Raw genomic sequence first — 60,948 nt, 5'->3', positions numbered from 1 at the left:
TTTGGCATAAGAAGAGATTTTTTTGACATCTCAGGTTGCTAATTTGCTTTGAGGCATCTGAGTCCCTTTGAGTATTATCTAGGAAGGGATTTCAATAGACTATTTTTCAGGGATTTAATAAATATTCTTATTTTTTTTAGACACCACACAGAATGTGGGGCCAGCTGAGCTGTCAATCAGACTTTCTCTAGCAACTGCTATCATCTTAAAAAAAACCCCAAAACCTGAATTAGAAACATTCTTAATTTAAAGAGGGGACTAGAGAAAACATTTTAGGAGATGGATGTTGCAGAATGTGAGATAGCTGGAACAGCAGAGCAGAACTGAAATTTCACCTGCCATACTTTATGAGACAATGGGAGAAAATAGCAATGAGTTTTATTTGTAGCAAGGTGACCCAAGGAGCTTTCACGGCTGAACTCACAACTTGCACAAAATAGTCATGGTTTGGGGTCTATGAGTCAGAAATAAATTTAAACCCTGTATTTTTTATACTGCCCGCAGCACTTGTTTCTTTCTTCTGTATTCTCCTGTCCTTGTTGAGTGTGACACTTAGAGCCTGTGATCTGCAGGACTTTAGAGAAGAGAGGCAGGTGTGATGATAGCTTTAGTCTATTTATATCTACTCAAAATGCACTTTAACCTTGAAAATTCTCCCAGGCTCTTTTCTCTCTTTATCAAACAATGTCATTGCTGTGGATGACAACACACCCAGCTGGGAATCACTTACCACAGCCATGTGAAATGCAGCTTATGAGACTTCAGGTGTGTACAAAACCAATTCAGCAATGGAGGGCAGATCTAGAGGTACCTCATCAAGTGGAATCAAGCTGTGAATAGCGAGGGAAATTGTCATCACAGCGCACCAGATGACTCAGCACTGCCAAGAATTTTGAAGGCAACATTTTAGACGTGAGTTTCAGCCAGGCTTAAAGTATTACAGCCTCATCGTTTTCCTCATGAGTCTCTCCCATAACTGAAGCAGGAACTATTCCTTCCCTTGAGTTCAATCCACTTTCTCTGGCATTTCCAGATGTCCTTTAACTCTTCCAGGTTAATTTCCTATGATTCCATTATCTCAAATGCTTCACACAGCACTCTTGGGCATCTTAGCAGCATCTGTATATGGGTTTATTTAGTAAGATCAGACCACTCTGCCTCCTTTGTTACTTTTCTTCCTCTGTTTTTGCTGTCTTGCTCTCCTTACCTGAGATGCAAGTATTCTAAAATGCAAAGTAGCACTCAATATGCTCTGGGGCTTTCCTCAATGCCACAATCTTTTAAAGACAGCAACCCAGAGAACACTCTCAAAAACACCTGTCAGCCTATCTCTGGGTTGCACCCTGTATCGGGGAGGTGTGAAGCTCTGATCTCAGTCTGAGAAGTTCTCCTAGTTTCTCTAACTGTCAATAAAATACATACAGCTCATCCCTTGTACATGGCCCCAAGGATTCATCCAAGTACTGAAAAACAGTTGTTGTCCTCTCTGCCATTTGGCTATGGCAAAGAGAAATGAAAGAGGAACTCAAGGAAACAAGTGCTGCATTGTGAGACTTAAAATGAAAATTACCAGCAAGCAGCAGGTGTACGAGCACCGAGAGCAGCTGACATAAATGCCTCCCTCACAGTGGCATTTCCCCCACACTGGGCTGACCCAGGGGTAGCTGGCTGTGTCAGTTTAGAGAAAGGCCACAGATAATATTGTGGGCACCCCAGAATCCTGCCCTCCATCCTGACATTTAGCATGGGTCTGGGGAGCCCCAGCAGAAAACTCCATATATCCAGTGCTCCTCGTGCAAGATTTGCAGGATTGGACCACAGATATTTTCTCAGAAAGTGAACAATGCCAGTAACCTTGATCAGTGAGGGATGAGTAGGAGCTCCTCCTAACAAAAGGTATTTAGTATTGTTTCTAGTCAATCTCCATTGCACATCTTTTCCACATCTTATGGAACTGTATACTCAAAGGCATTGGAAAAGATGAAAACATAGTTTTTGCATTTGAAGAACTGGAACAGGCCAGGCTTTGCCTTTCTGGCACAAAGATTTATGTTTTATGTAACAAATGGTGACCGCTTCATCAAGACAAGTCCTTTTAATCTGTATAGAGAAATCATATCTTGCCTTTAGTCTTTCCCATGACAAATTTCAGCTCATTGGAGCGATTTGTGTTCTTTATTGCACAGCAATTATCCTGCTGTGAAGGGATGGACTTAATGACCAATCAGGTAATTTCTATTGCTAATTTCTTATATCTCGGGAGGGTGCATGCTAAAAATGCATTTTAATAAAAAGAACTTTTTAACCTAGTGCATATAATTACACCACTGGTAAAGCACAGATACATCCTACTTTTTCAATAAATGACTCATGATTGTGCCTGCCTTGCTTTTCAGATGGTGAAATGTGGCCCATTTTGTAGGGATCTGATTCATAAGAAGTCTCAAGCATGGCTTTTAAATATGTAGTCCCTTTAAAATGTTACATTACTTAAACCAAAGCCCCATAAAACTAGCTGACTGAAAATTTCATCTGCAATTGCCATATCTTTCTGTATTGCAGCGGAAGCCAGAGGAAAACTTTTTTTATCAAAGGCATTTGGCTGCACAAGTGTCCTGACAAGAACCATTTGTTAGGAGTAGATGGCAGAGGACAAGCAGAAAATGGTGGAATCAACAGAAAATATGAGCTCATGTCCAGTCATTTATTGCCATGTGTAAATTATTTGGTAGCCCAAGGGAGAGTCTGACAAAACTAGCTTAAGGACAGAATGAGGATTGAAAATCATAGTCCTGTGGTTTGGGTTTTTTCCCCCCTTTCTATTTGCACAGCATTAGACAAAGGCAGCGAGTCACAGCCCTATGTGTAGTTCAGGATACCATCTCTCTCAGGTATGATCTCCTTCCATTCAAATTTTTTTCTTGGGCAGAATGAAGGAATCTCTCACATTTGCGTATGATTTCAGGACAGCTGGCATTATTTCTCACTAGCTCCAACCAGCCTATTTTATGTCTGGAACACAGGGATATTTCCTCAGAGCATCAGTAGATTAGATTTGTAGTGCTTGGCCTGCGGGACCCGCACACGGCCATGTGGATGGGGTAGCACGTGTGCTCATGACCTGTACCCTTCTCAGGAGCACCAGCTGATAAGCACATCTGTACATGCTCAGGAAGAGCATGTATCGTAGAAGAACTGAATATTCTATATGGCTTTTAGTATTTAGCTGAGTCTTAAAACTTAATTTACCAAATCCAATACAGAGCCAGTAAAATTTAAGCATATTAAGAAAGGTAGGTTCCCTGTGACTAATGGTGCTGACACTCACCTACCTGTGCGTTAACTGGAAACCATAGTATGACAAATACAAAAAAGGAATGACACAAACATTATTTCTGAGTTATGGAACTGTCAAGATGTGCAGGTTTTTCCACAAATATTTGAATAAGGAGCAGAGAAATCTTTGCCCGGGTAGTGAGTCAAACTTGAGTCCTTTAACTACAAGTGTACTTTTGGTGATTTGAGGGCAAATATAACATTTCCTTATATAGTCACATCAGAAAGATGTTTTAAATGACTTCTGAAGTCCTTGCATTTTTATCTTCTAAGAGTGTATATCTATGAACTGTACAGCACTTGAATTAACAGCTGCCTGAACCTGGTCGGGACACTGTGAACATTACAAACAGAGAAAGTTCATCAGACGCAGTATAACATAAGGGAAAAAAACCAGACCGTTCTCTTTCAAAATCACCTTGTCATGGTACAGGAGAGCTTTGTGTGGAGAGATGTCATGCCAAGTTAATGAGAAGCATCTGCTCCAACACCTGCTGTCCTTAACAAGTTGACATGCTGTAATCATGGAGCAGTCCTGGGGTGGAGCTGGGGAGGGGAGGGCAAAGGGCACCCACGGGGCAGGAGAGTCAGGGAACAGGTTCTGCCAGGGGAAGCCGGGCAGTGTCTCACTGGCCCTCTGCCCTGTGAGCTCTGCCAGTGGCAGACAGCTTTAAATCCACTCTCAGGTGATACACAGCCCTCCCCTGCTGATCCTATTTACTTCCTGGGCTGGCTCCCAGCACCTAGCAGTCATGAGAGATTGCCAGCATTTCATGATGCTGCTCCCACTCCCACGGGAGAAGCCAGGAGTCAGAGGAAGATGGGGTGACGAGAGGATCTTGGACCCTTTGGCCCACAGCAACAAAGCTGTGGGGTTGTTAGGGACAGGAAAGATCTTGCCAGGAGGAGAGTAAGAAAGATCTTTCATCCCCTATTTCCACTTTGTTGCTGATCACTTGCTCTGTTACAGGCTGAAGTGCCAGTGTGTACTTCAGCACAGAAAATGGGAGGCTGAGACAGAGCCTGATCTCACTCGTTGCTAAGAGAGTAACCTAATTTGCAGCAGATGGTGTTTATTGTTACTTCCCATCTGCATGAGGATTAAGAACTCTTCTCAGAAAAAAAATGATGCAGTCTGGCAGCATCCTGGTAAGAACAAGCAAACTTAATTCCAATCAAATATGACTTTTCTGAGCCTTTGGGTAAACTTCACTTAAATAAAGATTAGAATTTTTTTTTTTGTGATTTTTTTACTTAATTTCTTTTTTTTTTTTTTTTTTTTTTTTTTTATTTGAGGATATTATTTTTTTAAATAATGTCACTTAAAGTTTCTAGCTGTGCAGAGTAATTTTAAAAAAATGTACGGGAAAGTACATTAAAAAATGTACAAGTAGAGTTAGCACACCCTCTCTGAATAAAAAGTAACTTAATGTCAGAGCTGAGATTTTAAGCTTCTGATCCCCAAGGCCTTAAACCAGTATACAGTCCCACAAAGGAACTGATAGCACATCTTGTAGTATCTGTCCTTGGCCACTAGCACTGATAAAAGAGAACTATGGATATGTTGTCTGTGAATGACCAGTCCCTGAAAAACACAGATGTCTCTCTTAAGTTCAGCACCCATTGACTGATTGTGACTCATGGCACAGCATGTCCTTTTGTATACACAAAGAAACTAAACTTTTATTCAATTCATATAATCCATCTGAAGTCAAAAGAGTTCTACCAAGGTGATTAGTACATTGAGCCTCATTAAAGTCTGCCTGAGTGTTTTTTGTAACCCATTCTGTAAAATTGTCACTTTGCATATACTGCCACTATCACTTTCAGTTGTGTCTGGGCTTTAGTAAACACAAAAACATTGACATGACTACAGCTTAGAAACCAGGATGAAACTTTAAAATGGAAATTATAATGGACAAACTGAAAAATAGTAGCATTCAAAACTGAGATAGCAAAAACCCCAAAGACTGAAATGACAATTTGGTCAAATATGTGTTTATTATTAAGGGCAACTTGCCTTAACATGTGGGCCACTCCTCAGACTGAAATGGCTATCCCGTATTTATAGTACTGTTGCGTAAATCTATAGTAAAATCTCTGTGTATTCTTGCTCATTTTTTGATTGGCATGCCCTCTTTTCTTTCCTGCATTTTATGTTCTAGAAGAAAAAGCAGAGTCTCCTTATTTTTCTGCAATTTCAAGCATCCCCTGGCAGATGGCTGGTGGTGCTTGAGAGGATCGACTGGGTATGTCAGGAAATTCGTGGCATTCCAGCCAAAAGGAATGTGTCTGAGACCAGTGGACCTGACCAAACCCCAGCCTGGACTACAGCAGACAGCGTCCCTTGCACAGCGGCTGCACAGCTGATCTGTACATTCACAGCACGCCTGAAGCAGCTGGAGCACGTCTGGTATCTGGCATGCGCGCTGCAGAAATAGAAATCGCTCTCTAGGATTTCTTGAAGGGAAGCCTAGAAGTCCTACACACATCTGTAACAGGTATTGTAGGGGGCTGCTAATTTAATGCAAAAATCATGACGGCATTAACTAATTTGGTACTCTTGAGACTTGCAGCGCAGAAGGCACAGCAGTGGTGGCACTTGTATGGTGATGTTGGCCAGAAAATGCTTTGCCATCCTAAAGCACATTTATCAAAATTCTCAGATGTGTATTTTTCCTCTTAATTTCATTTTTTACTCTGCTGTGGTGTTGCTAGGTGGGCTCCACGTGTGTAAGTACACAACGACATGCAATATCTGTGATATATATGCCACAACTCATAGGTACATTTTCCCATGCAGAGTTTCTCTTCCAGCTTGGCTAGCTCACGCCTCTTAAACGAGCTGTGCAAAAAACTGCTTTGTTTCTCAGAATCTTATGGCAGAGTATCTGTTTGCCACCTTAAAAGTCATCAAGTAAAACAAAACTTGACAAGCCCAACCAGATCTCTGCTAACTGCATGCTAATAAAATTTGCGTCTGTTTCAGAGGAAAATGCTTCTCCTCCAAATCTTGTGCTCTTTAAGTAATTTTTTACCCTGTGGAAAAAGTGCACAGATTTCTATGTTTCTGTGAATCATTAGTGACATCCAGTGGCTAAAATGCTAAAAATTCATAATTCCTATTGCCAAGGGACACCTAAATTTCCATCTCTTTGTCTAAGAAACACCTATTAGAAAAAGGAGAAAGGTGAAAAATTCTGTTCCCCAGCTCTTCCACAAAACATTGTGGATTTGATTAAATCTCACTGAACTTGCAACGTTTAACTGTCATCTTTCGTTTGTGATAACTCTAAGAAACTATAGAGTTCCCCTAAAAAACCATAGAGCTCCCTGAAGAAATCAAATGGCCGAAGCCATGCCACTTTCAATCAAAGCACAGACATATCACAATACAAAACAAACAAACAAATGAAAATATAAACCAAGCGCAGATAAGGGTTTCACCAGGCAGTGTTCCAGGGAGGGGTGTGCCTGGCAGAATGAGATGCTGAAGAAAAAATGAAGAGAATGAAAGAAAAGGAACAGCAGTGATCTTTTGGACAGTCACAGCATTGCAGAACCACAAAACTAAAGAATGATTTGGCTTGGAAATGCCCTTTAAAGATCACCTAGTTCAACTTCCCCACCATAGGCCAGGACATCTTTCACTAGCCCAAAGCCCCACCTAGCCTGCTCTTGAACACTTCCAGTGTTGGGGCATCCACAACTTACCTGGACAACCTATTCCTGTACCTCACCACCCTCACTGTAATTTTTTTTTCCCTTATATCCAATCTAAATCAACCTCCTTTCAGTTTAAAATCGTTGTTCCATGTCCTGACACTACTAGCCTAGGTAAAAGTCTCTCTCCATTCTTCTTATAAGCTCTCTTTACATATGAAAAGGCTGAAATAAGGTATCGAAGACCTTTCTCTTCTTCAGGGTGAAAAGCCTCAATTCTTTCAGCCTTTCTTCATAAGAGGTGTTCAAGCCCTATAATGATTTTAATGGCCTTGCTTGTGAATAATATAACCTTGATCAAAAGTTTAACAGATATTTTTGGGCAAAGCATTGACTAGAGGAGATCTGGCTCTATAAACCAATACATTGTGCTGTTGTTTGAATGTTCTGTCTTAAAAAGGTAGCCTTTTGTAATTTCTAGTAGTAAGCACATTATCAAAGTAATAAACAAATCTACCATTTGTTTCCTCTCTTGATTATCACTGAATTTTGGGTAATCAACTGCTGAATCAGGAATCGGCAGTTATCTCTGCTCCAGTCTTCCTACCTCTGTAATGCCTGGAATATCACTGAACTCCAATTGGCCAGCTAACTCAACAACCGAGAAGGAATTTTCAGGTTAACTCAAAATAATTAATTAAGTTTCATTTTGAGAGATTTCCTAACTGTCATTGTGAGCATGTCAGAAGGAGCTGAGGGTGGAAAACCACTGCCTTTTTTTCAGCTATGTGGGGCCCTGAGGCAGGATGTTTTAAGTTAGGCAGCTCCTTTATGCTATGCCTTGAGAGTGGCAACTCAAGCATGAGGGAGCTGAGACCTCCTCCTTCACTTCTCTCCCTGCCCACCTCTCTCCTTTCTCATGTCACTGTACTCAACATATCTTTGATGTGAAGTATCAGCCTGTACTTACCCTATCAGGGCAAGTGAACAATTGTAAAACATTTCAAGATTATGTATGTTCAAAACGGGTTTTAAGCTGGTTTTAATATTTCCGTACTGCAATGCTACATTTTACATACATTCACTACAGACCTTGTATTATGTGCCACAGAACCATAGAATAGCTCAGTTTGGAAAACGGCTTCAGTGATAATCTTGTCCAGCCTTTAATTGAAAGGGGAGCCTAGGTGAAATTATTTAGCACCCTGTCCAACTGCATCTTGAAAACCCCCAGTGATGCAGTCATGGGCACCTGTCCATGTCTCTAGGAAGGTTGCTCTGGTGAATGACTACTTAAAAAAATTTCTTTTTTGTGTCAAGATGCATATTTATATCATACATATAAATTCATATTTTGACAGATCAACATATCAATGTCATTACTGCAACGTTATAGTTGCCTTCTAAGGCCCAATACCTGAGGAATTTCCAAACTTCTTCTTTAGCATGTTTATTTAGGACCAAGCCTTTTTTATTCTACTTACTGACATTAAGCATGACTAGACCCCCACCAGCTCAGTAGGCCTATTAACGCCTCTGGAGTTGAGTGACTGACAGCTAACCACAGAAATTAGCAGCATTCACTCACTGACTTCAGTGTTCAGGGCTGGAGTCAGGTATAGAAACTCCTCTACCCTTTTTCACGTATTTAAGTCAATTTCCCAAAGAAAACAAAATAAAGGCACTCAATAAGACATCAATATTAAGAAAATATCCCTTTCTGCATTCTCAACTTCTATTTATTAACTGCTGCTCTTTGTTTTTAACATCTGCGGAAAGCAGCTAACACAGAATATTTCTTACACAGTTTTTCTGAAGGGCCAGAAGATGCATTGATGGAGGTGTCATCTTAGGAAGGCAAGGTATTCAAAATAATACAATAACACTGGCACCTCAGTTTGCCTAATACTACCTAAATTTTTGAAGCTCCTCAGCATCTGGAGCGTTGTACCACACATTAGCTGTAGTATATCGGTCCCTACATGTTGTACGCAGGCACACTTTTCCCATTTATCATAAGTTATAGTTAATGTCTTCAACTTTTTTAAATAATAAAACCAGACACAACTTTCAAGAATGTGGTGAAAGGTGAAACTAACTGTTTTCCTTCCCAACTTAACTAGTATATACCGATATTTCCAAGATAGTGGATTGGTCATCGGCAGCCTTCAGTAAAATGATGACCCAATTTTCCTAAACATAATTTGTTGTATCATTATTTCTCCCCTCAAATAAACGTTCTTTATTTGAGAATAAAAAAGGGTCCTGGAATCTTTAAAATTCAGTGCCCACACAACAGCTAAAAGTAGCTCTTCTACTCTCAGGCACCTACATTATTCCAATTCAGATAATAACAGTAATACTGAGACAGAATTTCATGTGCTCTCTCTTCATTCATCTAATGGGTCCATTAATGATATGCTACTAAAAAACTGCCGATTTAATAGTGATTAAAAGTTTTCAAGAAATTCTTAGATGCCATGTCTTTGCAGTTGGGAAAAAGCATTTAAAACTGTGTTTTCTAAGCCAGGAAGTATTGGAATGACAGTAACAAGAATCAGAAAAGGAAAGGGATGAAAGGGCTTGTAGCACAAATGGACTGAGCAAACAAAAGTAATGAAAGTTTAGGGAGCTTTGTAGGACTGTTTGGAATGGCTAGTTCCTCCACTGCTTTGCCCGTGCCTTCAGTCTTGGAGAAACTTTATTTTGTGCACCACTGCCCCAGGTGAAAATGGCTGTGCAGAGACACAGGGCATGAGGAAATTACCTATGACTCCTAATTCTGGTTTTAGTGTTAACTTACTGAAAGTGCCATATTGCAGTCACACTGGTAAATTATTAAGTTCCACAAACTTCATATTTGAATTTACGAATACATCGATAAACACGAAGAATGTAAGAGCACATCAATAAACAAATTCAAGTTAGAAGCTTACTTTTTATTTCCTCAGAGCACTTCATAATTGGAGCTTTGTAACCAAAACCATAAATGGCAACAGCAATTCTTTTTAGAGCAAGGTTTGTCCTAGCTAGTACACTCAGAAGAAGTAGGTGTAACTACTTGTTAAGAAGTTAACATTAAAAGCTGGTTAGAATTTTAATTTCAAGCATCCAGCTCATTAAATTAAAATATGGCTAAGCAATAGTGTCACTTTGTTCCGGTACCAGAATGTAGACATTTAAATACCACAATGTAAGAAACCTGACACGCACAGTCATAGCTATTGCAAAAAAAGTGCCAGTGTAGATTTGTGAGGTGGGTGTACTGTTTTCTGCTCTCCAGCTGACAACACATGACAGCTATAAATCATGCCTGACAACCTCTGAGATCTCTGAGGGGGTTGGACACTCTGAAATATGTCAGTCTTGAAGAGCTTTCCAAAGGGACAGGGCGAAAGCAAGCGGGGGTGATGAGCACACAAGGAACCAGCCAGCAGGTGAGCATGTTCACCATGTTCACCACTGACCACTTGGCTCTTCATATTCCTAGTAACTCAGGGAAGACCTGAGAAACTCAGTGCCAGCCATGAGTCACTGGCACAAATTTCTGCTGGTTACAGACCAGCCGTGCTCTGTGGAGGTGCTGAAGGACTTAGGAGGCGAGGTGTGTGTTGGTGCTGCCAAAATGTTGGCTGCCCAAGAGGTCTGGGAGTTTCCAGCCCAGGGTACCACTGAGCCCACATTTGTCAGGCCTGGGGAGTCTTCTCTGTCATTATCCACAGAGCAGCTGGCAGAGAAACTGTTGTACAGGATGCACCTTTACAACTCTTTGGTAAGGCACTGGGATTGCTCCTCATTTGAGCTCACTGAGACAAAATTAAATCCATAAAACGCTTATGGCGAGGAACGAGATCGTTTGCTGTCTTCCATCTTGAGGCACAAATAGAAATGCATGTAACAGCAGGGAGGCTTTCTAGAGCTAAATTCGTCTTCACTAAGGCATCGATGCGACCTTGAACAAAAGATTTTGAAGGAAACAAGAGCCTAAGAGGAGACACTGCTGAAAAGGAGAATGGGGGAAGTAAATTATGCTCTGACTCAGTTCCTGTTACTCAGGATCACATGGGCATAAATTACAAAAAATTTGAACATGAGGAAAATCTTATTTTGCTTTAAAGGATTGTCAGACCCTGGCATTTCTTGCTTACAGAGGCTGGGTATCCTCCACTCCTGGTAACACATAAAACCTGAGGACGTGTGGCTGTGGGCTACCAGATCTGGGTGACCTTGCTCAGCTTCCATCCCCTGGAGTTCCCTTCCTCCTCTGCAGCCCTGCGAGTCCATGGCTTGTGCTGTGGGCCCTGATGGCTGGGCCCTGCAGCTTTACATGGCCGGGTCAGTTTGGTGCACTCGGTGCCCGCTGGGGCACACACCAGGCACCCACACCAGCAGCACAGCTCAGTTACCCTGACATCTCAGGGTGGCAAGAAACATAGGTTTAGATTACATGTCAGGAAGAAAGTATTTACTGTCAGGGTGGTGAAGCACTGGAACAGACTCCCCAGACAAGCTGTGGATGTCCCAACCCTGGAAGTGTTCAAAGCCGTCTTGGATGGGGCTCTGAGCAACCTGGTCTCGTGAAAGGTGTCTCTGCCCACAGCATGAGTGTTAAAGCTAGATGATCTTTAAGGTCCATTCCAACCTAACCCATTCAAGGACATTATCCTTTCCAACCCAAATCATTCAAGGACATTGAGGTGCTGGAGCATGTCAAGGGCAGCAAGGCTTGTGAAGGGTCTAGAAACACATCTTATGAGGAATGGCTGAAGGAGCTGGGTTTGTTTAGTCTAGAGAAGAGGTGACCCAGGGGATACCTCATTGCTTTCTGCCTGAAAGGAGGTTGTAGTGAGGTAGGGACAGGTCTCTTCTCCTATGCCTGCACTGAGAGGACTTGGGGAAATGGCTTTCACCTGAGACAGGAGAGATTCAGGTTAGATATTAGAAAAAAAACCTACTGGCAGGGTGGTCAGGCATTGGAATGGGTTGCCCGGGGAAATGGTGGAATCAAGAGGCACCTGGATCTGGCTCTGGGTAACATGGTTTGGTGGTTAGGAGATTACAGCGGTAGCGCTGCTGGATGATCTGGGTGAGATGTTTGAGTTTACCCTTTGTAAATCCACAGGACACGAAGCTGGGTGCGAATGTTGAGTGCTGGGTCCTACCCTTCGGCCACAACAACCCCACGCAGGCCAGGGGAAAGTGGATGGAGGGGGACCTGGTGGCGCTGGACAGCAGCAGAACATGAGCCAGCGTGTGCCCAGGTGGCCAAGAAGGCAAATGGCATCCTGGCCTCTGTCACTATTCGTGTGTTGAGCAGGACCGGGACAGTGAGTGCCCTCCTGCACTCGGCACTGGTGAGGCTGCGTCTTGAGTTCAGTGACCAGTTCTGGGCTTCTCAGTTCAGGAAGGACATTGAGGTGCTGGGGTGTGTCCAGGGAAGGGTGATGGAGGTGGTGAAGGGTCTGTCCCCTGCCTAAGTCCTTTGTGAGAAGCAGCTGAGGGCGCTGGGAGTGGTTAGCCTGGAGAAAAGGAGGCTCGGGGGATCTCACTGCTCGCTACTACTGCCTCAAAGGAGGCCGTAGCCAGGTGGGGCTCAGCCTACTCTTCCAGGCAGCCAGCGACAGGACGAGAGGAAATGGCCTCAGTCTTCTCCAGAGAAAGTTTAGATTGGACATCAGAAGGATTCTCTTCACAGGAAGGGTGCTTAGACATTGGAATGGGCTGCCTAGGGAAGTGGTGGAGCCACTATCTCTGGAGCTGTTCAAGAAACGGTCGGACGTGGCACCCGGTGCCGTGACGTAACTGACAGAGCGGTGCTCAGTCGCAGGTTGGGCTCGATGATCCCACAGGCGTTTTCCCAGCCAGTCTCTCCCGCACATCCCGGGCGGGCCGGCTCTGAGCGCCCGCGCCCCACACGCCGCCCGACGGGGCCCGCCCGCAGCGCCGCCCGGAGCCCTCCAGGGGGCGCTGCGGCGGCGGCCGCGCTCGGCGGTGCCGCGCTGGCCGGGCGGGCGGGGCGGGCGCCGGGCCCGGCATGGAGGCCGCGATGAACCTGCCGCGGGGCCCCGAGAACCTCTGCTTCGACAAGGACGAGTTCATGAAGGTGCACGAGGGCCGCCGGGGCTAGAGGGTTGTGGAGGGGCGAGGGCCTTCCTGAGGATGCGGGTGGTGGGCTCCCTGCGGGAGAGAGCGGCCCGGAGCCTTGGTGGGGATTTTACAGCTCCGCCGCGGCCCTTCCCCCGGGCGGGGGCTGCGAGAAGCGCCGAGGGTGTCCGTGACAGGGGGACCCGGCCGTGTCCGGGTAGGGCCGGGCTCTGAGACTGACGGGAGCGAGAGGCCTCACTGCTTGGAGAGCTTCGAGTAGTTCTCAGTACTGAATTTCAGCTCTTGGCTGTCGTTTCGTGGTTTGTTTTTTTAAGTCTCCTGTATTTTGGAGAGCTGGTCTTTGGGTATTCAGCTCCACGACGCTCTCTGCTTTTCATCCTAAAAACCGAGAGTTTAACCACTGCGTTAAGAAACCTTTTGCCCCTAAAACTTTGATTTGATCAACTCACAGGCATATGGAGTACTTTATCTGGGGTGTGTTCTTGTGTGAACTGTTTGCTTACATCCTCCTCTCTTTCCTGTTTCACTTTCAGGCGGATTTTGATGTTGATCATTTTGTGTCAGACTGCAGGAAGCGTGTGCAGCTGGAAGAGCTCAGAGAGGATCTGGAGCTCTATTACAAACTCCTTAAAACTGCTATGGTAGAACTCATAAATAAGGACTATGCAGATTTTGTTAATCTCTCAACAAATCTAGTAAGTGTTACTGGTTGTACTGTGTAGTTCAGGCTTAATGTGGTTCTGTGGGATTTTTATTTTTCATATGAAATGTATATGGCTTTTATTTTGGAATTTTATGATTTATGGCATCTTAAACTGAGGTCTCTAATCCTTGGACTGAGACACAATTCCTGTAGAACTTAGCTGCTGTACAGAATTGCTGTTGGCCTGTAAATGTTTTAGACATATGCATTTTGTGTTGAAAAGCTGATTCGTTAGGGCAAACTTTGTTTCAAACAAAGAAAGCACTTTTAAAATTGAAGGCAATAAATTATTAAATTAGAACAGGAATGATAGAAGTAAGGCTGTTCTGAAGGATTCTTTTAGGAATCTTTAAACTTTTTGTATAGTCAAAAGTATCTTAAAAAACCCCCCAACTTTGTGTCTGAAAATCGTAATGATTCCAATTATACAGATTCAAAGACTGAGACTTAACGTACTTCTGAGGGGAAAAATTTTCATAGGTGGAAATTTTGTTTCTCTTTTGGCTTTGTGTGAAAGCAGTCTCACATCTTTATGCCTGTATTTTAGATAACATATTTTTGCATTGAATTTAAAACTGGAAATTATAAAGGAAGTTATGTTTTCACAGTTCTCTTTTAGTATCTGTAAAATTACATGCTTTGTCAGTAATTCACATATGATTTTATCAAAAAAGTAATAAATGTGTTTGTGGTAATTTCTTTAGGTTGGCATGGACAAGGCTCTTAATCAGCTTTCAGTACCCTTGGGACAGTTAAGGGAAGAAGTTATGGTATGTTCAAAACAATCATTGTCAACAGCTTGGTAAACTTCAGCTCACTCTAGTATGATCTACAGAACATTTTCTACTCAACTTAATATTTATTACAATAAAGTTTCTTTGAAAATTGATGACTTAGATTGCTAGTAGGAGAAACATTGTGTTTTCAAGCAGTTGTATTGCAGTAAATTTATGTTTCCTGTAGTGCATTTCAGTCAAGAGATAAAGAGTTTCTTAAATTTGACAAATGAATAGACTCTCGCAAGACAAGTCTATGGAGATATCTTGAAACTGTTTTAATACTTGAGTAACTTGAAGATAGAAAATTCAGATGCAGCACAATCCCTTTATGGACTTACTTTGCTCAGTGTGTGGTTTAACCATAAAACATCACTCTCTTGAAGGTGGATCTTATTCTGGCTCTTCCACACTGACTTGGTATTTATAGGAAGGGGAAATTTCTGATCATCTTGGCAGCCAGTCCAAAGGGATGCTTGCTGCATAAATGTGCCTTCAAAATATCACACCCTTCATGTCTAAAGCAAACAAGGTCAGCTAGCATAGAGAAATCCTTATTACATGGAAAATACTATGTAAAACTGATTTATAACTTCAGTTGTAAAACGTGAAAACGTAGTGGGTTGATTACCAACTGTTTTGAGGCAAAGGTCATTTATTCTCTCTAAGAACAGTTCTGGTGGAAATAATTTTATTTGCAGTGACAATACCTAAGGAGCAGGTTCTACTTGCAGTTACTTAGTTGTGGTTTTGGCTTTTTCACTTGATGCACTGTAGCTTTTATTAGTCCCATAATCTTATTAATCTGTGTCTTAAATTTAGGTTATTTTTTTTTCAGGTTTTTCTCAACCGTTAAATGGGAAGCAAGTTTTACAAATTAACTTTTTCTCTCACAGAGTCTTAAGTCATGTGTCAGTGAAGGAATTCAAGCCGTAGATGACCGGATGACTAAACAAGAAGATATTAGAAGAAAAAAGGTACAACATATTAGTTATTAGCTTTTAAAGAACATCCTTAGGATGATGTTAATTTTGCCATTAACCCAGAATAAATGAAATTTAGAAAGCTGTAGGCTGTCTAGATGTACACTGTGCAGGATTTTGTACTTTTAAAATATATTGACATTTTGGTTGATGGACTTAATATTTTACAGTGTCCAATTGATCATAAGTCTTTGTTTTACTCTAGCTGCCCAAAACATACATTTGACTTAGTTGGAGTTGGTTTGTTGTTTTTTTTTTTTTTTTTGTTATAGTTGCTCTTGTTTCTGGACTGCAGTAGTGTATAAACTTACTTATGAGTACATTGGAAGTACAGCTGGTGTTTATTTATGGGCAGGAGACACACTAATATTTGTTTTTGTGCTTAACTTTGAAAAACATCAGGGATAGGAACAACTGTCCTACATCTATAGCAAACATTTATTTGTGATGTTTTATAGACTTATGTGAGCAATCATTCAACTGAGACATGACTCAAGTGTTAAATAAAGGGAGAAAACTTAAACCAGAAAAAACCCAAAGAACTAAGAAAACATCTAAAATATTTTCTTTAGGTGATGTTAATTGGGATTGGGGTTAGACATGAAAAATCTTTCTTTAATTACAGATGTGTGTCCTGAGACTTATTCATGTTATTCAGTCTGTTGAGAAAATTGAGAAGATTCTACATTCCCAAGGCACTAAAGAATTGTCCTCATTAGAGGGAAACAGGTAAAAAAATTGTAATGTTCAATTTTGTTTGTAATTGATGGGACTAATTTCTTGGTGTTGTTGAAGGTGAATTTGCAAGCAGTAGGATATATCTTTAGAAATGTAACTTTGATGGAATTTATTATTGTAATTTTAGTATTATCCTGATTTTAGTCTTCTGCAAGCCAGTCATTCACAGAACATGTAACTCAGACTCCAAAGTTCCAAATTCCTCGGGGTGCTTTCAGTAAGCAAGCTTTTTGAAGTTGGTGTGCAGTTACTTTATTTTAACTTTATTTTATTGGAAGTCACTAATCCTGTCATGTCTGAAATACTCTCCTCAGTTTATTCCAATGTCATTTGTAAGCGAAACAAAAGAGTTTTTTCTTGTTTTCCCTGCTTATGTGTAAGTACTTGCTGCATAAATAGCTGAAGGCAGGCAAGGCAAACCTCATACAAGGAAGATTTGTGACAAATTCCAGTCAAACCTCTCCCTTTGCCTTTGCTGAGGATTGCAAGATGTCTTTCAGCCAGTTTTGGAACTTGAAAGGCTTGGCTGGGATGCAAGTACAGTTTAAGCTGGAGGGAAGACACAGTGAAAGACTCTCTTCAGCTCAGTGTGCTGGATCACATGGTAGTGGGGGGTAGGTGTACCAGAAAGTAGGTTGATACCTAAAGGGATAAAAGCAGGTGTTTTAATCAGGTGAGGCACTTTGTAGAATTAAGTTTGCCATTAAGATCATACTTGAACAACTGAAAATGTGGCTCATTGTTGGGATTGTGTGGATTTGAGAAGGGCAGGACTGTTTCTTAGAGATAACTGTCATTATTTTTACTATATGACAGAGTAAGAAAGAAACAAATCTGGATGGTGAATGTTACCTGGTGTAGTTTCTGAGCTCTCTTAGGACTGACTTTTCATGTGATAATAAAATTGCCATCTAGAAAAATGTGCTTCACACTGCTGAGGCAAGAGCTTATGTTCCTCTCAGCTTCTGCTTCACCCAATTCATGTTAGAGCTGCAAGACAGTGTTAATCGTGTAGCATGCTCCAGATCATTATTGCTTGATTGCAATTATAGTAGTACTTATCAGAATTCAAAATATTTAAACTACAAAAAATTGAGGGAGAGCTCTATCTGTTACAGATGAGAGTGAGTTGGTTTGAAAGTATCTAACGATGTATTCTCATTTTGTATCATCTCTCTTCTAGTCCACTTATAACTGGACAAGTTTTAGAGAGAATTGCCACAGAATTTAATCAACTACAATTTCATGCAGTACAAAGCAAAGGAACGCCCCTTTTAGACAAAGTGAGACCAGTAAGTATTGCGTGACACTTAATACTTGCACAGTCAAGCAAAGCCAGTGTAATTGAACAGCAAATGCCTGTTTCCACAGAGTTTTATTGAATTAATTTATGAAGAAAAATGGGTCTCATGAAATAATTTTTATCAGTTGACCAGAACTATTGCTTTTTCTGAGGATATATGCCCTGTTGCTTATTTCTTCAGGATAGATTACTGAGAATAAGAGTAGGAATTACAACAGGCACTTTTGTCAGCCTAATGTGTCTTGCAATTCATCTGCTTGCTGATACTGAGGCATCATCCTAGAGATTTATGTTGGCTTTGTTACTTGCAGTGTACATACCAGAATATAAATGGAATGTGCTACACAGTGGCTGGCTTGAATATATTCAAGTTTGTCTTCTCATGAAATTATGCTGTCCATTACTAATCTGTCAGTACGCTGTTTTACCTACTGTAAAAGATTAATTGACATTTTGGTGAGATTTTTTTCTTCTGTTCATTCAGTGGGGAGAGGAAATAAATGAAAACCTGTGCTCAAAGCAAGCTGTGAATATAGAGATGGGATTATGCTTAAAGCTGATTAGCATGAGGGTGTCATTCTTAATGGCTTTCAAACTAGTGAGGTTGTTCAGAGTTCCAGTTTTTCACTTTGTGCCTCTGCCTGTTGGCAGTATAAACTTGTTTCAGCTCCAGACGTCCATGCAGTCGTGTTGTTACATGGACAGCTTACAAGACTCCTCTGGCCACGGAGTTATCAAACTTGGATGATAGCAGCAGTGAGCATGAGCAGCGGAGTGGTGTATGTGGTGGGAGAACATTTGTCACGTAGGTTCCTTAATGGTGTTTGCCAGGACTTCTGTCCTGTACCTGTTGTTGCTAAGGCTCCTCAGAATGTAGCTTTCAGGACTAGTCAGCATTTGGGTTCTTGGCTTTGCACATTCAGGACAAACTCTGTGAATCATTTTAGGATGCATGGACACAACACAGCATGTAAAACAGGAGAGAAGACTGGCTGTATTCATAGTTCAACTCTGACTACCTTAATGTGTGTTGCTGAACTTCCTTCAAATACAAAGTTGTGGTGACCATCTTGGGCTAGGAGTATATCTGCAGGTAGTGTAGCAGTGGGTCGGATGTAGTAGAAAAGATGTCATGGGAGATCAGGAAAAATGATTTGCAAAACAGAGAATATGTGTAGACTGAAGAAGCTGTTTGGCAGAAGCCAGAAGGAATCTAATTGCTTTGGTTTTTGCTAGTGTCACTCAGTGTCATTGGTTGTGGTAATTTGACAAGTAGTGCTGGGTACATGCTGTCTGTTTAGCCTCTCGCGGTGAGGGATAAATGCTACAAGTGTTATTCCTGGTCACTTACTGTAAATCTTTTGTTTATTGTCACATACTGGTTCCGTTGAACAAGGAACAAGGAATTCCGTTGAACAAGGAATTATTGACTTACTTCCTCAGAATAAAGCAGACCTGATATAAGTTACCGTATAACGTACAACGTATAGAAAAAAGTAATTGCCTTTAGCTTTATTATAATAAATCCTGTCTTATATAGCATCGGTAACCCATAAAGTTTGTGTTTATGTTGGTTTAACATTGGCAGTTATCAAAACTTTTCTACTTTTCCAGTGAGGATAGAAAGTTGAGTTAGGTACTTCAGGATGAATTTACTTCAACAATGATGACAAGGCTTTGCTTTTGGCTTTTTATGACTGTATTTTCATTTTCTTTGCAGCGTATAGCTGGAATAACAGCCATGTTGCAGCAGTCTCTGGAAGGGCTGCTCTTGGAAGGCCTTCAAACTTCAAATGTAGACATAATACGCCACTGTCTACGCACTTATGCCACCATTGACAAAACACGAGATGCAGAGGCATTAGTTGGTCAAGTGCTTGTAAAACCTTATGTAGATGAGGTAAGGTAACATAAAAAAATTCCAGTTGTTTTCCAAACATGCTTATTTTTCCTGTGAACTTCCAGCTTTTGTTAGCAGCTTCAAAATATCTTTGTGGAGAAAACAGGAGAACTGAACCCTAACAAAATGTCAATTTGGTTGTTGTTGATATTTAAGAAAAAAAGGGTGGAGGAATTCTCTTACCTGCTTGTCACTAGTTTCAGGTTGTATCCAGTTGGGATTCTTTTTCTTACCTCCATTTTTCTTGGGCTAAAGAATGAAAAATCCAAACCTCTCCCATTTAGGGCAGGTTTCCATTGAGTGCCTGCTAAGTGTGGTAACAGCTGCTGCAGTGTGGGATGTGTCATTTTCCCCTTGGTTTTCTCAGGGTTTATTCTTTCACCACTTCTGCACCATTCCACTTATTTATGTAGCAAGAGGCAAGTTAGTTCAGAGGTGGAAGAATACCAAGAAACAAGCTATTGTTCTTTTCCCACTGTCTTCCTTCTCTTTATGGCAGAGATTGTCCCTTTCCACTGAGTATGGGGTACTCCCCAGACAAACTGATTTGCTAGATGCATTAAAAGCTTCGCAATGTCACACTTTGCTTTGGCTTGCCTGTATTTGGGATTATTGGACCAACCACCTCAACATTTAGAAGGAGTTTTTTACTTTATTCTGAGTTTGAGTAGCTTTTACCAGTTGCCTGTGTAACTTGACAGACTGCTTCAGGTGACAGTGATGTGGCAGTGGGTTGGGAGCCAGACACAGTGGCTCACATTTAAAAGAAAGGTGCTCCTTCCCATTTTTAGAGCTAGTCTTGGCAGTTAAGAGTGGTGCTTTAAGGGAAGTAATAATTCAATCTGGCAAGTTATACTTGGAAAATACAATTTTTAAAAAAAGTAATATACTGACTGTCACAGTATTTGAGGTTATAGTGTTAAGAGTTTTGTGAGTCTTGCATTACAGCATATTTTATATTCACTTTTCTGGCATTTAACATTGAGCTGTTCCTGGCAGGTGATGGTGGAGCAGTATGTGCAGTCCCACCCTAATGGCCTCCAGGCAATGTACAATAGGCTGCTGGAGTTCGTTCCTCATCATTGCCGTCTCCTGCGTGAAGTCACAGGGGGAGCAATTTCCAGGTAAATGTCTTGGGCTTTCTCTCCGCTGCACTGAAGTTACAACAAGTATCATATGCTTTGAAATCCTTTGCATTATCAGCTTTCTTGAACTAATGACTTGTCTGACCTTCCCTGAAGATTCATAGTCAAGTTTGATTTCTATCTCATGCCTGTGTAATTCAAAACGAAACAATGAACGGGCATTCCTGGTGCTGCAGCCCAGACCTTCAGAGGAAGCAAAGACAATCCTGTATTTCAGTAGTAGAAGTGAGTTCTGTGCATAATACAATGTGTCAGACAACTTGGTTTTTTGAACCCATTAAATAAGACTGTACACTTCATCCAAGGAGAAGAGCATAATTAAGCTGTTAAAATATAAGTTCAGAAGTTATTGAGTTCTTAGTGCTCAGTAACTTCTTTTTCTTCAGGAAACTGGGGATGATCCTCAGAGGTTTGACTGATTTATTGCATGTACCGAAACTACAGGTTTAATTGATTTGTGCTTCCACTGTGTTCTCAAAAAGTGCTTAGTTCTTTATGCAATTAAATTGCCTGTTTTCAAACTTAAATAATTCAGGTCTACTGAATTGTATCTATTTTTTCATCTGTTTGCAGGATGGTTAATATGGTGGACTGGTGTAATTAGCAGAACTATGGATGTAGCCCCTAGGGGCTGCAGAATTACTTTTCTAATTAGCCATCCATTGCTGAGCTTTTTATGACTCCTAAGTTTTACTAACATTTTAATTCTTTTAATGCCTCAGCAAGTTTTAATCGTTCTTCTTAGTAATGGAATGTTTCTGCTTTGTAGTGTGGTGTACTAACTTGGAATTGAATGCTTTTATCTCTTCTGCTCTCAATTTTTAAGTTCATTATAAAGGTAGCTTTTAATCTTTTGATCAAACACAATATATATAAATACAGTTTGGAACAATTAGGAAAAAGTTCTTCCTTTCATTGCATTAGTCACATTATGCCAACTTGGTAGGTCTTGTAAGTTTGGAGCTATTAAAATTTGAATTATGCCAATAATAATAGGATTTCTCAGCTGAAATGTACTAATTTTCCAGTATACACTTGCAAAATATATAACTGATAAATTTTTAAAACACTTAGAGCGTGACCAAAAACCACCTTGGATTTGATGAGACTGTGGAATCAGATAAGGAATCTTTGAAGGAAGAACCGTTTGAGGGAATCAGCATAAATTCGTAAAAAATTTCATTGTATTTTGTCTAGTGCAGTGCATCTGTTTTTTAGTGATTCCTGCCTCCAAATAGAAGCCTAGTGGTAAAATATAAGCATGGAATAATTGGATTTTTTTTCAGTGAGAAAGCAGATATTGTTCCTGGATATGATTTCTTAGTGAATTCGGTGTGGCCAGAAATAGTACGTGGTTTGGAAGAGAAATTACCATCACTTTTTAACCCTGGAAACCCAGATGTGTTTCATGAGGTAATTAATTTTCATTTTTTCCATTTCTAGTTTGTGTGACGCACACGAGAATTGAACTAATCACGTTCTCTTTTTCCCTCCTGCTGCTTTTGTCTAAATTCATGTTGTTGCATGGCTTGGAAGAGGAGGTTATCTCAAACCACTTGGTTCAGTTTTCACAGGAATTAATTCTCCCCTCAAGTTTGTTAGGAAGGCTCATACAGAAGTTACTGGACACCATTTAGTCAGATGAATTGATGTTCATTTTGGGAGTAGAATTGCAATGTCATTGAAGGTGGGAGTGCATGACTCCAGTGTTCACTCGAGTTTAGAACTTCTGTATAGCAGGGGCTGTCATATTAATTAAATACCTGGGTTGCAACTTGTTTTTTACTGTAGAAGGATTAAAAAAGTTCTTTGTTTCACTTGCTTGTTTTAGCTTTTGCCCTCTTCCAGTACTGAAGATTATGTTGTGATTATGAACACAAATCAACTAAAACCTGAAAATACTTGGCAGCGTCATCAGGTTTAGAATACAGAGATAATATTTCTTGGGCATTACAAGCTTACATTAAATAATGAATTTGAAGTACTGGTCAGTTTTGTGTTTTCTTCACTTGGTAGTGCTGCTCTGTCTCTAAAACATCATCTTTTACTAATGGTGGAATAGATTTCTTGGTCTGGTATGAAGACTGGCTCTGGCAGTGCTTTACAGTATGTCACAAGTAGAAAATATGAGCTTTCTGCTTTTCCTCATGTCCTGTCTGCTTGTTTTTAACCATGATTACTGAAAAATTTGGATTTTTTTCCCTTGGCAATTTGACTTGTGATTAGTGTGAAACATTTTATTTTCAAGGTAGAGATGGGAAGCAGTTGATAAATTGTCTGAAGGAAGGCATTGTTGGAGTATCAGGACAGATGACTTAAGGAAATGCTGGCCTGCCAGTGGAGGTTTATAAGGCATGTGATTCTTCATGTGTTCCTGTAAAACTGCTTTTACTTAGGTACACTTAGTTACTTTCTTGGAATTTAGGATCTCTTTTGTACAGGTAGATTGAATAAGTGAAGGCAAGTAGGCATGACTGTGTTTGCAGTGCTATCTCTGAATAAGAAGCAAATTACATGGATGTTGAAGAAAGCTGTGGTAGTGCCATGGAAGTGACACTGCAGTGTGTTCCTCCTCCCTCATGAGAATTCTTAGTTTACCATAAAGTTTTAGCCACTCTTCAAGCTTTCACCTTATGCCCTACATAATGCAGATTGGGAGCCTTGTTGGGCTTTTGCTGTACTGTGCTGCATGATGTACAGGAGCGTATTTTGTCTTCAGATAAGCTGGGTTTGCTTAAAAGGCCTGTCTTATGTTACACTGATACTGGCCAACAAAGGCATTGTGTTTATTTAAAAAATACCTAACAATCCAAAAAATAATCCATAAAAATTCAACACCCACCTGTAACTTCCAGGTAAATCACATAGTAAGTCCAAAGTACTTTTCAGACTGCCTTTGACTAATTAAGTGACTCAGAGTCATTAAACTCATTGAAGTATTTTACTTTAAAATCAATACAAAGTTGAAATGCCAAGTGTAAAAATGCTATTACACCTATCTAAAGACTAATAGCTCTGAATTAAGAGGGAGGGTGAAGCCCTTTAAAATTGTTTTTGCACTGATGATGAACCAAGTAATGCTACACAGATTTTAGACAATAATCTTTCATCTCCATTTTCTACGTTGATAGAAATGCAGAAAAGTCTAAAAGTCTCCATGTTTATTTGCATATGTATCTATGGATAGGTTTAATACTGAAAAGTTTGAATATGCAGTATTATCTGCTAAGGGGTTTTTAGGTGTAAAGGAAGGAGAGGGAATGAAATATTTGTTTTAAATCCTTTAAAATCATACTGGCAGTGTTAAGTATGTTAAAATAAGTGTTTGTGCAATGTGGTTTTTTAAAACTGTTTCAGGTTGATGTGCCCTTACTTGAGTTAGCTGTGTAGATTTATGGGTATTTGAGCAGAATACTTCTTTAATCCCTAAACATTCATTTGAGATTAAGTTTACATTTCTCTGAAAATTGCTCCGTTTTGGTTCCCAATTTTACTTCTCTTAAATAACTCTGCAGTCAACAATCCAATCATAGCAGCTGACATAGGAGCCAATCTTGCAGTTGTTCTCTCTCCGGAATATAATGCTCTCAATACTGAGATAAATGTCTCTTGTGGTGCCTTCTATTTTGAAAGTGATAGGTCTTTGCAGAGTGTTTGGTTTATATCTCTGACATACACTTAAGGTAGCAGAGCATTAACAGCTTGTTTGCCTTTTTACAGTGCTGGGTTTATTATCTGAGAGAGGAGGTCTGAAAGAGAACTAATCTGTCATTCAGTCTGGGTCTAACTCCCCCCATTCCTTTTATACCTATAAAAGCCAGGTTAGGAGAAAAGAAGTTACTTAAAAGCTTTTGTGTGCATTTTTCAGAATACTCTCTTGACACTGCCACTGCCATGTCACAAGAAAGATTTTCCATAATTATACCTTTAACAGAAAGTTATGAACTTACTGAGATACAAAATACAAAAGCATCCCCATGGCATTCATGTCCTCTGTTCACAGGAGAGTTTTTGAGAGCCGACCCTCTAAGCAACTACACAGGTTTCTCCTGATAATGTTTTACTGCTTCACAAGAAGCAAAGTCACATCACTCCCATAGTGCTCTGGGTTGTGGATTGAACCCTAACCCTGAAGTGAAGTCAGAAGCACTGGGAGATTCAGTCAGGCTTATTTCATTAATTAGTAGGGGACTTAGGAGAACATATGATAGGTTTTATGGCTGTTTCCTGTTTTTTTAATAGAAGAAACTTGCACAGAAACCAGTTTTCATTCCAGAGAAGAATTTTAACTGTAGTTGTGTTTGGATTTTAAATTCATTTACGTAAGTTTTGTGATCTGTTAACAAGGTCTATTTTGTATGAAATAACATTCTTTTTACTGTTTTACTTCTGATTTTCACAAAGTGTTTGGCCTGCTTTGTGCTTGATTTAATTTATCATTTCATTATTTTCTGTGTTCTCATTCTGTTGAGACCAATTTTGCAGTATGTTTGGGAATTAATGTAATTATTAATGTAATTCTTTTTTTTTTTTTGCTTGCAGCTAACTTTTAGAAGTATACACTGGATGAAGTTAGTTTATCTGAAATTGTTGGAAGTTCTTCTGCATGTATTTGATATTTGCAAAACATTTTTAGGGAAACAGATCTAGAAATTATTATAGTACAGGTCCTGTGTAACTGACGAAATTACTGTGCTTCAGTTCGAGTGTGGGGTTGAATATGTGTACTTGTGAGTTTCATTCCTGATTGTTTGTCTTTGTTGTAAACTTCTGTCTGCTGCGCCTGGCTCTGTTAGTACTGTGCAGCACCACCCCAGTGATTGAGATCAGAAATACTCACGAATCTCCCATCAGTTCTGCTTGGTCAGCGTGCTTGGACAGTTTTGTGCTTTTTAGAAGTGTCCTGGGCTAGCTTTTGTTACCACAGAGTAACACTTATGAGTTAGTTTGGTTTTGGTTTCACTGCAGTCCAGGCTCTTAGCCTTGTATGATTAGGTGATGGGGGCTGTGTCAGCCCATCCTGAACCTTGAGCTTAGTTGTAGCATGATACAGGAGTTCTGCTGAATGGGTGGTGGTCTTCCTTGTTTGCTGGGAGCCTTTGTGTGATCAGAATGCTCCTTCTCTTCCTGCAGAAATACACCGCCAGTATGGATTTTGTACGGAAATTTGAACGACTGTGTGGCTCCCAGGCCAGCGTGAAACGGTTAAGAGCTCATCCCTCTTACCACAGCTTTAACAACAAATGGAATTTGCCTGTATATTTTCAAATAAGGTTGGCATGTATTTTTTTTTTTCACTCTTTCAAAAGTAGAGGTTAGTCATGGCAAGATGATCTGGCTTAAGGTCACACCTCCTCATTGTTCAAAGTCTCACTCGTAAACAAATCTTAGTGGAAATCAAACAATTTAATTACTAAGTCAAGTAACTTTTATGTATCTTTCAACAATTTAGCAAAAAACCACAGAACTACTCTTCAATATGTACTGTATTGTTACACCACATTTGATAAGCTACTTGTAAGACTTTCAGGAACAGATCTAAATAAGTCTTGAGCTCTTGTTTCAAATTATTTTTCTCCAGCATCCCTGAAACCAGACTGTATGTTGAAAGACGCTACTTGTGCAAATCCAGAGGAATGTTTAATGTGAGGGAAGAAATCTTTTTTCTTAGATATATAGAACTGAAGGAGTAAAGAGCAAAAAGAACTCTTTGTCTGTTTTTGACGTTCTTTTGTCTCCCAGGAGGTATTCTGTAAAGTGCTGGGTCTTGTAGCATTACTTTCCCGAAGATTGTCCTCCTATTCCCTATTCCTGAGGAGCTAAGTAATAACTTCTAGGTTGTTTTACTAGGAGGTCTGATGTATCTGTAACGTTTCCTTTTACAGACCTTGCAGCTAAAAAAGAGCAGAGACACCCAAGAAAGCCCTGTTTTAATTCTAGTAATGTTAGAATTTGAATGAACAAAATAGAATGTAGAACTGTATTTTTAGAAAGTATGGTCTACAGGTCTGACTGTAGGGCTGGAGAGCAACCCTCCAGGCAAGGAACCGTTGATGAAGTCTGGTATGACCCAAATGTGCCATGTATGATCTCTCTTGGTCCAAAGCCTTATGAGAGCCTCTTAAAAAAAAAAAAAAAAAAAAAAAAAGTAATTTCCAAAAGATGGGGAGGAGAAATTGATATTTATTTTTAACCTGAATCTTTAGTGGCCTTTTTTATTTCACAATTCTGTTATTGGCAATAACACTACGGTAGTACTGTAAAACAGTAGTCACAGCATCTGTTACCCTGGTTTGGTTTTTTGTTTGCACATCTGTTCCTGCAGTTGTGTAGTGAACTGGTAAGGATCTGTTACTCAGGACAAAAAAAAAAAAAAAAAAAAAAAAGACTGATTCAACTCCAGTCAATTTCCCCAAACAACTTAACTGTACAAATATTCATGCTGGCCCAAGGGAAGGGGCAGGAGTATTCACTACATTGTGGTGCACAGACTGAAAGTGTCTGTGGAACTGCAGCCATTATGAACCTTTTAACAGATAAGTATCATTAATAGTTCTCTGTGTCTGTCCTTTTTGTTTCAAGTGCAGCTTTTCTAGTAGGAGACCAATTGATCAAACTTTGATAATCTTGCTCGTAAAATTGAAATGGAATTTCAGCATATTATTTCTCTTCAAAAATGTTTCCCATCAGCTATTCTGAGCTCTGATTGATTAAAACACATTTAAAAAATCATTTTTCTTTAACCCAAGATTACTGTAAGTCTAAATAGTGTACTATTTTGAGAAATGTTTGGATAATAGCAGCCAATTCATCTTTAACCATATTACTCCTTTTTATTGGAATAATCTGCTAACTTTGGTAAGTGCCCATGAATTCTTTAGTGCATAATTGTGAAAATAATGCAACATCAAGGAAGCTCTCTCTTGATGTGACTTGATATCCTTTAAGTCATACAAGATTTTTATTGAACTGTTATCTCACACTTCGGCATTTATCATTAAGATTGTTTGTTTTTTTTCTTTTTTCAATTACAGAAATTCCCCAGAAAAATCAGCCATTGCTAAAACCTTTAGAAATTATCCTTTGAGGAACAGATTGATGTTCAGGCATTTCTTCTGTAGCAGTGCTGGCACAAACAGCAGCAGTAACTCTTTACGGTGTTTCATTCTTTCAGTTCAGTACAGCTGATTGTGGAACTGTAGTGAACTCTGCACTGGGGAAATTATTTCCTATGTAAGAAATACTCAGCAAAATTTATGTCATCATTAAAATTCTGTTCTCTAATCCTTTTTACCATAAGAATTAAAGACACTGCTCTGTTGATGGAAGCAGTGCATTGGCAGAACTGAGGTTTTAAAGGCATTTCACAGACATGTTTAGTTGCTAAATATTCATCTTCGTCCATTAGGAGTTTGAACAAGAAAAGCTAGCTGGGCCCCTGTCCTGATCTGGAAATGATAGTTAAGAGACTTTAAGAGACACCCTACAGGTTTGTAATTAGTAAGTTTGATAGAAAGACTTACAGTTATATGGTGCACATGAAAGCAAAATAGAAGAAACCAGTGACAACAGAACTTCCTACCTACAGGGGAGCTTAAAATGATGCAAGTATGGAAAAGTATCAGAGGTTTTAATAACTTTTGCTGTTACACCTAAAAAATTTAGAGGTGTCATTTTGGTTTTGTTTGTTTGTTTTTTGTTGTTGTTTGTTTGTTTGTTTTGTTTTGGGGTTTTTTTTGGGAGCGGGGGGGTTTTTTTGGTTTTTTGGGGGTTTTTTTTTTGCTTTGAATGGTGAATTTTTTAAAAGGGTATTTTTAAAAGGGGAATTTAAAAAAACAGGTCCTTGAGGAACTATTGATTTTTAATAGGTACAGATTTGTTTGCAGAGTCTTATGCTACTGCTCATTAGCAAACATGTAGAAAGCTGAACTCCAGTATCAGGTGACATATCTGAAGGTCAAAGAGAGTATGTGTCAATTTGTTTGCTTTTAGTTTAAAAAAGGTAACAAAACAAAAAGCTTTACTCCTCGAAAAGCGGAGGACTTGTCACTCTGTGAGCTATGATTTTGATATTGTTTGCAACCATGACTTTAATAATGCCCCAAAGTATAAGCTTTGTATGTGCGTGTAAAATGTCAAAGGTTCTCTTTCAAGTGTTTAAATGCTGGTGTTAAATTGGGCAAAAATAACCCCAGGTTTAAAATCTGTGTATGACCATTGATAGCACGTTGAAATAATACTAAAGTAAACACTGAAAAATGTTTAGACATCAATTTAAGCAACTGTTGAATTGCGATATTCAAAATTTTTCTTTCTCTCAGATTCAGAGAAATAGCAGGGGCCTTAGAAGAAGCACTTACAGATACGCTAGAGGAAGCACCAGGTAAACTTTTATTGAAAAAAAAAAAAATTACTGTAAAGGAATCAGTTGTATATGTGGCAGTGATCACACTGTCTCTTGAGTATTCAGTAACATGCATCCTGCGGTTCACATGAGCTTCCTGATTTCTGATTAACTGATCAAACAGTATAAAGCATTGTGATAGAGATGATAATGTGAGAATTCTGTTCACTGATGACTTTGCTTACTAAAAACCCCCTCTTTAGCAGTTGTCATTGACATTCTTACGAAACCATCCTCTCAGTGCTAGAAGGAGTTGTTAGCATTTGACATCCCCTAAGTGACAACCAAAAGGCTGTGCTATGTTATTGGGGCATATTTTTCTTAATTGTTGTAGCACTGTGTAGAGGTGAAAATGACTGTCTGTTGGCAGCATTTAGGCTTGCTGTCATTCATAGTGTTGGTGTCTGCTCCAAAAACAGACACTGATTTATCAGGAGACAGGAAGAATAAGAGTGGAAGGGTGTAACCTGATACATGCATTAGAAGCATATTGTAATCAGAAGAACTAATTAATTTCAGTTAACAGAGTAAATATTTATGAATAAGGTAGCTGTGAGCCAGCTAATTGTCTGTATGTATCCACACGTGCCTTCTGAAGCAAACCAGGAGAAAAAAATCCTAATGGAGACAAAATATATAAATCCTACCACTTTGAGGCGTAGGCCTGGAACTTACAGACACATGCCTTTATCTTTCTAATTGTAGTCTCTAAAATGTTACTGTGTAAACTGCTTTAAAAGTGTTTTCTTTAAATATGGATATTTGTACAGTGTTTTAAATAAATATTTATAGCAACCAGCTCATATAACTGGGAGAGGAGCAACAGTTTAGTGCTAGGGGAGTACTATGTTATGGCTGGCAGACATATCTAATGTAACTTCTTCAAAAGACTGCCAAAAATTATTTTGCAAGTGTTATTTCCTGAAGTGAATTATTTTGCCAAGCTGTTTCTGCCTTTATTGCGGGCCGATTCTCCTTTCTTGCTTTTGCCTGCACAGCTACGGCAAGACTTTAGTGGAATTTGAAATCTAAAACATTGAGAAGATAGTATTTTAAGAGTTTGTTTCAGGCAATGCTTAATACATTTCTATCCTATGACTGTATCTTTTAGGAAGACTTGGCTTTTTTATATCTCGGGTAATGCCATTTCACTGATGTTGCATCTTTTGAAAACATGCTTAGGAGCTTGACCTTTGTTGCCTGGTCATTTCTAGCTGGGAGCTCGTTCTGCCTCTTGGCCACTCACATGGTCTGGACGAGTCTTGTGAAGTGCTGGTCGGATCAGATGTTTTTACCGCTTTTAGCGCACCGCCTGTGGAAACTCAGCCTGCAGATCTTGGCACGCTACTCTGTGTTCATCAGCGAGGTGAGAGCAGCCTGCTTCAAGGGGTTGGTGATGGGGTGCATCCATTAAAAAGAGACCCTTTGAAGCAAAGTATGTGACCTCTTTTTAAGAGTTTTTTTGAAGTTAATGGTTTTTAACCTTCAAGCAGTTCATTAGTTTGGCTTATAGAAAGTATCCTGCACTAGTTGAGCAGAGGCTCTTAAGTTGAATTTTGAATATATCCAAAGATGGTGATTGCACTCCTTCCTGGGAACCCTGGTCCAATGACTGATTGCTTTTTCTTCCTATTTGCCTTTTCCTCCTAATTGATCAGAACTTCTCTCGCTACAGTACATATCCATTGCCTATTATTTGTCACTGTACCTCAAGGAAAAATATGATGCTGTCTTCTCTGTACATGCCCCTTCAGTAGTTGAAAATAGCAGTAAGACCTCCATTTTTTTGTGACTCAGTGACTCAGTTCTCTCAGCTAAATTAGCTCATGGAAAGCGCTGACAAGTACCAGAGTTAAAACAGAGTAGTCAGGGGAAGCACTTGCCTGACAGCAGAGAGCTTGAGGACGTGGGAGAAAAGAGTTGTTTGACAGCAGGATGGGACTGCCCTCTACTAACCTTAGTTAGACAGATTTGTTTTAAATCGTCCAACTTCGTAGTGCACTGAAATTTTTTTAAAATTTACTTTTTACATAATTTAGTAATGGTATTTAGTAAGATCCCTTGAAGGTGTGGCATTCTAATGCTGAAGTCTTACAAATCCTTTATATACTGTTTCAGTTTGTCCAGCTTTAACTGCCTTCACTGTTGCTAGGGTTCACACTTCAATTTGATGTTTCAGGTTTCTGTAAGACCCATTTCCAGTGAGAATTCAAAGGAAAGCAAAAAACCTGCACCCGTTGGTAGAAAGGAATCTTCTTTAAGCCTCAACCCCAGTGAAGACCAAGGGAATGGATCTTCTCCAGAAAGTCTGCCATTATCTTCTGTATCTAGTACTCAGCTGATACATGTTGCTGCAGATCTGGACAAACTTCAGGATCGGGTTTGTGCTTTTGACTTACTTGGAAAGAATTTCCATTGATGTTTTTGGCATCTTGTAGGGACATTAAATTGTTAAAAATAATGTACCATAATTTTTTAAATCTTAACTCTTAAAACTTGGGGTGTCTGATACCTGAAATATATGGCCTACTCTGTGCTCATTTGGAATGGCAGATTATGGGCAAACCTCTTCAGGTATTTAAATTCTTTTTAATTTTTCAATTCCCAGTAGCTGCTGGACTTCACTCCTAAAATAATATCTTTCTACAATTTTTTGATGGGAATCTTACCAATCTCTGCCAATCTTACCTTTTCAAGTAAAGTCTCTGTTGCAGCTTGGAGTGTGGTGCAACATTCAGTTTTAATGTTATCTTCTAACTATTTGCTGGTTTTAGTCTTGGAGATTGGAAAAGGATTTTATCACCATGATTATACTTGATTAATGATCCAGAATCTTGAGGAGAAATGTGTGGTGTTAATTGTCTCCCTGTAGGGTTGATTCCTGTGTATTTATTTTCAGTAAGGCTGAATTTTCTGTAATTTGTGAAGTTGTAAATTGAAGGTGGATTTTGTTAGCTCAAAATAATTTCCTCTGAGTACAATAGTAGGGTGGAGGATTTAGTGTGTAAGCCTAAATTCCTGTGCATGTTGTAATTTTCTAGTATTGATTGCATAGAAATGCAGTAAAACCATAGAAATTAAGGGTGTCTTGTGATACACTTCAAACTTACAGGGTGTAGGAAAAGTAATTAAAATGTTTATAACATGACTGTATCTCTCTTGGTTTTGGGTTGTTTTTTTCAGGTTCCTGACATCTTAGACATGATTAAACCAAAGCTTGAAATGATTGGCTTCAAGAATATATCTTGCATTGCAGGTAAAGACGAGATGTTCCTTCCCCTTTTTCCCAAATCCCCTCTGCCAAACAAATGAAATCAACATTTACAGTTTCATTATTTAGGATGAAAATATTTATTGAAACTTGCCTTCTTCTTTAAATTGTTAAATAGAAACAATCTTGAACAGACCTGTTGAGTCTGAGAAAAGTGTTTAACTATTAAAATTGAGTGAGTCTAAATTGGTTTTAGTATTTTTCTCCAGAAAGTAAGGACTTTATCCTGGAAGATTCATATCATTAAACTTTTTAAAGAATTGGGGAAGAAGACATAAGGAGAGGCTTTCCATTATCCAGTTGAAACAAAAATGTTATTCTAAAATGACTGTTCTCTCTCAGACCTGATGAGTCATATGAGGCAGAGGGTTATCAAAGTATCATAGTTAAATGCCTTCAGAGGCTAGAGGCAATTCAGTATTTTAGCCTACTTTTTTCTTTATGCGTTTTTGGTTTGGGTTGATTTGGTTTTTGGGTTTGTCTCTTTGATTCATTTGTTTGGGTTTTTTTTGTCTGATCATTCTTTATGTGAAATAGGGAGTTTGATTTTAATTTAATAATTAAAGCTAGGCATGTAGCTCCATGAGTGAACTAGTCCCTGTCTGCAGCGATAGCCAGAAGTTCTGCATCATGAATTCCACTGAAATTTCTAAATCAGAACTACTGGTAGATGTCCAAGTCTATTAGAGATGTAGGAGCTTGTGCACATCCCCTGCTCAGTAGGTGGTCTGTTACCAGTCACGGCTTTGAGTTGAACATACTCCAGTCATTCCATAGGGAATTTAGAGAGAATTTCACACAGTTTCTTTGAAAGGTCAGATCCTTTTGATTCAAGCCCTTGCTTCATAGGTAATACTGGAAAAGCTTTGAATCTGGAGAATGTTACTTTACTCCATTTGTCTTTCCTTGCCTCTGTCTGTATTTCTGGCTGAGGAATGGTTGGTGTTACTGGCAATGCTTTATAAATGGCTGGTGTATATTTATTTGGTGAGCATATCCTGTACTTGACACCACATAGTGAATGGGATTAGGAGGATGAGAGGATTCATATAATCTGTGTTGTGATTGGGCAGGGTAGCTCATTTTAAACTTCAGCATTTTTACTTTATTAGGAGCCTTGGAAGATTCAAAGACTTCTCTATCAGCCTGTGTGCCTACCTTAAATAACAGGATTATCCAGGATCTCAGTGAGTCTTCCTTTGCATACCTGAAGAGTGCACTAGAAGTTCCAAGATTATACAGGAGAACCAACAAGGTCAGTGCTGCTTGCAAATGAAAAAATAAATCTCAGAAGGGCCTGTGCTGAGATTGTTATGAGTTCTTCAGGCCTGTCAGTATCTGCTTGACAGAGCCCATGACAAGGACTTAAACCTAGTGAAGTATAATACAAAGGTGTAGGTATTTTAATAAAGGTGTGTTTTGGGCATTGAGTCTGCTCAGCTTTCTCTGGAATCAGCATGAGCAGAAAGAGCTTTCAGGATCATACCCTGGTGATAGGAATGGCTGGCACACGAATCTCTGAAAAAGCTTTGGGCATTTTGAACCTTGTTCTACATTATGTCACGCTATATAAGGCTACTGAATAATTTTGTGATGGTGTCTTTCCTGTGTATAATGATCCCTTCATTGACTTGTCCTAAATTGTTTATGCATCTCTTTGCTTAAGTGCAGGCTTAGCATTTTTCACATGTGCTAGAATTGGGTGTTGATACTTTCAGTAAGTAAATGACTGATTCCTTCTTCCCTGACTCGTTTCCCTCTCATCTACCAGGAGGTGCCAACTAAAGCTTCGCCGTATGTGGACAGTGCTCTTAAGCCCTTCTTCCGATTGCAGAATGACTACAGAGATATTTTGAAGCAGCCCATGATTCATCAGTGGTTGGAAGGTGCTCTCTCTGAAAGCACACAGAAGTAAGAGAACCATACAGAGCATTGTTTGCCTTAGTTAAAAACTCCAATGTCTGTTGACCAGGCACAGAAAAAACCCAAAACACTATGAATTAACACAACTGTAAAGAAAATCAAAATACAGCACTCTTTAGGTGGGATATATTTGCTTGGATTTACTCTCATGTTGTGTATTCAGCAGATGAAAAGCTGGGCTGGGAATCCAAAGACCTGGTTCCTGCTCAGGTCTGTGCAAACCATGACGTGGTGGATAGGGCATTTGAAAAATTGGTTCGTTCTGGGAATGCAACAGTGAACTAAAAATGTGCCTTTTGTTCCAGAATTGGTGTAAGACCTTTCAATGAGCAGTGGTTGAATTTTCAAGAACTTGAGTTCTACTGTCCTTTGACGTTTTTAATGTATATAATAATTATCCAACTTTTTAGTGTTTAAAAAAAAAAAAAAACTTTGGGCCTTTTATACTTCTGAAGAGCTAATTCTTCACAGTTTTAATAAGGCAGTCATAAAGCAATATTTTCTTTAGTAGATCTTCTGTTCCCTAGTTAGCATCTTGAGGGCTTTTGAACTTCAGTAGTCATATGCATTAGGTTCCTCAATGGATTTTTTTTCCATTTGTCTAGCTGTATTTGAAATTCTTATTGAGCAGGGATGTTGCATTCTGTGAGTTTTGCCAGTTAAAGCATGTAACATGAGGCAGCAATACTTGATTTGTTTGAAAGTTCTGCCAGAAAATTTCACAGGATACTCCCTGCCTTTTGAGTTGTGGACAATTTACTCTTTGTGGTAGCTATAATTTTTTTATATCTCTAACCTTGCCTAAAAATAAAGTCATCTTAGCCTATTTTGATGGATTTTTTCCTTTTCCCATCTTTAATAGTTTTGCTTTGTTGATTTTCTTTGATATTTCTGACCATAGATGATAATATCAGAAGAATCCATGTAGGTTGAAGTGTAACGTGTGCTTCCTGTCTGTCCTTACATGATTTTTCCTAATAATTCTTTCTATTTTATATTTTCTGTCGGCTGTTGAGCGTAGACAGATTTTTTTTCTGAGATTTAACCACGTAGTAATACTGAGGTTTTAAACCATAGTCAGAACACGAGTTCTTTCTTGCCCTTTGCCTCCTTATGCCTCCCTATTCTTCCTCTTCTAGCACCTTTCAGAATAGACTTAAAATTGTAAGACAATTTTACACCTTTACCAACTGCTCTTAAAATTTTTCTTAAGTATTTTTGACAGGGCTAAGCTTAGGTTGGTCTTGACTGCATTGGTCATCTTCATTTTGCATAAAATCTCTTTTTTCAAGCTTGGTGTCTCTTAACCAGTTTTTAGTGGATAGAAAGAAGCTTATTGGTAACTTACTGCATTTTTAAAGTAACAAATTGCTGAAGAATTGCAAAGATTCCTATAATCTGAAGCCACTGAAGGTTGTTGAGCTAAAATATCACAGGGTGAATTCTTGTCTGTCTCTCTACGTCTCTGTGCCTGGTTAGTCTTGCTTTTAAAGCTTCAGTAAATCTAGCGACACAACATAAAGTAGCTGTTATGTAGTTCCTTGGACCCAACTAGAGGTTTTTTGCCTCCCAAAAAGCAGTTCTTTACTTGCCAAAACTGAATGAAATTCTCGGTTAAGCATGGTGGCAGTGGTTAAACACCAGTAAGACTGGCAGGTTAATTCCTTAATTCCTTAGAATTTTCTGTCAAATTCTGTTTCCATAGTTTGTTGCTATTATTTTCATAATTTTGTTTTAAAATATCTTATCCTCACTGACAAGAGACAAGTCAAAGAAACTGTATTTCTTAAGTGGAGGAATATTGTAGTTTGTTATTGAGAATACAGGTGCAAATAATTAATTTCTTGCTGTGATAATACATTCTTGCATCCAAATGAAAAAAACAGAAAAGAGCATAAACTAGTTAAAAATCACTGAGGGCTAAATTTGCTTAAACAGCAGAAGGACTTGGGAGTAGAACAGAAGTAGGAATTAATCACAAGTGAGTGGGACTAGGAAATACCAAGATATGAAAAGAGGACACGACTGACTTTTACTAGACTACTTTTGCTTTTCATAGAATGGTATCGTGAAACAAGTTTCCATGGCACTGGCAAGCACTTTTTCTTTGGCCATCCCTATCTAATTACTCTTTAAAAAGAGCTTGTCTGATTTCTATTGCCTCCTTGTTTAAAAGTAATCATCTGGAAGATTCTTTCAACTCTTTTAATTCTTAAAGCAATTGTTTTCATAGAGAGGCTCTTTAGATATTTTAGCAAATTACAGAACATAGCTTAGTCTGGTCACTTCTCTCATGGATTTCTTAATTTCCCATTGTTGCTCTGTTTTCTCTTCTTAATTCACTGTCCTGGGCATCTGTTACTTTGTATGATATGCTCTTCCCACTTAGGCATGGGATTTCAGTCCTTAAGGCGTTTTGAACTTTCGTGGAGTAGTTGATGTGTGTACTTTGTTTGATTCTACGCTTTCTTTAATGTGGATCCCACTCTGTGGGCAGTGGTGTTTAATTTTATCTCTACCATTTCTAAATTAGGGTTGTTAGGGTTCTTCTGACTTTTCCTGCCAGCTTCCTGAGTCTCCTGTTTAAATCAGCTTCTCCATTTTAGAAATAGGCATTCCTGACTGGTGTGCATATGTGCATTCTCATATACATTTTTATAACTTGCATAAAAATACGTGGGTTTTGGTCTGTCAGGCTGTTATTCCTGTCCTGTTTGTAAAAGCAGTTTTGTTCAATACTCTACTGATTGTAAAGAGGGGCTGATTTTGACTGTTTAAAATTGAGCTGTTGCATTCCTTGGTCACTATTGAGTACAAACATCTTGAACAAATCAGAAATGTTGTGATGAGGGGTCTTCAAGACTGCATAGTAATCTTCAGAGTAACCTCTGGAACTAATATGGAAATACTGATTAATTGATAATACTAATAAGTAGCTTCTTTGCAAGGGAAGCCATTCCTTCTGGCATTGTTCAGCAGGGACAGTGATGTACTTCTGTGTGGCCCTTCTGTAAAGTGAATTTTTTTCTTTCTCATTAACCTTCCTTAATTTAGGTATTATGAAACTGTATCTGATGTGCTCAGTTCTGTTAAGAAAATGGAAGAGAGTCTGAAAAGGTTGAAGCAAGCCAGAAGAACTGCAGCTTCAAATCCTGTTGGTACAAACGGGGGCATGAGTGATGATAACAAAATCCGACTGCAGCTGGCCCTAGATGTTGAGTATTTTGGAGAGCAAGTACGTAATGAGAAAAGTTTATTATTATTATTAATGGTTTTGGAAGGAAGATAGAAGAGGAAAGGGAGCCTTGACTCAGATTTTGGTCTTGAAGGCTTTGTTGGTGTGGGTTTGGGTTTTTGCTTTGTGTATTCACATTTGTCTAAAGGAGACAGTTTCAGACCTTGGTGATTATAGATACCACTTCAGCAATGCATACATTCCTGTCCTTTCTTATACAAATGCTAAGCTTGCATTTCTTACTACTCAAAATTCAAGTAGCGCTCTGGGCCTGGTAGCATTAAGAAGAAACTGTGTTTACAGATGAGAGGGCAGGGACCTGACTTAGGGCTGATGAAGAAGTTTCTATGGTCCTTCTTTTGTTTGCCTTCTGTTGGGATGTCTCCAGCCTTGACTTTCTGCACGGCCAAGGTCTGTTCCCAAGAGCTGTGAGGATGTCAGCCTGATCTGTTGTGCTGCACAACTGTAAGGGCTTTCCAGTGCCAAATATGAAATTTTAAGTAGAAAAACACAGAAGAAAATATTCCAGGAAATGTATGCAGTAGCTATATTAAATTGTATAAGCATAGTTTTGTACTCCTTTATTTCTGAAAATCATATCTAGATAAAAACAAACTTCCAACTAAGAGTCCATATTGTTAGTTGCCAAGGAGTTGTCATTGATCTTGTTTATGTCCAGATGATGTTGATGCATTCTAACAGGTAGACTAAGTCTGCTTGTTTATGAGCAGATGCTTTTCTCAGATATGAGACTAATTACAATTGGGTGGAACTGTGGAAATCTTGCTAACAAAAACTATTATTTGTTAGATTTTGCCTGTGGGGGTTGTGCTTTTGTTCTTCTTCTTGAATTTAAGCTGAACTGGGACAGATTATGAATAATCATTTGGGAGATGTTTTGGTACATTTGACTATTACAAAGAGTTCCAGCAGCAAACACCTTTTCAGAATCACTTCATTATGGCTTTAGTTAGATCCAGATTTTTCTGCTTCACTGCACTCTTTAGTTTTTTCATGGCCATATTTTTCTTATTTTCAGAGCAATAGATTTCCTGGCTAAGAAATTGCTTGCAGCACCTCTGTAATTGTAGAGTTGTTTTTGTCTCCCAGGAAGTTCACAGCTAGAACCGTAGGCTCTTGCAGTCTATTGCAATGCTTTCACTGTCGTGCTGTTGGCTCTTCTTGGATGTATTCACATTACTCTTTAAAGTACTGCCCAGAAACTTCATTTGAAGTTGGAAAAAAAAAGAATCAGTTGAAATCAATGCATTAAAACCAACTACAGCCAAGTTTCCTCTTTCTGATTGCTTCACTGGGAAACTTCCAGCTGGCTTTAGTTACAGGTTGCCCAGAAGATGGTAAAATATTTCCCTGCAAGACACTTCTGTAACTGGAGAGACTTAACTGAGCAAAGTTGGATGCAAATTTTTTATAGTTTGCAGTGTATGCAGTTGTGTTTTTTGCCACATACCAATGCAGGACAAAACATAGGCTTCACTAAATGTTTTAAGTAGAATAATGAGTGGGGTTTTTTAATGTCTTAAAGAAAATTAATGAGTTTTCTACATCTTTTTAGATACGAAAGATGGGACTGGAAACAAGCAGCATAAAAAGCTTTTCAGCCCTTGAAGAGCTGGTTCTAAGTGCCAAGGATCAGGCTACAGCGGAACTATCCTAGATACTCTTGAAAGCATGTGATGGAAGATAAACAATGTCCCTAAAAGAAAGAGAGAGAATTTAACTCTTCTTTGTTTTACCAAATAAATAGCAACAAAGTGCTTCCTAAAGTATCTTGAGCAGCAAATCAGTGTATCTTCTGCCTCGATGAACTTGCTTCACCAAAAGACTGAGAATTTATCAGTTATCCATTATATGGAAAGCAATCAAAGTTCTAAACTTTCTATTATAGAATAAAAATAGAAGAACATGTTTTTCTTATTTTTGTTGTACAGCTTGAAATGTACAAGAACGAAGTTCTGTGTTGAAAATAATATGTAATAAATCGTCTTCCTAACTTTTGATGTCTCATATGTTTTTGAATCAAATGAATTGATTGATGGCTGTGTTACAGCCCGCTCCAGAGGCAAAGTGACTGAGGTTCTTGTTAACAGAACCCTTGATTAGAGTGAAAGGACACTGAGTGACCAGAGTTTACATATCTATATTGTATATAGAGAGCTATATCTATTATATATATCTCAGGTCTATTTCAGAGCAGTTTGGTTGCAATGGAAGAAAGGTATGTAGCAGTTTTGGTTATTGTGTGTAGAAATAGAACAATATGAAAGTATAAAGACATCAGTTAGGAAAATACATAGGGGAAAGAAAGAAAGAGAAAGCATATGTGTACGTAGTAGAGATCAAAGATACCCTAGACTCCAACAACCATCCCCAGATCCAACAACAAGACTTGATTGTTGCCATTTTAGACGTTTGTTGCTCAAAGTGATGGTCACAGTTGTGATCCATCGGGGTGGGGGAAGCCCACAAAACAAAGAGTTTGGTGCGTTCATACGTGTTTAGGTTCAGGTGGGAATGCCCTGGTGCCTCCCTTGGGGGGAGTTCTATACTGTCTGATGTTAACCCTATGGATCACGTGCAGTTCTCTGGTGAGAGACCCCAGAAATGAGTCTGGGGGCACATTGGGGTTGGTGGTGCTCACAGACTCTGTCCCATAACTTAGGGTGATTTTGAGCAGTGATATGAGTATGAACACTTGCTTTCTCTCCCATAGTTTGCCGGAGAATTTCTGTGTGGATGCATTAACCAGGATGCGCTAACCAGATTTCACCTCTGACAGGTCTGGAATCAGCACCTTCCTGTCACAAATTCCTCCCTTCTGTGCTTAGCTCGAATTCCTGCTGTGGTGGCTTATCTCATGGCAAGTTCTGTCTGTGGCTTTGACAGTATTTGAGTCAGACAGCTGTCTGCTTTAACTCTTTACAGGGTGTCAAAAACTTCCAAGCATTATTCCAGCTCTCTTGAGATAAAGTCCTCACAGGAACAGGATGCTGCTGTTTCTCATTACTGCCTTGCACTTACCTGCTCTCCCTCATCATGGAATATGGTTAGCTCTTGTTTGGGTTTTGAATGTTTTAATTTAACTGATCTGTTGGTTGTTCTTTTTTTTCACAGACCGTGTTGGTGTGAAGGACTGCGTGACAAATGCTCATAAAATACTTGAAATTTTTAAAACAATTTCTACTACAAATATCTAACTTAGAGGTTATTACATTCAGACTGTTTTCCTTCAAATTACAACTTAATTCACTGAGCTAGAAATTATTCAGGGCTGGCATATTTCTGATTTGTATTATATTATCTATTAGAACTCACCTGCATACATGTAGAATTTTTATAACTTCAAACCTAGTTACATCAGTGCAAGGTGTATCTTTATATAGGAGGAGATTTGAAAGTGTTACTAGGGTTTAAAATGGTAGAAGGATTAACAAAGACCTTTTTTGAACCTAGAGTGATCTGCCTATTGATGCTTCTCTTTCATTTGTGAAGGATAGGCAACATAGTCTGGGCACAGTAGGAGGTGAATTTAAGGCTTAAATGTCCGAGAATGCTCTGGTTTTTGTTTGTATTTTGTTGTTCTGATCTTTTTTTTTTTTTTTTTTTTTTTTTTTTTTTTACCTTGTGAAAATTTAACACTGGAATTCTAGTTCCTGATTAGGAAGAAATAGGTATTAATTAATAAAGTATTTAGAGAGCTTGGGGTGTAATGCCCAGATGATGCAAATTTTCCAAGTACTTAGAGATAGGAGGTTTGTAGCACAAGGCTGTTGTGCAAAGTGAAGCTGTAGTGAGCAAACCTTTCACAGCTTGAGGGCTTTCATTCCTCACTGTTGGAAACTGATCCTATTTTAGTTGACAAGACACAAGCATGTGATTGTGGTGCTTTTGAAGCAATTAGGAGAGGTGGCCGTCACGACTTTTCTAATTTTTTGAAGGGAGGTGGTGAAGAAAAGTCCTTCTGCTTAAAATTACGTGGTGGTGCTTAGATTCAATCTTGAGTAATGGAGAACAGGGTTTGGCTTTTCTAATTTGCTTAGCTTTTCTGTGTTTATGGCAGATACACAATCGAGGGAACAACCAAATGTATTGCTGAAAGAAGAAACAGCAAAGTGAATCAACTTGTCAGATGAGACATCTGTTTGTCTCCTTCAGGCACGTGGAAGTCCTCAGCCTTAGGCAGAAAATGCTGACTGGATGTAACTCTTACTGCATATGAACAAGAAGTTTGTGTATGTATTATATTTTTCCAGGTTTTTAATAGATGAACATGGAAAGCTTGGTCTCCCCACGCCTCTTAATTTTCTTAAAAGTCAGGAGTAGACCCATCTTATTAGTTCTAGCTACTACTGTTTTCAGCAATGTTTTCTTATGATAAAATGGACGTGTAAGTTGCAGCCTGAGATTGTAGGATTGTAAGTGTACTGTGCAACTGCTCATTTCAGCAGGTGTGCTTCTCTATACAATTAAATTTCTACAACAGCTGTCACCAAAGTAACAGATTCTGAGATCTGTGCACACTAGTGACTGAAAATAGAACAGTTTTGTTTGTGTCCTCCAAAACTGGGGAAAAGGATGTAGTCTGTGTACCAAACCAAAAAGGCACGGAGAGATTACTTGTGCTTGAGTTGCAAGTGATTTTCCACATCTTCCTGCAATAACAATGCTTCCTACTTGTCTTCATCAACTTTCTGAGGATATAGGCTGAATTCTGTTGTTTTCCATTGAAGACCAGCTTTAATTTCAGGGCAGGAAATAACGTGTAGCAAATAAAAATTACCGAATGGTCCTATGATTGCTTTAAATGTCTGTATCACTGGTTCTATGTCAGTTCCTCATCTTTTATTTTTTTCCACTTGAATAGGATTGAATTTTCTTTCAGTGGAATCAGTTAAGAATTTGTGTGATAACCCCGTTGAAAGAAAGGTGTGAATTAACTTTGGTAAACTGAAGTAAGTGTGTTGCAATGGAGATGTCTTCTGCTACTAATCCTATTTCTTTTCCTTAGGTAATTTTTGAAGTGCACTTCGTGACAGTAATGTAGTTTTCATTTTGTGCCTTTTTCTTCCGCTGTTCTAGGACCTTAAGAAAACTTGCTATGCCTTTCTAATCTTGGAAAGAATGTAGCTGGAAGAGGTTTTGTACAATGTTGAGGGAGAGAAAGAGCACTGTCATGTCCTCCTCTAAAATGGTAACTGGGTTCTCAGCTTGGTAGGTTATACCAGAAGAGGACCAGACTGTTCCAACTTCATCATCTAAAGATAGCTAGCAGTGTGTATATATGGCTGGACCACTTGAGGAATATTTTCTCTCTTTTCCATCAACCATTGTATTTCCAAGGTTGAACTGGAGGGATGAGAAAGCGAACTGCATAGATTTCTTAATTTTTTTTTGTTTGTTTTTTAAGCTGTCAGTAAATTTTCAGCTATGCTCAGGGATAAACTGTGCTGTTTGATGAAACCTAAAAAGCTTATCCTTGCCTTTGTTCTCTTTCTCCAAATCTCCCACCTTTCAGAGCCTGAGTTTTAAGTGCTTCACTCGCTAGATTATTAGGCTGTAGATTGCATTTGGGATCTCAATATGTGAGTGGTGTCTAGGATGCTTGGAATGTGCATTGTAGTGTGCCTGACAGAGGAATTTAGTAAAATTGGAGGAGAGTGAAGAGTACAAAATGCCATAAAAATTTTACATGTAAAATTGATGTCAGAAACAAGTCTCAAGAGAGTATACATTGTTGAGGAAGCAGAGACTTAGTTGTGAATTGGGCATGGGTGTGGTTTTTGGGTTAGTTGGTTGGGGTATTTTTATCATTTGAATATGTAGGAGAATGGGTACCTGTACAGATAGCTTATCTTGTTGGTATTGTAGCACTTGCTCCAGCGCTTTTCTCTTCACAGTCCTTATTCTGGTCAGATGACTTTTAGTTCCCTGTCTCTGCCCTTTCCTTCTTCCTTTTCTTCTCCAGGGTGTCAGTGGAGAGATGCTCTCCACCACAAAATTTCTTCTCTGAAAAGTGTGTGTTGATGGGTTGGTTTTGTTTTTCTGCCTGTAACCACTGAACGGGGATATGGAGTTCCAGAGCATGCAGCCTCTGCCTGTGAATAAAGGCATTTTTCCCTGAACTTTGACTCGGTGTGTCCAGGGGCTGCCTCTTGTTACTTTCCACCTTCCTCATAAAAATGGAACATTTCATGGTCTGAAATTTTATTTGTAGATGATGCTACCTTCTGATTTCAACAAGTTATTAATATGAAGCTGCCTCTTTCATGCTTAGAGTTATACCATTGGCAGTAGTCCTTGATAATATGCAACTTACTGTCTTAAAAACATAAATCTGTTTTGGAGCAGATTTCAGAAGCCAGAACTTATTTATGGACAAAAACCCAACTGAACTGTGCCAAAGAAACTTGGAAGTGAGTTTATTTGCCTGTTTATACCTCTGCATGTTCATACTTAATTACCTCTGTATATAATACAAGTACAGTATTTAGATGTTAGAGCATCTGGAGTACAAATGGATGAATACATGGATGCTGTATCCTAGTATTCTGAGGGTTATTTTATTTATAATGTTACGGCATTTTCCACTGAGCTACAAGGATGTGTCACATACCTACATCACTGATAGCAAGCTGCTGGCATTAGTGCATTTAGATTAGATACCCATTAGGGCCCCCGTGGATGATAATGAGCTGCTGTGCGCTGCGGGATACATCTCGCGTGATCTGCCAAAGAGGTTTGCAGTTATTTTTAAGTGCCATCAGTGCTAACAATAAATCGAGAGATGAGAGGTGGAAATCCTTGTTCCAGGCTTTCCTCAGTACCAAGGTTTGTCTCCCAATTCCTCACTTCCTAATTCAAGAGTCATCTAATAATCTGTCGTTCCACTTTAATGTTTCAAATTTTTATGAAACTCTGTTAAGAGTTGGACTGCACAGCTGTAGTAATTTTATTCACAAGTAGCTGCACCACATCAAATATATATTATTGCCATTAGTGCTATTTTTAAAGAGCATATGGTTTGGCTATGTTAAAGTTTACAGAACTGGACTCTAACCAGTAATGTCTGTCTTTGCTTTAAGGAATGCTTCACAGGTTATAAAGTAATCCAAGAAACGGGATTGTATTGGAATAGTGGACCTTGTGGGATTTTTTTTCCTAAAAAAATCAGAGATAATTCTGTCAGACTCTCAGAATTTATCCATCACAGTTCATTAATACTACCAAACCCTATTTTTAGCATTTCCATGGAGTTAAGAAGTGAACATACCCATCTGGCCTGCAGAGAGAAAAAACTTCCTCTAAGAATGCTTTTGCTTCCAAGGCAAAAAATCTTGTCTCGGTGGGACAAGCGGAGCCTGCCTGTGCTGTTGGCAGCATTTTAAAGGGGAATGTAGCTGATGAAGCTGGAAATCTCTGTGGATAATTGTAAAGTTGTCACTGTAATGTAAAAGGGAGTCTCTCTTGCCAAACTGACCATACACTTAAAAAAGCTTTTTAAAGAATGAAGAGGTCCTTTTCTGTAGTAAATAAAAATAATATAGTAAAAGCTGCTTATTTATTTTTTTCAAGTTGATGCCTTGCATCAAGTCACTGCCCTGCCCCACTGCATCCAAAAAGGGAACTAGGAGCAAAAGAGAGACAAAGAATAAAATGGAAGCTGGAGGAAGGATGTGAGTCACCTCACATGAAATAGATGAACGAGGATGAAATGTTTCAAGGTGTAGCTTTCAAAAAGCTGTAATTCAAACACTAACTGCTTCATCCCAAAGCTAAGTAAAGCACTCAACAACATCACAACAATATCTGGTGAATAAGAAAAAGGTGATGGGAAATGTGCATCATTCCACTCCTTTCTTATCCTTGGTGTTTGCATTTAATCCTTATGCAGAGGGTTTACTACTCTGCCAAGAAAAAGCATTGCCCTTGACTGCTTTTCAAAAACCGCAAAAAGGAATGGCTTATTCAGTGTTACAGCCAGGTACTCCCCATCTTCCTTCTGTGCTGCAGGGTCTTCTGGCTGATCTGTTCCATCACTGGCCAGTTTGAAAAAGGCTTTATTTATTACCTGTAAGGAAAAACGTATGAGTAACTCTGGAGTCAGAGCACGAGTGTGACAGGACAAATGAGAGTCTGAGTAAATGGTAAAGCACATTGTACTCCAGAGATGCTGAAAAAAGGTGTTGGAGTAGTTGTCCATAACGTGCAAAAGCTGTTAAACTGGGCTGGTCTGTAGTCCTGTTGGCCTTGTGTCGTGGTTTAACCCCAGCCAGCAGCTAGGCACCACACAGTTCTCACTCATTCCTCCCACCACTTGCCAACTCAAACTCCTATGTTATCAGCATTCTCCTGCTAAACCCAAAACATACACTGTATGTGGTAGTCTCCTACTAAGCATGTCCCCTACATGGCTCTGACTGCTTTGTTCTTGATAAATTTATTCAGTTTAGGAGACTGAAACTGTGCAGGAAACAATTGTTTTTGAATGCCAGTGATATGTACTGTACCTTTCCAACTGTTATACTGGCGTTGCTTATCTTACTGAAATCTGCTCCCTTCCCCAGCAGTGCGGGCAGTTCCATATCTGCAAGAAGCTCCTGTAGATCAGAGCTGTCTTCTAGTGTTAATGCTGGCAGCCTTAATTTAATTTCTCTGCAGAGAGAGAGAGAGAGAGAGAGAGAGAGAGATGGGCAAGTGAGTGCTTGTTCACTGTGGTTGGGCAGTACTGGGGAATGGGCATGTGAAAACAACTGCAGCAAGTGCTTGGTGTGTGGGGCATAAGTACAGTTGCCTGCCTGTTACTGTTTCCGGGTGTGAGCTCCCCCAGACTTCACCCAGAGTCTGCTGCTAAACCCCAGATCATCCCAATTCATGGGGGGGATGCAAAGGGACTTGCTCATTTCCTTGAAATACTCCCAGATAAAAGCTGCTCCCACCAAAGTGGAGCTCCTTTGCAGCGAGCCCGCTGGCTGTGCAGGGGTTTCTCTTTGTGCTCGCTAGTAAAGCCTCCCTGGCAGGATGCGACCCCAGGTGACCGGGCAGGCCAGTGTGGCTCACCCCGTCCCATCCCATCCATCCCTGCTATGGGAGGGTGCACACGGCCCTTCCCTACCTTGGGGACAGCCGCTGGAGCCAGGCTGAGGACTGCCACGTCAGCTCGGACTCCACGTGCTCCAGGTCACTGCCATTGATGGGCTGCAGCAGCACCAGCAGCGCCGTCTTGCTGATGGGGACTTCCACCACGGAAAAAGTCCCACTGGCATCAGTTTTGTACTTGAATGTCCCCGTGATAGACAACATCGGGGCCAAGACCTTTGTGTTTGAATCCACCCAGAACTCCTGAGGCTCTTTCAGCGGGAAGGCTTGCTTAACATTCACTGAAAAACAGATCAAGAAAGGAGAAATTGATTCTTCTCTTCCTTCCCTCCTCCCATCTGCCCCTTAGCTGGTCTACTTAAGAACACTACACTATGCCTTAGAGAAGGACAGCATGTATAAAATCACATTTAGCTACTGTAATCATATGTCTCCCCCTTTTAATCTGCCTTCTGGTGGCATTAAGCTCACAGCACAGGGACCATGACCATCGTGACTGTGACTGGAGCTGCTGTATTTCTGTTGGCTTTGTGGCTTTTCCTGGTGACAGGAAAGTGTCTCTGCTTGCTTGGTTGCCTGCTTCCTCCCAGGCTCCCACATGGTCCTCAGGGGCTCACAGGCCCGTGCAGACAGTCTGCCTGGTTTCTTCTCTGTCCCTGGAGTGCAGTGATGGAATGCTTGGAAGCACATCCATCAGGGCCAGCCCTTGCTGCAGGAGCACTCTCAGGCACCCGGGTGGGCTCAGGAGACGAAAGGCAGCACAAGCTCTGCTTGAAGTCTCATCCTTCACCATCTTACAAACCAAAACAATGGGGAAGGTTGTAAGCACAACACTGAAGTGTTGGTTGAGTCCAGGAGGTTAAAAAGGACATACTCAAACACTTACTAGACCTCGAAATAAATTTCTTTCCCAGTTCATAACTATGAGAGGCCTTGCTCTCACCTTGCAATACTTCTGTGTAGCTTTGGATTTCAAAATGTTCTCTTCTCACTGCCAGAGATCGGTGCTGTTACCCGGCTGGGCAGATAACCCTGTTTAGCATTAAAGAAACTACTGCCCTCAGTGAAAATTGCGCCTGATGTTCTGCATTGAATTCTAAATGGCCCTGCTTGGCAGCAAGTCTACAAACGTGAAGAAAACTGTGTGCAAGTGAACAGCACTTGAGACCACTGGAATATTTAGCTGTTGTTTTATATGAATTTCTGTCACTTTATCAATAATATGGCTGTTAGTAGCAGCTCAGAGCTTATAGAACATGTTTTAGAGGAAAAAAATGCACCTTTTCCTTTCTGCTGCTATAGGGACAGACATAGAGCATGACAGCATCAGCTGACATGGATGCCCCTTCACAACCAAATGGCAAACCAAATGCAAAAGACATCTTCTGTGTTTATTGGAAGATAATTGCTTGTATAATTCATTTGTTCTTGAGCCAATTTTGTCCATACCACATGTGGGGACTGTAACATTTCAAATGCACCTTCTGAGAGAGAAGGTAGTAGAGCTCACCAAGTGAGGCAGACCCTTGAATATGTGTTTCTAAGCTTATACAAATTACACATTTCCAATAAAGAAGAAGAGGAAAAGATGGTACTATTAAAGGAAAACTCTGCTTTTGTGACCATGCCCAAGTGTGTAACACAATTACTTTTGTAGTATCATATCTATGCTAGATCTTACAATGAAGAGAAAGCTGATGTCCACAGCTTGCTGAGAGAATGAGAGCACCAATGAAAGGCAAAGAAAACCTGACATCCAATATTGAGGTGGGAAGAGGCACAAAAAGGTGTCTTGGGCACCATGACTCCACCTTTAGCAGTAGAAGCCCACTCAGGAACTTAGGGCTTACTGCAAGTTTTCTGAACTACAGTCCCAGGTAGGCAAGCTGTCTGAAGTGTGCAGTCTTTGGTATTGCCTCCAGTCACAAGGATCTAGGAAAGCAGCTACACTCAGAAGAGGAGGCTCAGTTGTAGTGCAGGGGGATTTCTGGGTCAGCAGCATGGAATGACCCTAGGCAATGAAGGGATTTCATTATTTCATTGTTTCTCCTAGGTTTGTATAAGCTGCCCTTCTTCCATAACTGATGATCGATTGCTCCCTGAGCTAGATGCTGCCTCCAGACTTCTCTGTTTAATAGCCACTAGAGGAGTCATGATCATTGTATCTTATAGCCTTTTTTGTATCTGTGCCTCCGGCCTGCTACCCCCAGATCCTTTGGCTCTCTTTAAAGCTACCCCCTGATCAATCTTGCTGGAGGTCCCTCATGACTCTTAGTTCCTTTGCGGCCAGTGACGCTGTGCAATTCTTTCTCATGCACCTTTCCTAATCTTTAGTTTCCTGGACAAGGAAAATTTCTTGGAGGCTGTCTCCCTCCTCATTGCCCTTGCTGGCTCATGGCAGAGTGCAGGCAGGATCCCTGTCACAGTGGTGGGGAGCAGAGGTCCAGCCTTTCATCTGAGCCCTTCCCTTTCCCCACTGGCCAGGCATGACCTTGCTTCCTTCCCAGGAGCAGGGTTACTGCCCGTCCCTCCCCGGGCCTGTTCCCAAAATGAGCAGGGCTGCCTCATACCTGCCATGCAGACGTCCACCGCAAACAGCAGCTCGGCGGATGGGTCGATGTCTGCCAGTAAGCACCTGCTCTGACCCTCGCTTTTGGCCTCCACAAAGGCATTTATTTGTTTTGCCGCCTCGCCTGGATTTGTAAAGTCAACAGCTCGGGCGTAGAATGCATCAGCACTGGGGAGCAAGCGCTCCATGAAGAGCTGGGAGAGGGGTGTGCCGGGGGCAGAGAACAGGCTCAGTGTCTTGGAAAAGAGCAGCTCCTCGTCCCCGCTCTTCACAAGCCTTTCGATCGTCCTCAGGCTGGAAAGGAAGTTGCTTCCAACTGCCGTGGAAGTGCAGTCAGGGTTTCCAGAGGGGGGAACAAACCCCAGCAAACCCTGCAAATCAAGCGCTGTCTGGTTTGAGGCACCCAGGTAGAAAGACACCAAGGAGCTGTAGAGGCTGGTTGGCGACAGGAGCACATTTTGGCCCCTCTGTGCTTTCTGCAGCGCGCTGTAAAACCGCATGCCCAGCACGTACACCAAGTCACTCAGGTAGCCCCGCTCCTCCTTCCCCCAGGTGTTGAGGCTTGGGGCTTCCAACTTGTTCTTGTCATTCACGTCGCCTTCATACTCAGGTGTGGTTTGGGACTCAATGGAGACGGGGACAATAGTCTTTCCCTCTTGAACCAATTTTTCCAGCTTGTCACAGTCACTCTCATTGAAAGAAAACAAATTGAAAGGGTGGACGTAGACCCGGTCACAAGTTGCCACGGTAAGGCAAGCCAACAAGCAGAGAAGATTTGCTACCAGATTCATGTTGGAAAATTGCCTCCACGGTGTCTGCTGAAAGAAAAAATGAGGAAGAAAGGAGACTGGTCAGTCTGTTTCAAGTACAGTTTCTATTGATCACAGGGTGAGGTGCTAGTGTTGTGTTGGAGTTAACAAAGGTGGGAATTTCAGTATTTAGTGGTGTTTGGTCTGACTCTGCCCCCAAAAAGCCCAAGATGAGACAGACACCAGTTTCAATGGCAGCAGGTGGGAAATGGTAAGCACAGATGTGACTCCATTACCCACCGCAGTACCCTAAGGATTTAGTGTGGGAATGGTTGTGGATGCTGATTATACCTGCAAACCAGAGCGTGCTACTTCTGCAAAACCTTGTTTTGCAACAAATGCAGCAACATTTGTTCTTGGGACCTGGTCAGAGCCATCTCTGCAAACTGCTGCACTGCACCTTGCTGATACACGGACAGGCTAAGTAATGTGCCTGCTGTTATGCAGGAAGTGGGTTTGGAAACCTGTTCTCTTAAGGTCCAAACAGAGATTGGTCCTGCTTTGTATGTCTAGTCAGCAAAATACTTGGCACTAGCAGAGCATATTATGTTTTCATAGCCCAGTGCAAACATTCATTCTAGCTTCTAGGCAAACACACTCCCGGCTCCCTTATACAAATGTGATCCCACTGAAACTGTTTTCATTGCACCTTCTGTGTCTGAATACAGAGTTAGAAGGGGTAGGGCTGAGTTCTACTCAGCTGTGCAAGCAGCCTTCTCCTGAGGTAAAAGATCACTTGCTGCTCTTGTTCTTCCTGACAAGAAGCAGAGAATTTTACTGTATGTGGATGTCACAGGTGTTTTAGCACAAAGGATGTAATGCACATTGGGAATGAGAATGTCATGGGGACACACACACTGACAAATTATACCCAGTGACAAATTTTATATTTTTAGAATTATCTCTTTTCCTATATCAAACTTTTTGGTAACTAATAGCCCGGCCATACCTTTCTTGAATTTCTAGTGTATGACATTTGATCTGTGTATTTGAAATCCAAATTGAAATGTGTTGAAAATTATGCACCTATAACACATATCATCAGCCAAAATATGGTTATTCAGAGCCGTATTTTATTCTACTAGTAATTGCTTTTTTATTGTAGCTATGTTCACCCTCTTTCGCCCATTTCAAGTTCTTCAGGGCTCATTGGAAGGGCAAAATGCTATCAGCCTTGCCAGTACCCAGGCCCTGCTCTCTGCTTTCTTTCTCCAAGGCTTTTTGAGTCACACCAGTCTGCCAGGTATTGTAATTCTGGTAGCCTGGGCCTTTTGAGAGGACACACAGCAATGTCTGTCCCACCAACGTTTTACACAAGGGTGGAAACATTTGTGTTTAAATCCTTCTATTCAAGACATGGCCCTTTCCCAGCCTAATTTACCATATATAACCTTCTTCTTTTTTTCCCCTGTGGGCTCCCTGAGTATTTCATGCCTAGTAATATCCCAGTTTGCAGTATCACCACTCTCTTGCGCATATGAAAACTGAGATGTGCAGATGCTTGGCAACTAGACATACCTTGCTATGTCTGCCTGCTAACATGGACGTCTACATTCCCAGGCTGTAGGCTGCAAACAGCTGGGTTTGCAAATGGAATTTCTGTTTCTGTGGTGGTCACTCAGGATGTCTAAGTGTCTTCCTACTGAACGCCTGTGGGTCAAGCCTGAAAGTGTTTGCTCCCCAGAGGCATGCAGGAGAGGACCTGCTGTAGGTCTCTGTCCCTGTGCCTTCACCCAAGGTTTGTTCTTCCCCATTAACTCCCACCTCAGCCTCTGAATTACTGTATGGGCAGCACAGAGGTGCCGCTGTCCCCTCTGCTCCCAGCCCCTCTTCACCTCCCCAGCACTGCTGATAGCATGTGACATGCATGACAGAGCATATTCATTGCTTATGGCTGGTTAAAAAATTATCTTGGGAGGTGCCTTCCCAACTTCACTTTCACAGTTACTCCAGCTACTCTGCTAGTGGATTTCTAGACTACTCAACTCATTTTTCACATTGGGGTGCTCAGGAAAACTAACCCAAAAGCCACAAATTAGAAGGAATACCCTTCCCACACTGTTCTCTCCATCACACAACTCTTTCGAGGCATTACTTAATGTTTCCTGCACAGCAGGGAGGGTGACCCTGTGCCACCCAGGCAGGCTTTGCCATTAGGCACCATTGGCACCCTGTGGTCACTTCTCTCTGGCTGCCAGAGCCCCCTGTCAGCTTTTGTTCCAAGAGCAGATCAAGAGGAGCAGTTCTCACTGCCAAGCCCTTACCCTAAGCCCCATCTGTGGAAAGTCAGAGTGGTTTATTTGGCTAAAGAGGAGAGCCCCGAGCCCTTTGGAAAAGCGTGAACACCCGAGCTGAAAAAGCAGCATTTAAAGCAAATCCAGTACGAACGCTTACTCGCCTCTGTGCTGGGGTGTCACCCCTCCGATGCTGCTGTCCCTCAGGTAAGCTCCTCAGGACACCTCTCCCCGGGTGGTGGGGCCGCAGGTGGAATTCTGCCCTTTCTACAGGGCTGCGGCAGCATTGCGCAAAGCTGCTTTACATCACAGCCTGGGGGCCGAGGGAAGTTACCTCAGGCCAGGCCGAGCCCAATGGAACCTGAGCCCCGCTTAACTCCAGCTGCATAGAAAGTTCCAGGGGTGGATACACAACCTTTAGCCAGGCCCAGCGCACCTGTGTAGCCTGCAGTTACACATTTACCGAGGCAGACACAGGCGCTTTACTACGCGGAATAACTGATTATAGGAGCTGAAAAGACATAATTTTTGTGCCAGACTGAAAGGAATGCAGGTTTCTTTGTACTTGTATTTGTTGCAGGGTTGGATCAGATTTTTGTCTTCACAGATAAATCGCCTTTAATTTCTACCTTACAGCCTGGGGACCCAAGAGTGTGTGAGGCGTGTATGCTACTGCAGAATAAAGTGATTAAGTTCTCAATTTCTACCCCTTCTTTCCCTCTCGAACTGTTCAGAATGTCAAGGCTTTGTTTTTTCTCCTCTTGAACAAAACATACTGAGATGGAGAAGTTGAAAGCCAGATAGGTGAGGTTGCCAGAGCTGTATCACAAAGACTTCATCTCTCCCAGTTTCAGCCTTCCAAGTCCTGTTTGGGAAAAGGGCTTAGGATTTGTGGATCTTTCTCCTGCTTTTCAAACAATCTTTCAATTTTGGTGTGCCCCTTCCTCCCATTTAAGCAAATAAACAGTGACTCAAACCAGGGACAATGCAATTGGTTAGACTGGGTCTTGCTCAGTGCCCCTGTTATTCTTAGTAATTAAAATCACATGGCTCAAACAGAAGTAGGGCTGATTTATCTCAACTGTGCTTCGATTTTAGAGGGTCAGTCAGGCATGATTTGTACTGCAGTGCCCAGCTACATGTTGGGTTCAAGGAGAGAGCTGAGAGAGGGGGATGTTTTGTCTGCTCAAGCAGCTGAAGCTGGTGGAGATGAAGAGATAGGAACAGCTGAGTCCTGCCAGCCCAAGGGCTGTGTGCCAGGTGCCTAACGCCAAAGCGATGAGAAATTTCTGTCTCTGCAGTCTTGCTTTTCATTTAAACAATCTGATTACTCTAATGAGGTCCAAAAGTGGTTCTATCATGCTATCATGCACTGAAGGCTTAAACAAACAGCTTGAAACATTCAAGGTGTTTTGTCCTCTTGCTGCCTGAGCACCTCAGTTGAGGAAGCATCTGCCCACAGAACAGTCCCCGAGCGTTTGTACCATCTCCAGACAGCTTTAAAATGCTTCTAGCCAAGCAAAGAATACAGGCAAAGGGAGAAGGATGAAAAATGAAAAATGCACATTGCTCAGCTAAATGCTAAGAGATCAAGTGAGGTTTCAGGTTGCAATCCCCCTTCTTTCCCCTCTACCCTGGAGACACCTTCCCACAGGCAGACCAGGGGAGCCAGCTGGTCCTTTAGAGGCCAGTGGAGCTGCGGGTGGGACCTGAGCACAGCCCAAATCTGTATCTCCTGTACCACCACCCATGTGGGTCCACCTGAGGCACTAGGCAGGCGCCAGCAGTGTGCACAAATGGCCGGACCACACCAAGCCTATGAGCTATAGCTGGTCTGCTGTGTCTCCCAAGATGAGGCTTGAACACAGGTAAAAAGAAAACCCACCCCAGTACTCTTTGTATTGAGGACACACAAATGAAAGCTGTTTCATGGAAGGGCACTTCATATTCCGTAAAATTCTGAAAAGTAGCCTTATTAAAAAGAATTACTGGCTCTGGCTTATAAGCTACAAGTAATGCTAATAACATATAGTACAGCTGTCAGACTTACATGTTTGCTGTGGACAATAAACACTGAAAGGGGAAATCACAAACCCCTCACCCACTGTACTTTTTTTCTCCTTAAATCATTATGCCTTTGTTCTGTAGCATTCAGACAATGTTGTTGTTTGGTTATCTCCTGCTTCCAGCTCCCCTGAAGGTCATGACCAAGCCATGCTACAGCTGTTGGTCTCCTTTTGCTGTAGGTACCAGCACTAAACAGGCAGCCCTGGCTGCAGGGGATGCTGCCCTGAAGAAGAGGACAAGCAGGAGTCACCTGAACAACAAACCTAACATGCTGTACTGCCACATAAAGTCCAGTTTAGTTGAATATTCTCAGGATTTTCAGCCAGGTTGATCCTTGGGTGTCTTTTGATGTTTGTGCACTCAGTTCTATTGTTTTCTGTCGATAAAAAATGGTTGGTGTCTTTCAGGAACACAGAAATCTACCTTTCGCCCCCCACACTTGCCCCCACATCAATAAAGTCATCAAATTAAAATACCTAGCTTTCTCCAGAAAGAGCAGTTTCACCAGGTAATGTTCAATGTCCTGTTTCCAGCACAGTCCTCCTCCTGCTTTGGACCACTGGGAATTTGGCTGGCCCCAGTAATGAGGGAGAACCTTTGATTTCACCTTATGTTCATGCACTACTACAAAGCTCAGACACAGCTCCCCTCCTCATTTGCTAGTCCCTTGTGTTCACTCAATTAATATTCCCCTATTAAGATGCATCACACACCAGCACACGTCTTAGATCTTTGCCTTTTATCTTCTAGCAGTTTCTTCCAAAGGAGGTTTCAGATTACAAAGAACATATCCTGCCACACCTGCAACATATTTTATCCTAGTAGTACTTAACCACAGTTAGTCTTTCATTTTACTTCTGAGACATTTTTAAACAGGAGTGAGTGAGCATTATTCCAGTTACTATATGTGGGCTCTGTTGTCAGGCTTTTTTTGTTGGGTTGCCATGGTTTTAGGAATGAGAGTGTGCTTAAAGATAGAGATTCAACTTTAGAAAGCGGAGTCTCTATCGTGCCCTTCAGCTCTGGTGTCCAAGGATTTTGCTCCTTAAAGAGAGCTGTGCCAGAGAACTTGCACTGGGCCAAATTTGGGCAAAAAGCTTTCTGGCAACAAGGACCCCAAGAAGGTGGAAAGCAAGGCTATTCTACAAGAATTCCCTATCCAAAACAAGCCCATGGCCCACACACATTTTCTAATGAACCTCTCCCTGCAACAGCCACAGTAAAGGTACAAAGAAACACAGACCTCTCAAACCTGTTCTTCAGCGGTGAGGTGTGTGCTCTCCTTTTGCCCCACTCTCCGATTTTGGAGGGGTACTCGGCTCCCCCTTTTATACCCACTCTTGCATAAGCCGGGCCCGCCCCCCTCCCCCCCCGCCGCTGCCCTCATTTCTCTTCAAAACCTGCCTCTGTTTTTCCTGCTTGTTATTCATGGTAGCTGCTGAGAGGCAGCAAAGAGGGGTGGAAAAACACTGGTGTGCTGGCTTGAAGGCAAAACCAGCGAGACACTCCAAGTCAGAAAAAAAAACAATTTAATAGGAGAGAAAAAAAAGTAAAATAAAATAAAACACATGCAATGGTACAAAAGATCACTGACAGAGTCAGAATACAACCTGAAACCGTGGTGGTAGCAGTCCAGATGAAGTGGTCTTGTTGAAGCACTGTTCCTGCAGAAAAGGTCTGGTAGCTCTTTTCAGTGGATAAGGCTGCCTGTGCTGTCCCAAATGCCAGATTATATCCAGGTGGGAATGCTTGGCTCCTCCCCCTGGGCGGAGCATCTCACAATGGACTGATACCATTTTTTCAGTTTTGTAATGGGTCCTTGATTGTCCATTAAACAGAGATAGCTCCTGGAGGGAGTTATCTATGAGTCATGCAGGAAGGCATTGATGGGCCATTAACAGAAGATGGTCTGGAGGGAGGGGTCAAGGGAAACACTGCCCAACCTAGTTTCAACATTTCATGTAGATGGTGATGGAATACATACTTTGGGCACATTTTACATTGTAACCTAGGTCAATTGGTGCTGCGGTTATGGGTTTCCTTGCAGCCATCCTGGGGATCAGATCTCCCGGTCAGCCTCACTGTTCTGAAGTGCTAATGTGGAAGCGCTCCCCTGCCCCATGAAAAATTTCTCGGTCATGGTGCTCCAGCACTTCTTCATGCAAATACTGCCAAAAAGGCTTCAGAAATTTTAACCCTGGCAGAGGAACACTAACCCTACAGACAGCAGAATGTAATTCAGCCTCGAATGGGAAGATGTTTTTGTCCGAGCTAGAATTTTGTCTGATTGATCAGACGGCTATCCTTTTGCCTAAGAACATTGCGTCTCCACTTTGTCAAAAAGCATTTCCATTGATCTGTATTGTTCTGGGAAAAACTGCATAAAATTCAGCACTTTGTGTGGAGACAATAGTAAATATTTTATTCTCTTCCATTTGTTTCCCAGCTTTCCCAAATTTTGCTCTGACACCTGAACTCCAAAGGGCCAGATGTACTCCTGTGAGGATGTTCTTTTCTCCTGCGAGGCAGCAGACCGGGAGGAGGGATAATAGATTACTCTGCTCACAGGCTCAGACCACAGACCTTCACCTAATGTCTTCCTAAGTTGAGTTTGCATATCTGACAGACATAGATTATGAATTAATATATGGCTAATTTAGACATAATAGCATGTACATGGCATAAATGTTTCATTACTAAATTTGAGGGATTCTTTTATTAAGCCTAAAAGTATCTTGAGTGAGAAACAGGCCACAAACAGCTTGTTTATACAGCCTGTGAGCTGACATTGGTAATCGTGAACCTCTACATCCCATCAACATTCACAATGTTCCCTCTCATCTGTTTTGGTAAGGGAACACAGCCTGGAGTTTTAACAAGGCTCCAAATGGCGAGGTCAGACAGGCACTGGGAAAAGGACGTGAAGGAAAGGCAAAAGAGAATGCCTGTGTGGGAGGATCTGACAAAAGAAAGACTGGGGACTGCTGCTTCCTCAGCTGCTGCAGTGGTCACCCCAGGTGTGGCAGTAAGGATGGAATGGAAGAACAATTGTTTGCGAGACATCCAGGAAAAAACTTTGTAGAGCAGCAGAGTGTCTACAGAGACCAAAACATTTCAATTTGGAAAAGAATCCACTGGTATGGGAAGTATAAGCATAAAATGCTGAAGGTGAACAGAAAGTCTTGAATCACGCTTTTGTAATACTGCCAGAATCAGTGAATTCCCAGTAAAATTATTGGACAACAAATATAAAGGCAGAACCCTTTTGCATGCTTGAACTGCAGGAGACACTGCCACAGGATGCTGCAGAGACCAAAGGTCTTGGTCCAAAAAGAGATTAAATGATAATTCCACAGGGTGTGGTCATTGGCCTCTGCAGAACATGATGGTCCAGGTGTGATTGCTAACTCAGAAAATCCCCAGACAGACAGCTGTCATGAATTTTGCTTGCTCCAGTATCTGTCATGCTTGTCTCCAAGGGATTGTCTTCAATTTGCTATGGAAATAGAGGTGTCTGAGCTGAGGCCAGCTTGTGCTGGCTCGTTTTGCAGCACAGACTGAAAACACTCTTTCAGCAGAGCTATACTAATGAAACACTGCACTCAGCAAACCCAGCCCTCAGCCTCAGCATTGTTCCTGTGCACAGAGCATTTAGGAACATGCTGCTATCTCTTCAAGATCAACACAAACCTTGGAAAATATGAACAATTTTCAAAAACGGAGGGTAGGCTCCTACTATTAATTAGCCATGTTTCAGGATCTTTTGTTGTTTTAATCAGGGTACATTTGCTAACTGCAGCAGAGTTACTGCATTGGGGTCTAAAATGTGTCTCTGTCTCCTGCCAGACCAATGGGCTCTGTTCTAACTTCAGCTCCACACATAGTATTTGGTGACTTTTTCCAGAGTGAATAAGTAGGAAAGGAGTACCACTCTGGCAATGTGTTAGGCAAGCTTCTATACTTTAGTAAACCAATTTTCCCCCATTCTGTAAGAATTGTGGCCAGCTGCCATGGGCCTGATTTTGTTTATTTTTGCTGTGTCTGGTGGGGAAAGGCAGTGCAAAGTAATAGTTTTTCAGCTGTTTTAATAAAACAGGAATAGGTTAGCTTGTGATTTTTTCCTGTGTTTTCTCTGTGTGCCTGACCTCTGCCCAATGCTGGCTGGAACAACTTTTCTGTGAAAGCTTCTGGTGAGCATGAGGGATGTACTCAGCTTGCCCAATTTTTTGTGTAAAGAGGATTGCAAAAATGGTTTTCAATAGTAACACTCAAAGTACAGATGATGAAAGAGAGGGATTATCCCGCTTCTGCTGTGGGTTCTCACAGCAAGGAGCAGTGGAAAACTTGGTAACTTGGCCCCCATAAACCCCAAGGATCACGTGTGCCTTTCCTGTGCTGGGGTGGAGGGAAACCGCCTGGATGATGCCAAAATGCACATGATGAGTGGGCTGATTCAGGTGGGGCACAGTGGGGCACGGTGCTCCCTCCCCACAGGAGAGGTGCCCTGGCAGTGCCACAAATCCTCCCTGCTGGAGGAGGGAGCATCATCATCTTGCCGTCTCTTTCAGCTTCTTAAGGAAGCTTGTATTACCACTAGTAAATATTGCAGCCTAAAATTACATTTGGGTCGTCATAGATTGTATTTGCAGGCTTTGATGGTAAAGATTGCTTCGACTTTTCATAGCTCTATTTTTTATCAGTCCCAGTGGAAGATGCAGTTTTTAAGAGCATTTTAAGAATGACCTGTGCACAGCCTGAACATGCACACAGAGGCATGACCGTGGGTGCACTGTGTGCATGGGCAGAGGAAACCTCCTTCCCTGAGGATCTCAAAACACACTGCAGTCCAACAGTTACATCAGCAACATATAATTTTGGGTCCTTTCCTGTGGCACGTGCTGTGCCTGTGAGGAGTAAGAGACAATCCCAGACGGAAGCAGCCAGGACAGAGCAACGTGTCCTGGGAGTGAAAGTGGACACAAAGAGGTGACATGAATCACCTTCAGTTATGCAACAGGTTGGCAACATCTCAAGGACAAATATCCAGGTTTCTCTACTCCCAGCCCAGCGTGTTTATCTTTTTGATCACACTCTATCTTCATACAGTCCTGTGGATAAGGCAGAGCAGCAGGGATGGCAGCACCAGCACAGCAAAATGCCTGCCTGAGAGAGCCAGTGCCAGCTTTGTTATCAGAACTCAGGCAGATGCCTTTGTGTCAGGGAAGGATTTTGCACTGTCCCAATATTTGCCAGCTGGGTCAGCCATGGAAGTCTTCAAGCTGTTACCCAAGTTGAGCAAGGGAAGCAGCCAGGTGACCATTGTCTGGGAAATGCCGAAGTATTCAGCTCCAAAAACCTCCACCACCAAACATCCGGCTGCCCTCAGTTATTGCAAGGGTGCTGCAATAAGCTCAGTAGTGATTTACTCCCTGAGGATCTCCTAAGTGATATCTCTGGTGGCCGATCTTTCCTGCCACTACTGAGGTTTGGAAAATCTGGTTGTAATTTTTGTACCCCAGCCGATTTGTCCACAGGGCACTGTGCACAATAGCTGTCTCCTAGCCTGGAATTTCAAAGCATAGCCATAGAAAGACCTTTGGAAGATGGGATATCCGTGTTCCCTGCACAAACTCAGGTTGCCCTTTATCTTTTCCCAAGCCTTTCTCATGACACCTCCACCCCTCCTCCTGCTCCTCTGCCTGGGTGGGCAAATAGCTGCAGTCACCAGGACTCCGCTCTTTTGGGCACTGTTTGGTGTTCCTCTGAGCAGGCTGTCCGTGGTGGTCTCCTGCCTCACTCGAGGAGTGTTTATAACCATATGCAGTCTGTGCAGTTCATTAGTCAGAAACAGACTGGCTCCCTCCTCACTGCAGGCATTGTGGGGCTCTTCTACCTTCTGAAGCCGCAGCAGCTCCCACTCAGCCAGCTACAGGGACAAAACTGCAACTCTCTTGGGACAGCAGCCGCAATTTTCAGTGCTCCGAATACAACCTACAGACCTGAGATAAGGGCGGGGCTTTCACGTTGGAGCTCGTTTGAGGGGTGCACAACTAACGAGTGTTTGGCTACTCTGGACTCTCTCCTGCTTTCGGATCCTGCTGGAAAGCAGAGCGGCTGAGCAGGGCAGCATTAGGGCTGCCCAGTTTTCAGAAGCCGCGCAGGATCTCCCTGCCCGGGGCGCTCAACAGACCCACCCCATCCTTCAGCGCCAGCTCCAGCCGCGCCACGCACAATTGGGAACAAACCTCCCCGGGCAGCGCCGGTGTGGAAGTGTTGGCAGGTCTCAAGTCTGCCGGGAAGGGAGAGCAGTGTGCATCCCGGCGCTGATCCCTGCGTTGATCCAGGGGCTGATCCCGGGGCCACAGGACCGCCGCACATCCCTCCCCCGTCTCATTATCCGAAGCTGCCGCCGTGCGGAGGCTCCGCCGCATCGCTGCTCCCGCCAGGAACATTTGGAAATGTTATTACCTTACTGCCCTTTGGTAAACCAGTACTGTTGGATGAAAGAGGAGGGGAAAGTTAAATTTGTACCTAGTATTTTTTTTTTTTTTTTTTTCTACAGGAAATAATGAAAGAGCTCATAGCTTGAAGTTTCTGGGGTTTCAATAGAATGGCAAAAGTCCATCTCCAGAGAGATCAGAACTTCCTGCTCTTTTGTTTTTGCTGG

At 41.2% G+C, this 60,948-nt stretch overlaps 2 protein-coding genes across 6 annotated transcripts; one reads left to right on the top strand and one right to left on the bottom strand.

Annotated features, from left to right (window-relative positions):
- The first annotated feature begins 13,002 nt into the window (after window positions 1–13,002).
- Window positions 13,003–39,499, top strand: COG2 (component of oligomeric golgi complex 2). 2 transcript variants are annotated; one of them, XM_040057440.1, is made up of 18 exons: window positions 13,003–13,102; window positions 13,638–13,799; window positions 14,512–14,577; window positions 15,480–15,560; window positions 16,192–16,295; window positions 17,488–17,596; window positions 19,328–19,507; window positions 20,507–20,631; window positions 21,939–22,065; window positions 25,786–25,925; window positions 28,974–29,035; window positions 30,271–30,422; window positions 31,236–31,436; window positions 32,240–32,312; window positions 33,440–33,582; window positions 34,099–34,238; window positions 37,305–37,485; window positions 39,062–39,499. In XM_040057440.1, the coding sequence occupies exons 1-18, from the start codon at window positions 13,034–13,036 to the stop codon at window positions 39,161–39,163; spliced, it is 2,217 nt and encodes a 738-aa protein (XP_039913374.1). In that variant the 5' UTR covers window positions 13,003–13,033; the 3' UTR covers window positions 39,164–39,499. The 2 variants fall into 2 exon arrangements, with proteins under 2 accessions (XP_039913374.1, XP_058275795.1); XM_058419812.1 differs by lacking the exons at window positions 13,003–13,102; window positions 13,638–13,799 and having other exon boundaries at window positions 14,561–14,577; window positions 15,480–15,559; window positions 16,190–16,295.
- A 4,402-nt stretch (window positions 39,500–43,901) lies between these two features.
- AGT (angiotensinogen) lies at window positions 43,902–55,994 on the bottom strand. Of its 4 annotated transcripts, none has more exons than XM_040057443.2 (5): window positions 55,892–55,994; window positions 49,173–49,989; window positions 46,619–46,883; window positions 46,014–46,158; window positions 43,902–45,574 (listed from the first exon to the last, which is right to left on the bottom strand). In XM_040057443.2, exons 2-5 carry the CDS (start codon window positions 49,960–49,962, stop codon window positions 45,383–45,385), a joined length of 1,392 nt encoding a protein of 463 aa, XP_039913377.1. In that variant the 5' UTR covers window positions 49,963–49,989; window positions 55,892–55,994; the 3' UTR covers window positions 43,902–45,382. The 4 variants fall into 4 exon arrangements, with proteins under 4 accessions (XP_039913377.1, XP_058275870.1, XP_039913375.1 ...); XM_058419887.1 differs by having other exon boundaries at window positions 49,173–49,986; window positions 55,892–55,915; XM_040057441.2 differs by lacking the exon at window positions 55,892–55,994 and adding an exon at window positions 55,525–55,607.
- Between the last annotated feature and the right edge of the window lie 4,954 nt (window positions 55,995–60,948).

The sequence above is a fragment of the Hirundo rustica genome, chromosome 3, assembly GCF_015227805.2.
Source record: "Hirundo rustica isolate bHirRus1 chromosome 3, bHirRus1.pri.v3, whole genome shotgun sequence".
Lineage (NCBI taxonomy): Eukaryota > Metazoa > Chordata > Aves > Passeriformes > Hirundinidae > Hirundo > Hirundo rustica.
Note: the sequence above shows the minus strand (reverse complement) of the source record. Positions and strands in the feature narration are given on the sequence as shown.

Excerpts from the sequence above, each read along its gene's own strand:
- AGT (XM_040057443.2), bottom strand. The coding sequence starts at position 49,962 with ATGAATCTGGTAGCAAATCTTCTCTGCTTGTTGGCTTGCCTTACCGTG. Across the intron at positions 46,159-46,618 it reads CTCCAGCGGCTGTCCCCAAG|AGAAATTAAATTAAGGCTGC; the intron begins GTAGGGAAGGGC and ends CTCTCTCTGCAG. Across the intron at positions 45,575-46,013 it reads CCAGTATAACAGTTGGAAAG|GTAATAAATAAAGCCTTTTT; the intron begins GTACAGTACATA and ends TTTTCCTTACAG.
- COG2 (XM_040057440.1), top strand. The coding sequence starts at position 13,034 with ATGGAGGCCGCGATGAACCTGCCGCGGGGCCCCGAGAACCTCTGCTTC. Across the intron at positions 25,926-28,973 it reads CCTGTATATTTTCAAATAAG|ATTCAGAGAAATAGCAGGGG; the intron begins GTTGGCATGTAT and ends TCTTTCTCTCAG. Across the intron at positions 30,423-31,235 it reads ACTCTGTGTTCATCAGCGAG|GTTTCTGTAAGACCCATTTC; the intron begins GTGAGAGCAGCC and ends TTGATGTTTCAG.